The following is a 72089-nucleotide window of genomic DNA, read 5'->3' as shown; positions in this document are numbered from 1 at the left end:
CTACTTTTTTTCAGTTGATGTTTACTAAATAATAGAAATGCTTCTAATAGTTATCTCAGGCCTGCTTGCTGTCCTTTTTTCAACAAAAGAAGTATAGCATGTTCTCCATGTAGCCAGAGGGAGAAAAGGGCACAAGTTTCCATGGCTGTTCATAGCCCTGGAGATAAAATGCAAACTCTGTAGGATCAAGATTCATAAGACCTTTGATGATCCAGCCAGTAATTGCCTAATTTTTATCTAGGATTTCTCAATCTTGCCACTTGGTATTTTGGGCCACACAATACTTTTCTATGGGCTGGGGGGCTGTTCTGTGCATTACAGAATTCTAGCAGTAGCCCTGGCCTTTACCTACTAGATGCCGGTAGCAAACATGCTCCCCAACTCCCTCCACCCTTCTACCCCTTGTCCCAGTAGTGAAAAACAAAAATGTCTCTATTTACTGTCAAACGTTCCCTGGGAACAATATTAGGTACAGCTGAAAATCACTGCTTCTAGTCTCATTTTTCACGATTACTCCTGTGTTAGTTTTCTATTGCTGCCATAACAAATTACCACAATTTAGAGGTTTAAAATAACACCAATTTATTAACTCACATTTCTGAAGATTAGAAGTCTGGGTTGACTAAGCTGGTCTTTCTGCTCCTGGTTTCACAAAGATGAAAATAAGGTCTTAGCTAGTTGGGCTCTTATTGGGAGGCTCTGAGAAAAACTGGCTTCCAGGATCATTCAAATTGGTTGAATGCAGTTCCTTGCATTTGTACAACTGAGGTCCTCATTTCCCAGCCTTTAGCTGGGGGTCATTTTCAGCTTCTAGAGGTCATGCCCCCTCTGGCTCTCTTCTTTAAAGCCAGCACCAGTGCGTGATCTACTTCTCATGCATCCAATACCTTACTTTCCCTTCTTCCTCTTTGCTTGGTTGCATCTCTCTGACTTCAGCTGGAGAAATTTCCCTGCTTTGAATGTCTCAAGTGATTAGATTTGTCCCAAAAAATAACCCAAGATAATTTCTCCATTTTCAGTAACCTAACTTTGATTACATCTACAAAGTCCCTTCAAGTAGCCCCTACATCAGTGCTTGCTTTAATAACCAAGACAAACAAATCTTGAGGGAACACCTTCAGAATACTGCTTTTCACAATCCCCCCAACCTCAAAACTAAGAATCAATCGACTGAATGACTTATGATTCTGCAAACATGTTTTCTCAAGCTTCTGAGTTACTATACCTCCTGACCCAATGTCCTAACTTCACTTGAGTCCCTTCAATGTCCCTCTGATATAGGCTCCAGGGAGCCTCTTCTGACCATACCATGAGGGGATGATTATATGCACATCCAGGGAATCCTTCTCTCATATGAATCATAGCACTTGACAGATTACACTGAATTTATCTACCTAATTAGCACATAATAAAAAGTCAACAAATGTTTGTATAATTAAGTCTCTACATGAGGGTTTGTCAGAAATAGAGAACATTTAAAAGTAGAATTAAAGATAAAATATTTCCTATGCACTTTGAAGAGTATTCAATTTTTTTTTTTAATATTTCATTTATTTATTTGAGAGAGAGAGACACAGCCAGAGAAGGAACACAAGCAGGGGGAGTGGGAGAGGGAGAAGCAGGCTTCCCGCAGAGCAGGGAGCCTGATGCGGGGCTCGATCCCAGGACCCTGGGGCCATGACCTGAGCCGAAGGCAGACGCCTAATGACTGAGCCACCCAGGCGCCCCTCAAATATTTTCAAGTACTATTTACTTTCATCTAAAACCATTATTAAAGTATTAAAATCCCTGTATGTGGGATCTGAAGCATCTAGAGCTATTTAGAATCTATCTGGACCTCAAGATTTAGGCCGTCAGAACTGGACAGTCTAAGTTTTGACCCCTTCTATTGATAATTTAGATCTTGTCTTTATTTTCCTGGGTGCCCTCTAATCATATGCATGGTTTAATTGAAACAAGTTTCCTCACTCTATCTGCTTCTCTTTGGTCCAACCTGGGACTGAAACTAAAGATAATATTGTCTTGTTAGTGTATCCCAAAACTGATCATTGTTTTGTTGGTATTTAAAACTATAGCTGTGGAGCAGATCAAAGCCTGCTTTCCTGCAGGAGATTTGTCCTCAAAGGACCACTTTAAAAAAAAACCCTTCCGAATACTTATAAGTGATTTTAATATGTAGAAACAATTAAGACTTAACAGAAAGTTTTTCCTGTTTTTTCTTTTCCTTCCCTTCATAAAAAATTCAGTTCAAAAAGCCATTAGGGAGGTCCAAGGGTGAAGAGTCGAGTCAGGGGCTGTTGTAGTCCAGCATAGGGGGTCTAGATGAAGCGTGTTGAGTGAGTGACCCCCAGATGGTGCAAATCACATTGAATTGTCAGAGCCCAGTCAGCGGGGAAGGTATGCATGCAGGAGGGTGGCTGAGCACAAGGTGTTCATCTACACTCTTATAAAAATACAAATCAGGTTTAAAATAACTGCGGTGAAATAAGTCACATAAAGGCCACATACAAGTTTAGTAACCTGAGACGGACAGCAAAACATTCTCCTTTGCTTGGTAATTGGGAAAGATTTATAAATGTTTCAAAGCCATGGGTTTCTCTAGAACAAAGTGCCTACATACTTTTCTCACTCTCCCTAGTAGCTACTTGCATGAGAAAACACAGACCGGAGGTGGGTCTGGAGGAACTGCCTCTATTGGCCCTACCCTGGAGAGGATGCTGATTCTAGGTTGCTTGAGATTTAGTTGATATAAAGACATGGTGCCAACCATACCATGAAAGCATTTGGAATTTCCTCTGCCTCAGTGTTAATGTGTAACCTGATTATTCCAAAATGATATCATGCCATAAAATGAAGAAAAAGGGAGACAGTGTGTCTGTCTTAGAGAATTCAACAATACATGATTTATATATCTTGAGATGTCCTTAACCTCCTAACATTTTCTGACCATACCTCAGAATTTAAATGATTTAAAGATAGTCTTTATGACAATATCTAAGTATGAACTTTAGGGACCCATCATGCCTTTTCCTTATTTTCACCTAGAAAAAAACAAGAGCATCTCTTCAATAATCAAACATTTTGATGTACAGGAAAATTAGGAAATAAGCAATGGACACTTGCCATGGCTGAAACCAAGCCACTGCTCTTCTGAGGTTGGCTTAAAATACCAAGCATTGCAAAATAATTTTAGTGTTTACCCATATGTCTTTATGCATCTATGCATTCGTGTGCTTCTCTCTAAACAGTCCTAATGAAGTAGAAGTCTCTTAACAAGTGCTTGTTATATTAATTGAAGTGAACTGAACTCAAGCTTTTTTTGTCTTTTAATTTTCTTGTAGAAGTGCTGCTATTAAGCTTATAAGTGGAAAGAATAATCTTGTATATCTTGTTGTGAAATGGGCACTAATTTTACTTGTACCTCCGACTTAATCTTAGGAAAACATAGCCAGTAGTGAAACACTCATCTTATGATATATTGTATCATGTAATACCAGGTTCCAAAGATTAAACTTCCTTTATCTTTTAGTATTTTTCTCTTATCTATTATTGAATTAACACTGATATGAATGATAACTTCAGAAATCATATTGTACAAACTAGAGCTATTGCCTCATTTGAAAGCCGGATTGGCTTGGTAAATAACAACATGCATATAAAAATAATTTATGCATCTGAAGAAAATAAAAACTTAGATATTTTAATATCTCAACAGAATTTTTAAATGTGGCAATTTTTACTGTGTATTATCAGTCAATAGGAACAACAGCAGATTCTGGAAGTGAATTCTACAGAGTGGTATGACAATTACTGTTATATATCTCAGCAATCTTCTAATAAATAATATGAGTCTTGTTTGCATTTATCAGAGTGATCCTTAAGCAAATACCCATGTGAGAAAGAAAGCTTGCATATTTATAAGAGTAAATTTACATATAACTACACATAAAATATTCTGTTCCTTTGTAAAATACTTCTTTATAATTTCCATTAAAATCATCATGTAATTATACCAGAGATACAAACCTAACAAAAATTATGCCAAGCATTATTAGAGGGAGTGCTTTTCAATTGCAAGGGCATCTGTTCTGTGAGAATTTTCTGGTTTCAATTTCTGTTGCATCGGAAAAAAAAAAAAAAAAAAGGAGAGATAAAATAAGGGCTTTGTCCCTTGCAAAGGACTATGTTCAAAGGTCACTCATCAAATTTACTTTTACACAGTGATGAAAGTGATTATAATAAAGTATTAAATTATGTATTTTATAAACAATAAACAGATCTATACAAAAAGAGGGAGGTTCTATTACAGCCCAAGGGTATAAAAAGAACTATATCATAAACACACAGCATTGTTGATGCTTTGGCAAATAGTTTTTCACTCAGCAAGCCTTTGTACTCTTTCCTATGTTTCAGCACCTATGCTGGGCACCAGGGCTATGGAGGGGAATGCCTGAATGCCATAGACTGTGCTCCAAGAAAATCACATTGAACAAGACTGAAACATAAATAAATAATTATTTCATAGTATAGGGTATTTAACTCAGGGACTTAGCCAAGTGAAGACTGAGTCTTGAAGGAATAGTGAGAATGGTCAAGAAAATAATAAAGGAGAATATTCTAGGCAGAATGAAAAATTTATTAGAAAATGGCTACAGACAATAATAGGCTGTTATCAGCCAATGACAGACAGTTGAGTGTGTCAGGAACTTAGGGTCAACATGCAAGAGATACAAAAGACAAAGATGAAAAAACAGATCTAGATGTCCTTGCGAGGAGCTTGGCTTTTGCTTTGAAGGGTCTGGGTGCAGGACTAATGTGTTTTAAGAAAATGATTTTCATTAAAATTTGTATTTTAGAAAAATCATTCTTCTGAGCAATAGTTCTGGACCATCGGCATCAGCATCATCTGGGAACTTGTTAGAAGAGCAATTCTCAGGTGCCATCACAGACCTACTATGGACCCAATAAACCATGTTCTAGCAAGACCTTCAGGTAACTCGAGTTAAAGTCTAAAAACCACTAGGGTTGAGCAGGAAATGGTTGGGGCTGTTTCAGTAGAAATATTTCAGCTACCAGAAATTGAAAATCTGATCAACAGTAGCTTAACTAAGGAGCTTATTTATGTTCAACAGCAAGAATTCCCAAGAAGTGCAGTCCAGGGATGGCACAGTGGCCAAATGATGTCATCAAAAACCCAGGCTCCTTCTAGCTTTCTACTTCATCATTCTCAGGATATGACTTTTGTTCTTAGGGTTACATACTGGCTGTTCCACTTCCAGGCTCTGTACTGCCAACCCCAGGGAAAGGAAGCTGGGACAGGGCAAGAGCAAAAAGATTTGTCTTCCTGTACTTTGTTCTTATTGTATGGTAGAATGAAACAAAAATGGCCACCTCCTCAGGCATTTCTGCCCACTTCTCATCAGTGAGAACCATATCATGCTCCTCCCCAGTTACAAAGTGCTAAGTGTGGTAAACGGGAAGGTGAATCTAGTTAGTAGGCTCTCCTATAAAAAGTTCTCCTTTTTTGGGTACATATTTTTTCCTCAGCTAAAAGCTCCTTGAAGTACATATAGTTTAAGTTGTCTTTTCTAGTAAGAGGAAAACAAAACTTGAATAGTGAAGCCCTAATATCCTTGCTAGATTCTTGGCAATCCTCAAATATTAGCCACTTATTCAGGATCCTCCAGTCAGATCCCTATGAAGAGATATTAGACAGCTTCTAATATGTATATGCCATTTCACTAGAACAGCGTAGACCATATGAATCCATTCTTAGGAACTTGAAATGACAACCTGGAATTACTTTCAGCATTCTAGCAACTATCTCTGGGGTAATTCACTGAGAACCACCTAAGGTAGAAATTCTTCCTTTATATCACCTTTGGGGCTCACTGAAATCTGGCAATTTGCTCTGGATCAAGGCTGGATGTCCCACTTTTGTCCTGAAGGCTGACAAATGCCCACAAATACAAACACACAATCGAATCAATAATTTTTCTTTACCTGTTTCTCTATAGCCTTTTGCACGACCTGTAGCATTGGTTTCAAGCATGAGACAAATACAATTATCGTCACTTATTAGCTGGAGAAGCTGTTGTGGTGAAAATGAAAGTCACTTACTCTTAGAATCTGACATTTGTAGACTAAGCAATTTGCATATTGTGGAAAGTGAGAATCCCAACTCTTTTCTTTCCACATTTCTCTTTAAAGCATAATGTGAGCAACAAAAATTTAAGTTACTTAATGTTAGTCGAAGGCTGCCAGGAAGAAAATCCCAAAGTCCTGGGGTCCATCCTGCATCTATCACAGGCTATGATGATGAGTGCTCCTGGCTTAGGAATCGGGAAGAGGAGAGATAGGAGGCTCTGAGTAAACACTATTTAATCAAGAAAACAAGCAACATCATGAATAGTCTCTGGTGAATAAATGCAAATACCTTCAGAAATATGTTGTCCTGGACAAAATTCAAAAGCATTTGGGAGACTAAAACCTTACATGTTATAATTACACACATACACTGACAGGCGGGATGAACATAAACAACAGCACTAACCATTGCTCTTTAATTGAAATAAAGACAATTTAAAAACTTCATATCACTGAGCAAAAGGCAAGAGTACCAACTTCAATTTCAAAATCATTATCAATAGTGTATAACACATTGTCAAACAAAAGCACTTCTCTTGCTGTGCAGTCTGCTCCTATTGGCATTTGGCAGTCTGAACACACAGTCATGCTATCTAATGCTCATATTTTCCAAACATAACAAAAGGAGAAAAAAAACTCTGCAGATTATTAGAAAATATTAGCCAGCACGAATATCAGTGGATCCATTTCAGTGAGTTGGTTGAGACAAACAGTAGGTGACTTCTTTAATCATTTTTATACTTCTATGTACATTCAGTGAGGTATGCTTTAACCAGATATTACACTTAGTGGAAAGATAAGGAGTTTTAAAAGAATATTTTTATATGCAAATATACAAATATTTCATATGCAAAATTTTGAGAAGAAAACAAAAGGCAAAAGAAGAAAGGAGAAAATATTATGGATTTTCATCTAATCAAATTTGAGTCTCTGCTATGTGTTAGCAACCATATAAATTTGCTGATATTTGACCATTTTGCTCTTCAAAACTTACAACTTTTTTATGGCTCAAGCTATTACCAAGTACATTCACATATAGCTTACTATAGAAGCTTACTAACAGAAATATATATTACTATCCATAGCTTTGTGGAAGAGGAAACTGAACTTGACTAAATCATAGAATTTGTGTGTAGGGATGCCAGATCTAAATTACAGACTATTTCCTCCCTTTTTTCCCCCCAAAGGATCTAAACCTCTCCCAAACAATTGTCAGAAACAAAATGATGAGCGATTTACCTTTTCCATGTAGCACATTCCTGGTTTTTGTTCCCTAGGAGATAAAAAGGGCCTCTCCTACATGGTCAGACACCGGTTAATATATAACATTTTCTCTGACACATTAGAAACGATAATAAATTTCCTCTTGGCATCCAGGTAAGGTTAGAAAAAAAATTGCTTAAGGTGTTTAAGCAATAGGTATAAAACGTCTCTTAGATGAGTCCAAAAGCAAAAGAACTCAGGTGCCCAAATTCCTTAGTCCAGAAGTTAAGAAAACCCTTTTAAAAAGAAAAAAAAAAAGGCAGCTAAAATGTTGCTCTATGCATACTAGGTTTCAGACTTTATTTATTTATTTTTATAAAGATTTTTTTATGTATTTGAGAGAGAGCGAGAGAGAGGGAAAGCACAAGCAGGAGAGAAGGGCAGAGGGAAAGGGAGAAGCAGACTCTCCTGCTGACCAGGGAGCCAAACGTGGGGCTGGATCCCAGGATCATGACCTGAGCCAAAGGCAGAGGCTTAACCAGCTGAGCCACCCAGGCGCCCCCGCTTCATGACTTTAAATTAGAGAGCTACTCTCTGCTCCTTAACACCGTTGTAAGCAGCAGGTTATACTCCCTGCTACTACGGAGAGTATAGGAGTACGAAGGAAGAGTCAAGAAAACAAAGGCACAAAAACTCTGTGAATGTTATTTGTTGAGTGCTGTTTATCAGCTCATGGACATTAGTAGAAAACACTTTCAGAAGTCTGTGTAATGCTGATCTGGGAACTGGAGAGACATATGGATTCCCCTGGACTGGGCCACACTTGATAGCGATTAGTAAAGTCGTGTTTTATGAGTGTTTGAAATGATTCAATCTTGACATTAAACTAATTGACAAAAAAAAAAAAAAAGTTTTACTTGGCACTAATACTGCCCTTGTTGCTATTATTTAGCATTTATGTGTCATGTTGTTCTTGCCTATTTCTCCATGGAGTCCTTCCTTCTTTTTTTCTTCATTTACAGATTAAGATTTAGATGCTTTCCTGCAATTAAAAAGGCCGAGTCTTTTGCCAAACCAGATATTGAATTTAGCATTTTCAGAGATTCAGTCATGAATTCAGTTTCCTCTTTTAGGAGCCAGCCAAGATCACTGGTTCATTCAACTCTCCTGTTCTTAAATCTACTATAACTCTTAAAGGCCACACATTTGTTTTGCTAACTACACAATGCTTTTTCATCATTCCATACGTATTTCATAGTGCTTTTTGATTTACATATAAGGGAGAGGGGAAAAGATAAATTTTAAAGCAGTATTTCCCAACTATTGGTCAAACCCCCCCCCCCCCCCCCCCATGAGGACCCTGGAGAGTGGCTGTTTCAGGGCACCTAATTACAACACTTACCACCATGTGCTTCCACACTCACGTTCTGGAGTCTAACAAGCTAATCCTATATTCACCCATGTAAAAAAGTGCAAAGTCTCTCCCACTCTCAACCTTTTTATCTAGAAATCTTTGAGAACCTCTTGTCTTCTGATTTCCTTCCTTTTTCCTATACATACACTGCATTTCACTATTTCTAATCTGTTAAGGGAAATCCTTTGCTTTGCCCTTTGGGCTGTAATATAAGAATCTAATTAGATTATAATTAGTTTGGTATAGGTCTCATTTCCTGGTTTCTTTTTTGGTTTGAAAATTAGAATTAATAATCCAGCACAGGCATCCAGGTTGCTGCTCTGAGGCTGCCATGTAAGATTCACCCTCACAAGATAGGGCCAGAAGTGAGATGAATGCTCTAGAGAGCTCTTCATTTTCACCCACTCAAAGTCTTATTCTGTATTTTGTTTATAGCCAGAGAGCGTGTCAGAGACACTAAAGGATTTTGTCAGTTATGGAGAGGCAACCTTTATCCCAACAAAAAGGCTCTGGACTCTTGTCATAATCCTAGCCATAAATTGATCATCTCATTAAAAGAAACACCACAAACACAAGGAATCTAATAAAACAAACAGATTCCTTAGTCCCTGGGAAACCTCTTCTTAATGGAGCAATGTGAAAACAGCACAGTTTGAATATCAGAACAACTTGTCCTTGACAATCATAAAAATAGTTTAGGGAACCTAGCCCTGAAAGTAAATTGTGGGTAGCGATTTGGGGGGGGGTGGGACTAAAAGAATAAACTCTGTGGATGACAGGATCCAGCAAACTTTCTATTCTAATGGTAGCTAGTTATGTGCCTCATTAGAGTTTCCACAATTTCTAAATGATTACAAGTAGAGATTATTAGGAAACCATGTTTTGGATATGCCATCTTGGGTAACTAGAAGGATTTCAGTGTATTTGTTAGCATCAAAAACCATTTTTTTATACTTCCCCTTCCAAAATAATGTGAGGGAAATACATCAAACATGCAAAAAGCTATGAAGAAATTACTAAGTACAACAAGAGTTCAACAACATATTTTATTATGGATTTCAGTGTCTTGTTAATCTAAACTGAATTGAATGGTTTATAAAATCTCCTTAAAGTGGGCATATTTGTTTAATTATGCCTTAAAAATAAAACCGTAGCCCAGTGACTATGTGGGAAAAAATGTGAAATTTTCAAATGTGCTTTTTGGACTCTTCCTCTAGGAGATAGAACAAATATTTTAAACTCAGCAGTTTTAATATTTTAAATGTGGTTAATAATCTTTGACCTTAAGACATGACATTATTTTTACTGCTGAAGAGAAAATCACATATGTAGAACTTATCAATTTAACTGTATCTACCTGATTCGCATCCTGATTTTGAGAAATGAAACATTATATTATGGTGTCAAAATGAAAGGAAATAAAAAGGCAGCCTTAAGTGCATTTGGATAACTTAACTATAAGTCACTACAGTCAAAGCTGCTAAGATTTTGTAATTTTTTTTCAGTTGGTAGATTTTTTTTTGCACTTCACTATCTTTCCTAGTTTCACATAAGTACATAAGTGAGAAAAAGAACTATCCATTACAGAACCTCTCAAAAAATCATGTTTTGTTCATCTGCCAGACTTTTTCAGCAAATGTGTCTATGATGAATTTCTCTCTCTCCCCCATCCCTCTCTTTTATTCTATCTCTATTTGAGAAAATACAGTTGCAGGATTCGCCTTAAAGAATTTTTTTTTTTTTTTGATACACTGAGAGATCTGGAAGGCCGGATGAAACATACTTATTACTCCTTAAACTGTGTAGAAAGAGGAAAATTTAGGAGAAGATGACATTTATTAAGACCAAATATTACATTCCCTTTCATTATTTTTTTCTACTCATTTTTTTGTAATGAGAGGTTTATTTTCCAAATTTCTTTCATAGGCTATTTTTGTGTGTGTATGTTGGTATATCTGAGAGTCTTCTATATAGTCCTTGGAAATAATTTTTAAAACTAAATTTTGTAAACCCAGAAATTGTACTCTTGGACCACAACCCTTAATTACTCCATTCTTCCCATTCCATGAATCCAACTGGACCTACTCGTCACCATCACCAAGGCCTTGTCCACAAACCTTCCATATTCTCTTTATTCAATTAATCTCTCTTCACTTTCCACTACCAGCTATAGCCTGAAATCATGTCTATTAATCTTTCTATTGCAATCTTCCCTTCTAAACCTATATTCTTACCCCTAACAATCCTTTCAATACTCAGCTCTGCATTAATCCAAAATCTTTCTTTCTGTTGGTTACTGTGTGGAGAGTTAAAGAAAACTATATAAACAAGAGAATTCACATCATTTCAACTATATTATTACTAACAATATTGGTCTTTGTAGTCACCTCCTCAAAACCATCCTTTCAACTTTACCTTTATGAAGCAGATAAAGTAGCCTCCAAATCTTCATCTGACTATTTACCTGAATTTCCAGAGGGACTACAAAATCAAAATGATAATGATCCAAACATACTTATTATACTTCTCTCAAATAAAAGATAGCCACTGGATTTTCTCACACTTTCTCATGAGAGACCTGCATATTATCAACTAGAATATGAGGCAGAAAGAACAATGAACATGTCTAAGTTGGAAACCTTAGTTTCTCTCCAGCATCTCCTTCTTATTCGATTTCCAAATCCAATCTGTCACCCAATAATTCTTGTTGAATCTATTACAAAAAAAATGTGTCTTAAATGATCTCCTTATTTAATCTCCAGTGACATTGCCTTAAATCATGCACTTTTCATTTCTTGCCAATAAGTGCCCAATTCTTCTTCATACTTCAAGTCTTCATTGTCTTCATTCTTTCCCCACATAACCAGCACATTTAATCTTCTATAACTTACCCACTTAAATTTTTGATGGTTTCCTATTTTTGACAGCAGGGGTCTACAAATTTGGGGGCTGGGCACTCCATTAGTAAAAAATGTTAAGCAGGTACTACAAATGTACATATAATTTACTAATTCTATACTGTAAATATAGACCTTGTATGCTACAAAACATACTTCCAAAAATTTCCTTAAGTGAGATAAAATAACTATAAAATATTAATATTTGCTTTTTGTACCCTAATGTGCTATCTTTTATCACCTGTCAGATTCAAGCATCCCATTTTGGAGACCACTGGTATAGTCCAGGATTTCAATCTTGGACAACTGACATTTTGGCTGGAAAATCTTTTTTTTGGTGGTGAGGATCCTGTCCTGTTCATCATAGGATATTTAGCAGCATCCTTGGCTTCTCACTAGCTATACCTGCACCCTATTCCCAAGATATTTGTTTCCAGATATTACAAAGTATCCCCTGAGGGGCAAAGTGAGAACTGGTTTACATAGAGGATAAAATAAAAACAAATCAGCCCAATTTATAAACCCACGTATGATCTCACCCTACCTGTCCATCTTTGTCTCACACTACACCCTCCAAATATATACCCTCCATTGCACATTTTAACACCACTCCATATTTATTCATGTTATTATTTCTATGCACATGCAGAAACCACTCTACCTCTCTTTCTTTCTTTAAACAAATAACACCTGTCCTCTGTAGAAGATGTTACTTCCATCACACTTGGAGTGAAATTGTACTACTGTCTGAATGTCTGTCTATCTGCCTATCTCTCTCTCTCTCTCTAATCTATTCAGCTTCCCTCTAGATTGGCTAATTTTAGTAATTTTCTGACCTCTGGAGCATAGGACCTGCACCTTATTTATTTGTTCCCTGGCCCCAGGGGCAATTAACGGTTCTGGCAGAGTGATCCTCGTGTGTCAGAGCCCCAAAAGGGAAGTTGTTGAGTTCTGAACTTAATCAATTACTTGAAGGAAACTGACTGTCTTCTAGCTAGGACTTCCAACTGGGTCAAGACAGCGTTTCAAAACAAAACCAACACAAACAAAAAACTCCACCAAACTATGTTATAGGGAGATAATGTATTGACTTCAAGTCTTAATAAACTATAAATATAAATATTTTGCTACTGGAGGGAAAGAACACTAGGAAAACATTTTATTCTGATTAGGAAAAGAGAAAAAACAGTATCATGGTTATGAAAATATCAGAAATGGGAAGCTGAAAGACCAAGAAAAAATTTACTACCTCTTGGTTTTGCCTAGAGTTAATTAAAATCATGGGTTTTTCTCATAAATAAGTGAAATATTACTAAAGATATTAAACTAAGATCTTTGATCTCTACCTCATGTTTATGATCTATTATTCTGAAAATGATTATTGTTATTAAAAAATAAGAATAATTCTTAAATTTTATTGAATATTTACTATATGCCCAGCAATGTGCTAAGCCTTTGCATGAGTTAGTTATCTCATTTAATCTTCATAATCATTCACTTCCCTAATGAAATAAATATTTCTACTGCCTGGTTTAACTGATAAGATGATTAGACTAGGAAAGGTAATTAATGTAACTAAAGACACTCAGTTCATAGCAAGTTAAATGCTGCCTTCAAAGTCAGGTTTAACCAAATTCAAAGCCCAAATTCTTAAACACTATGCCATGGGTTGTATAAATAGATGATTAACAGACAGTAGATAAACTGATAGATATATTATTAATTAATTGATTAATAAACACATAGACATATTAGAGGAGGGAAACACATTAACAACTTTGTGTTTCATTTCATCTAACCATTCAATATTATGATGGGAGGGAAGTGGTAAGCAAATACTTGTTTCTAGCTACTGTGAACATTCAGAAAAAGAAAAAAAGAGAAATACTTACGATTTAAAATAAATTCCTAAAAATCATATGCATGTGTTATATTTGGTTCATCAACAGGGGAAAAAATAGACACATGCATTGAAAATGAAATATCTATGCTAAATGTCTTTGATATCCTGCCAGATTTACCCACAGAAGGTCTTGACTATAAACAAACAGCTACTTACACATGTATGACCCTGGAAAGAAGACTGAGTGGGCACAAAATGGTGTCTGTTTTATCTTGAGTTTTTGCTTCATTTTGAGCTGTCAAATTTTCACCTCCTTTCGCGGAAAAGAAAAACAGGAACTGTGGTTCTGCTTTTAGCATTGAAAGAAAGAGTTGCGTAACCATATCTAAGTAGCTGACTTATACCTTTCCTAATGGAGAGTTATTTTCAAGGGTGAAACGCAATTTTGTGGCAGAAATGGCAGTGTGACAACTACCACTTCAATGAGTGTAGACCCTCCCTACACTTGGTTTTAATCACATCTCAGTCAGATCATAATATTTATTAGCTATTCAGAACATCTCCTAAATCTTGGGTGTTCTAACTCTTTTGGTTTCTCTTTTATTCTGAGAGGGATTGTGTTTTCTTGAAAATGGTTTTGAAGAGTTGAGTATCAGTTTATATAGGGTTGCAAATAAAAACCTAGGTTTTTACTTCTCTTAAAAACAGACCCCATATTCTCTAGTCCTTCAATATCTCTTCATCCCCAAGCCAAAAAAACCACTTGTTCAGTATTAAGACTATAACAGATGGTCAATAAATATTGGTTGATTGATTACACTCACAATGAATTTTTCCCCAAATAAAGATTTAGATCTTTTAATTATAATAATACAAATATCTAGTTACAAAACAGTGTCAGTCAATATTCTATCATCTACTTTCAGTAGAAACATTTGTTTTTGCACTATTTTGCATGGAAATTTAAAAAAGAAAAACCTGCTTATGTAAAACAAACAAACTGATCTTTAATGTTTTCTCTATCTCCAAATGAATGTTTTATTTGAAAACAACTTTATCAATTGCTCAGAAATACATCTTAAATAGAATTTACTTCAATACAGTTGGAAAATTGAACAATTATCCTAATTCCACCGGTTTTGGTTTTTTGAAGGGGGAGGGTCATTGTTTATGTAGCATTCTGAAATTTAAATAGAGGGTTTTTTCATCAGGGTAGGTAATTGATTTTCACTTTTGTAGGTTTAATGAAGAAAAAGGAAAAAGGAAGGAATTAAGACTGGCATTTTAAGATGTATTTAAGAATTTATTATATTTTATATGGATAATGAGCCCCAATATATTTGGGCAAAAGTAAAAAAGAATTATTTTTTTAGTTTGTCAAAACAGTTTTTCATAGGAAGCTTGGGGTCATATTACAAAAATATGACTGGGTTAAATGCTCTTATCTGTTACAATGTGAAATATATTTTAAAAGCCAAGGAACGTTATGCGTATTATAAAAGTTCATCACCTGTTAAGTCGATAATTAATTTGGCAAAGCAAATTCTAAAGTGACCCTGAAAGCTGCCAAGGGAAGGAGTGTATACATGTGTGGCTCATTTTAGAAACTTACTCTCTTTGATTTAACACTCAAAATTCATTAAGACCTTCTGACTGACTGCAATTTAGGGTTCAGTGACTGCTTTATGAGGACAGCTATGAAAATGGAAGGCACCAATATTTTAAATTTCTGGCACTATGGGATTTGTGATTATGCATATAAAAAAGTTGAGTTATTTAAACCTACTGGCCAGTTTGGTTTAGCTCTTACACATGTAGCCATGAAACAACCAACTGGTCAGCAAATATTAAGTCATGTATACCGCATGCCTAGCACAACACCCTCCATCTTTGGCTTCACTTTCACTGCAGTTTCTTTCTTTATCTGTTCAGTTGTGTCTTTGTAAAATGAGAACAATGAATTGTCTTATTCTAATTCACAAGATAATTTACTTTAAGATTAAGTAACATCATACTATTTACATATGGTATGACCACATCGTCCCTTACTTTTAAAAGTGACGTAAAAGACAATTGCTCTCACCATCTCTGTTGGAAAGAATTACACTATTTAAAAATGAAACTGTAGTTTTGCAGATTACCTCTTAAGCTTAGGCATTTGGCTTCCAAAAATCCTATGTAGCAATCTACATTTTGAGCTCCTTGCTAACACTTTTAGAAATTAATTCTTCCTGGAAGTTTCAGCATTATAATATATTACCCAAAGTTAAATATTCCACAGTATCATTATAATTCATATTATTGTTTATCTGTATTAGCTCCTTGAAAATATCTGCTCTGAGAAGTCTTCCAGCCCCTCATCATCTTTGTCAGGTTTGCATGATAAAATTTGAGGGACTAAAGAAACCAAAAACTTATGTGTTAGAGAGAACCCCCAGTGGTTTATTGAGATAAGCTCTCAAATTTTGCTGTGGGCCACTGTGAAGTGGGTTTCGCACTTCTAGGTACATGTGACTTTTGTATGTTTTAGGGATCATTTTCAAAAGTTTTCTAAGTGTTCCTGAAAGAATGCCAACCCTTTCATCTACTCATAAAATTTCCAAAGCCTATATGGATTCACTCTCAAGCAGCAATTCAGAAGAGACTCCAAAAGGATACTGGGCATTGGTCTTTAGTGCAAATGCCCAGTATCCTTTCACGGTCCCCTTCAGCAACTCAACTGGCAGATACCATCTACACACGTGTGCTGACTCACCTGGCCCCACCCGGTTCCAGGCTTGGATCCTGCTTTTATTTACATTTTTTCCTAGTCCTACCTCTTTACCTTGTTTATATTGCATTATTATTCTGTTAGACGTATAAACTGTTTCCAATCATTTGTGAAAGAAGGCAGAGCATAAACAAACAAGACCCAGTGATATTACACGTGGAGATACTTTGAGTCCTTCCAAGAAAAGGTGCAATTTAAAGTTCAAGATAGTATTACAGGCAGGCTACAAATAAATGAGTTGTGCTCCAAAACCACATTTGTAAGCAGTGTGTTGGAATTCAGACTATTTTTTTTTTAACAAAAGCAGAGCTATAGAAATATTTTTTTCGATGTAAACAGTTGCCAGTTATCACACAACCTATTTAACCTGTGATATGACTTAGTAAACTTTACTTGCCCTGAAAAAAATAATTAAACAGTATTGCTACAATAAATGTTATTAAATAAACCAAGTGGAAAAGTGAGTCCTTATGTAATGTATTTGTTTTCCTAATCTTCTGGTCAGGAACTGTACCTGGCTTCTTACCACATTGCCACTAGGTAACACAGTGGGAATGCATAGTGCTTCAGAAATGTTCACAGTGATGAGAAGAACGAGTAACTGCAAGCGGGAAAACAGTTCCTCGAAGCCTGTAAAAGATTCTGGGTCTAGTCAGAGTTACAGAAACCAATGACACCGATTCTGTTTTGTCTCATTGTAATGGAACACCAGACTTCCATTTCCTTGACACTGGATGCTTTATGCACTATTAGACTAGATTAGATTTGTTTGGGTAGAGGGGGGGAAAGAGAAGTGAAGGTTGAAGAGAAAAGGGAACGGGATTTTTCTTAGGTGAGTATGCAAGATCGAGGGAAAAGGGGGGAAATGAGATATTTACAAAGATGTATGTTTATACAATAAAAAGATTTCATAAAAAGTAAACTGACCTTAGAAGTAATCTATAAAGAAGGAAGTGGGAGCACATTTGTATGATTCCTTTGAGGAGAAGAAAGGCCAACAGTAGTGAACACTTTGATCATGTAGGGTCCCCTATTGACCACAATGAAATGGTACCATCACAGCAGCAGTTAGGTGCATAAATTTGTGTAAAGACTACAAAAAAATAGAGAATAAATTTAAGATGAGGGAAAAAGAGAGGAGACTATGTCATATGGCTGTCTGAGTTCATTAGGTATTCATGAGGATGTGTTCCCATCACCATATTTATTATTATAGGAAAGGAAATTTTATTATCATTATCTGCTTTTCACTTCCACAAAAAGTGTTTTATATATATATATACATGTTTTTCTTATAGCAGTGCAAAACACATTCAATTCATTAAAAACACGTTTCATTTTATAAATATATTATTTGAAGCCTAAAAAGGGGACATTTGTACAGACATTTGTCTGATCCTATCAAATGGACATGCCTTCTAATCTTGACCTGTCTGGACCCTTCTAATCTTGACCTTCAGACAGGTCAAGATTCAGGATTCATCCACTTCACAAACTTCTAATCTTGACCTGTCTGAAGGTCAAGATTAGAAGGGTCCTGAATGTCCAGGCTGTGAAACTGGGCACTGGCATTGCGTCCTATACTCCTGCTCCTTCAACACTTTGGCATCTCTCTTTCTCCCACCGCCAAGTGCACACTCTGTAATTATGACTGTGCCAAAGAACCTATTCTGAATCTTCAAATCTATGTTACTAAAGTCTACATTTGCAATATTTATACATTTTAAAATAGAGACACCAAGTCATTTTCCTAAAATACACTGTTAGTGACAGAAGTAGGGCTAGTATTCTAGATTCCTTAGAATCTTATTTAACACTTCTAAAATTACAAATAATTGATAAACTACCCTATATTAAATAAATGTTGAAATAATCTTCCCAAAGAGGAAATAATTTTTAAATTGTTATGTTTAGCAATTTGCCTGCCCTGTGAAGTTTTCTACTTATAAAATGAGTTGTTCATTTCACATTCAATGCCAAAAGTTAAAAATATTTATAACTAAAGATGTATGAATTAAAGAGATGAGCTCTCCACTTACTTTCAACTTCTATTGTGAAAAATTTTAAGCAATTCTGAGTACTTCTTTGTGTGGGTAATTGAGATAATTTAATACTGGTAAAGACGAATATAGAGAAAATGAAAAAATTTAAGAAAATATTCAAACTTTGATATGTTTAACATTATTATTTAATCCAAGGAAATGAAAGATAAACATTTCATCCACTTCACAAACTATTGCTATGAAGACCATCTCAAGGTACTCTGCACCCTCTTTTGTGCTCCTTGTGTATGTATCCCTAGTTTGGAATTTAAAAAAAAATTATAGTGCATTTCTCTGTAACAAGTCATTGAATCTTTTGATATTTTTAAAGCATTTATTTTTCTCTTTTATACTATTTTTTAAGATCATTGCAATAATTCTGTACAACTGACTTGGGATAAATGGCACCTACACTATGAATGGAGGAGAAGGCAAGATCAGTCTTTCCTTTGTGGTTTGATAATAAAACAAAGAATATAGCACCGTAGACAATTAATTTAATGGATAATACAAGGGTGGTAAGAGACTTGATGACTTCATTTGTGTTGCTAGTTAAGAACAATTATTTTTGGCAAAACAGAAGGGCAAAAACATTTAAAACAATGAATTGCATTGCATAGATAAAAAAAATAACAGATGATGGGCTTTCTTGAATGAACAATTATATTAAATGGAAAGAAAGGCAATAATACTTCTATGTCCTAAATATCTGAGTTATACCTCAGTGTCTAAAGTCTCTAACATAATGCAGTACACCACTGAAGCTATCGCTGATTTAGCTTTTAAAAATCAGCAATTTGCTATTACAATCATTTCAAGATACTTAAAGGATGGGATCTGAATAGAATAGATAATATACAGAAAAAATACGTATATAGGTCTTTGAGCAGTTAGCAAGGTAGGGTAGAAAAAATTGTTTAGAATAAAACTTGACTAGAATATTGAATTAATGTGATAGCATTTTGCAGCATTTTGCTTTATTCAGAGCACTTGTGAAAACTCTTTACTTTGGTTTATTCTTTTCTCATTTCTTCTGTCTCCTCTAAGCAGAAAAAAGTACCTATGTAGTCTACATCTTTATTCTTCAAGTACTCATTTTGAAAAACATAACATCAAAAAGAGAAACATGAGAGAAAAAAATCACAATTATGTTTTATATATGAAAATAAAATTTTTGCTAGCCTTGCTTTTTGTTACGGATTTGAATATTAAGTACAGAGTAAATATAAATATGTTGTAATGATTAATTGTGCGTCGACAATTAATGAGTGCTTTAATATATAGAAACTTCATGTGGAGTCATATGTAAGGTGTATTTCTGCATTTCCTATCCTATTTTTGAATTGTCTGCCATTATGTAAAAAAGATACAAAACTACTGAAAGACAAGGCACAATAAAAATAATATAATTGTAGCTAGGAAGTTTGTTTTTACTGTTTCTGCAAGTGTACCCAGAAAAAAAATTCTAGATTTATTGTTTCCTTTCTATTCTCTTACAACCCTGATATTTTATAAATTCTAAGACTTGTCTAAATATATCATCCCTATCTTTGTCCTCTGCTAGGTAAGAAATAAGCATCGATTTGTAAGACATATTCAAAAGTTGATTCATGTAGTGTTGTATAGTGTTAAAATGGAATCATACCTTTGAGTTATGGTATAAACCATACCATGGTCTAAATTATGGTGTTTTAAAAAAACAATAAAAGAATTGAGGGTTAGTTGGTAAAGCCAAATGAGAGAGCAATTTGGCCATTTCTACAGAAATTGAATTTGCCTATGCTCTATGACCCAAAAAGTTCAAATATGGATGCATAAATATAACAGAGGCAAAAGCTGCAGAAGTATACTAGGAATCATGTAAAGGAGTATTCATTTGTAGCCTTGTTTATAATAGTGAAAAATTCCCAGCATCTGAATGTCCATTAATAGAAGTGTAAATATATAAATTAGCTCGATGGCAACTAGGCAACAGGTAAGATGAATGAATTTGTGCTTTATTCAACCACCTGGAAATACCTACATTATTTTTTTCCAGCTTTATTGAGATATGATTGACATATAATATTGTGTAAGCTTAAGGTGTGCAGTGTGATGATTTGATACATGCATATATTACAAAATCATTTTCACAATAAGGTTAATTAACATATCCATCACTTTACATAATTACCTTTTTTTCCTTTTTGTGGAGCATTTATGATGTACTCTCTTAGTAACTTTTGAATATACCATATTATTAACTCTAGTCACCATGCTATACATTAGATTTGCTAAAAAAGACTAGAGATAACAAGTGCTGGTGAGGATGTGGAGAAAAGGGAACACTTGTGGACTGTCAGTAGGAATATAAATTGCTGCAACCACTGTGGAAAATAGTACGGAGGTTCTTCTGAAAATTAAAAAGAGAACCACCATATGATCCAGCAATTCCACTTCTAGGTATCTATCTAAAGGAAACTAAATCATTATATCAAAGAGAAATCTCCATTCCAATGTTTAATGCAGTGCTATTCACAATAACCAAGACATAACAACAACCTAGGTGTCCATTGATGGATGAATGGATAAAGAAAATGTGATAAGTATATTATATATGAAATTAAACATAAGACAAATAGAAATAGTTTTCCAAAATGATGTTCTTATTAATATGGTTTGAACAGTAGAAATAAAAAACATTATTGTGGCATATCTGCCTCTGTCCCCATAAGCATTTTTACATTTATAGTCTAAATGATGATATTTTATTTTTTTTGAAGAAGAATTTATAGCAAAGGGTGTTATATATCTTGAATGTCTAAACATACATCCTACCAAAACTGATGACTCACTTTCCATCACCATGTGTTTATGTACTGATTTTTTATTTTGTGCATACTAATCCTATGATTCAGTGAATAGATTTGAAAAGAGAGGTTCTTTTTCTGTAATTTAAGTACTTTCAGATCACTTTAATAACTCTTAGAGTATAATAGCATTTTTAGAAAATAAAAATCTATGTTCCATCTCAAACAAATTACTGTGAATACTTATTAAAGGTTTTCTTAGATGGCCAGGCTACTTTTACTGTCTAAGGGTAGATACAAAAAGAGGAAGCAGACTATATGAATATGAACCACTAGAGATAGTTCTAATTTCTATTTCTAAATGGTCACCTTCTTCAGCTTTGGTAGACAGTATATACAGTTTCTGCTGCTATGATCATCAGTGAGCAAGTTAATTGGATATAATGGTCATCAATTTTTTCCCTTTGGTAATAAAAGTAAAAAGACTCTAAGCAAAAAATTATTTTAAATAAATTTTTCTTAAATTCAAAGATGAGAATATACTGTCTAAAGAATAAGGGGGGGCAACTGGGTCGCTTAGTCAGTTAAGCATCTGACTCTTGATTTCGTTCAGGTCATGATCTCAGGGTTGTGAGACCCCGTGTTCCCCGCTAGGCGTTGGGCTCCCCTGCTTGAGATTCTCTCTCTCTCCCTCAGCCCCCCCCCACCCTCTCTCTCTTTGCCTCTCTAAAAATAAAAGAATAACAAATTAATGGAATGTAATGAAAAACCAATTTCTTCAACTGTCTAGTATTCATAATAATAAAAAGTATCACTAATAAATATATACATAATATATAAATAAATAAATAAATAAATAGCTACTCTAATAGATGTGGGGTGATAGCTGATTTTGAATTTGACTGGCATTTCCCTGATGATTAGTGATGTTGAACACCTTTTCGCGTGCTTGGCCATCTCTATGTCTTCTTTGTAAAAATGTCTATTCAAGTCCTTTGCCCATTTTTTAATTGGATCACTTGGGGTTTTTTGCTATTGATTTGTATGAGTTCCTTATAAATTTTGAATATTAACTCCTTATCAGATATATGGTTTGCAAGTATTTTCTTTCATTCTTTAGGTTGCCTTTTCATTTTGTTGACTGTTTCTTTTGCTTTGCATAAGCTCTCTAATTTGATGTAAGCCCACTTGTTGATTTTTGCTTTTGTTGCTTTGCTTTTGATGTCATAGCCAAAAGAAAAATCTTAATTAAAGTAGAACTTGTGCTGAATATATCAACAGAGATAAATCATAATAATATAAAGTCTGAAGAGTGTTATGTAAAGTATGATACCATGCATACAGATTTGAGAAACATACACTTATGTGATTTATGTTTTTAAATTACTAAGTGTAAATGTATAAAAATATGCTCGTGGATGATAAATACCAAATCTAAGCGAGTGTAAGGTTACCTTTGGGGAGAAATGAGAGAGAACTTGATTAGAAAAGTGTAGGCAAGGTGCTTCGAATATAAGTTATGTGAACAAAAAAGAAAAACTAAAGCAATATAACCATAGTTTGAGACTTGATCAAGATGGGCAGAGGTTACATGGGTTTTCATTATATTTTTGTCTCGTTTATATATATTTTATAGATGTTATAATAATGTAATTTTTTAAAAGGCAGGTGAAAATTTATTTGGAATTAGAAGAACTAGTTCTGAGGGGAAGGGGGTGGGAGGATGGGTTAGCCTGGTGATGGGTATTGAGGAGGGCACGTTCTGCATGGAGCACTGGGTGTTATGCACAAACAATGAATCATGGAACACTATATCTAAAACTAATGATGTAATGTATGGGGATTAACATAACAATAAAAAATTAAAATAAAATAAAATATAAAAAAAAAAAAAGAAGAACTAGTTCTGTCTCAAAGTTACTGACCATAGACACTTCCCAATAATGATGTTTTCTAGTATGAAAAAAAATGTTAATAAAAAAAAGTTTCATGAGGATTAAATATTTGATATGTATGAGCTAGACAGTGTGGGTTTCAAATGTTATGTATGTAGATAGGTAAGGATAGATTTTAGATGTATGTGTTTTTCTAAAGTTTCAGATAGTGATAAAGACACCTTTGCTGCCACAAGAATTTCATGATAGTACCAAATACAATGCTGTATAATCTTTAATTTGTGATAAATATATAAATACAAATAAATATATTTATCCCAGGTGTTATATTGTAGTACAGTTGCATTTGTTAAGCTTTGTAAAGACAGGGGATTCAGCATTTGATATATTTAAGAGTAAAAAAGTATACTCTTAAAGTATATTTTTATTTAAGTAAGAAGAGAGCCAATAACTGATAGTATTTACTTGTTAAATGGACAGTACAACTTAAAATGAGAGAAAAAATGGATTTTAGTTAACCATAAGCTTGATCCTACGATTTGGGAAAAAAAAAATAACATGATCTTAGAATTAATCATGGGGCCTGTTATGTGATTTGGGGATTCAGATTCTCATCACCACTCTATTATACATAGCTACCAGGTTTTGTTCAAGCTGTGTGACTCTGGCTCTCTGTACATTAGCCTGTAGAATGAGAATTGGAAGCTTGAATTAGACTTTCTTTTCATTTTCTTTAAAATATTTTCTGACTCTAAAATCTAAGATTCTATTAAAAGCATAATATCCAGATTATAAAAATGGACATTATGCTGTACTATTAATATTCAGAGTCTATTTCAAGTTTTGTATTTAATTATAAATGTCACATTTTTAAGAAATACTGAAAATTGAGATTGCCTTAAAAAGAGAACAATCAAGATGATCTGATACTGTAAAATCCAGTTATATAAATTCAACCCAATACCATAGTCCTTTTTCATGTGCCCTCCATGTACATCTCTCCCTCTTCCAGTGTCCCTTGTCTTGGTAACTTCGTCATTTCCCTCCTATTCAGCCAGCTCCCACACCCACCTTGCCATCCCTTGATCGTAAACCTTGGTATGACTGGCAGTCAATATATGCTCTGTTAGTTTCCACTACTGGATGAGGGCTGGAGATGATAGATGAAGAGTTAAAAGTAGGTCATTATGGTCTTCATGGTAGTATAAGATCAATTTGTAATATTTGACAATCAGATCTTCCACATTTTGAATTTTAAACCCCCACCTGTATATCTCCTGTACTTCATTACTCTAGAAGAATATCTCTTTGAGATATAGTTCAAAAGGCCGTCTTCCCTGACTTTAGCTTGAGAAAGCACCAGACTCCAAGAATCAGGCAATGTGGGCAGGGAGAGAAAAGCTAGTCTGCATCCTAACTCCCTACTACAACCTTTTGAGTTCTCTCAAAGGCAGCTGCTGCCCTCTCTCCATGACCTTCAATTGTAAAGACAACTTGGGTGTCTAAATACATATCACTCCAGTCATAGAAACTGTCCACCCACCCAGATGAGTCCTTTTCATTAAAACCAACTCAATGTAAAAAACAAACAAACAAACAAAAAAAAACAAAAAAAAAAAAAACCCAACTCAATGTTAGGAGATATCTCAAGCCTTCTGAGCCAATGTTTTCTCTTGTTTGAAGTTACCATCTTTTCCTCAATTTTCATCATCATTTGCAGTATCTAGCAGGGTCTGATTAACTTAAAACTTAGTGCTTCATGACTAATTTTCACATTCATGTGCCCTACCTTTATTTCTGGTTAAAGCCTTTGTAAGCTACTGATCTTATCTCACCTCTCTCTAACAAATTCTGACTTGGGGCTTAGTGTTTGGGGTCTTAGCAGGCCTCCTCCACACCATGATGGGATCTTCTCTGAACTCTGACTGCAGTTTATAAACTGACAGGCACCTAACCAATCCACCAAAGAACACTGGATCATTTTTGGATCATTTTTAGCAGTTGGCTATTTTATGGACACCCAGTACTGCAATAAATACCCAATCTCCACTTTGTTGTTTTCGACGTAGTCCTTGGGGTGTCTGAAGCTATTTTCCCTCAGGTTATCTGAGATAATAATATTAGCTAACATATATTGACTATTTACTGTGTGACACCCACTGAGTTGAGTGTTTTGCATGTGTTAACTCATTTAATGAAAAGAAACTTCATAAGGTAGGCATTCTTATTTTGTAGATGAAGAAACTGATGCATGAGGAGGTTGAATAAATTGATTCAATCTCAGCCAAACTGGCTTCACTTACATTCTTAACCACTACTTTGGATTGACATACTAGCCAATTGACAAGACATTTCAGATTTATCCTCCAGTTTAGGGTCATACCAGATGAAACTCTTCTTTCTTTCCTTCACTTCACAAGAGATGAGAGTATGGATGGTGGAGGCTACCACTTAAACATATGAAAATAAGAGATGAATCCTTACTGAATGATGCTGTTCCCAGTAGCACGATGTGCAGAATCTAAGAAACCCATACATTGGCTCTATTGTTTTTGCTCTCCAGAGAGAGTGTCCAGCATGTCTGAGTTTCTTCCTAAATATTTGGAGTTGGTACTTGATCTAATTCCATTCTTCTGCACCTTTCTTCTAAGAGTTTGGCTACCATGATGAGTTATCATTTGGTCCAATGCTGCAGTGTAATTTGATTCAGGTGCCACTGGTTCCTGCCACAATTCAATAATCTTTTATGGCCCATGTGCAAGGGCTTAATCATATACAGGAAAGAATAGTAGTATATTAGCTACGATATTCATTTAGTAGCTTCAATGGAGACCAATATTTATTGAAAAATTTGACCTGGCAGGTGGTACAGTGAAGTAGGATGCCTCCATAAAACCATTTACCTTACCTCTGTGTCACTGTCTTAGGTCCTACCTTCTCTGTGTTCTAGTCTATGGCAAGGATGAAAGGAATTAGAGGGCAAGGTGTTTCTTTTAAGGGCACAGCTAAGAAGTCACACGGGTTTTTTTTGTTCACATCTCATCGTGAAGAACTTAGTCACATGGCCATAACTAGCTGCAAAGGAGGTAGGAACATGTGATCTTAACTTGGGCAACAAGGTGCCCTGGTAAAATTTTATTTTATATCTATTACAAAGTATTATATTACTAAAGTCCAGGATGACTATTATATTATTAGCACCATCAGCCACTACCTGGGGCAACATGAATGTACTCTCACTGTTGATTGGTCAAGCACACTCAAAGAGTTCAGAAGTTTTCATCAGTCCTTTATATCAGATTTAAGTTGCAAAAGCCAAACAGACTCCATAAAGTTATGAAGGTTCATAGTAGAATTTCTACTCTGTTTAATCCTGTGGATCATCCATGGAGAGTGGTGTAGTTAATCCAGGACTCAGAGTAATCCATATGTGTGTTCTCCAGCCCTTTCTCTTGTTTTCTCCTTCTGGCTCTTTTCCTCACTCAACACTGTGAACCTGTTGAACACTTTCACTACTCTCTACCCAAGGTTCACCTCTCTTTCTCTCTGGGTTGTAAGCATGACAAGGCTCTTGTTCTTTTCAACTCTGCTACTAAAAACAAATGGAGTGCTAGTATTCTGAAACCTGAAGAGGCAGAGAAGGAGGACCCATGATGATTTGGCCTTGGTAAACTATCTAAAAGACAGGAAGATCTTTTCACTGCAGTAACGATCCTTCGGCTAGCCTATCTAGAATAACATTTTATGCTAAACGATTGCACGTCTTTCTCATAATCTTGAGTTATTTCAAAAGCTCCATTTCTATTACATTAGCCTTTATGGAAACTAACATTTCGGAAGGGGGGGGATTATAATCGCAGGTGTTTCACTAATCAGATGACCTTAAGAGATTTGATTTGTCTTTATTTTATTAATAAGCCTTCAGCTCAGACTTAAGACAGTATCAGACTACACAAGACACGTCACATACATTTTTTTTAGTATTTTTGCCTCTTCAATATTTGTTATTTTCTCATGAATCTTTCCTCTCTTTCTAGTATTTTTGTTTGTTTTTCAATGTTCCTCTTTTCACTTCCTTCTTTTAAGGTATACTTATGTACTTAATCACTCTTAGCTTAGTCTTTATTTCAAAGTTGATTTTTTAAAATTTCTAATTATTTCCTGAGTTCAGTCACACATTTCTGAACATTTCTAATTCTGATTTATGGGTTTTTTTTTTAAGTATTGTAACATATTCTTGATGTCTTCTAGTTCATTTTTAAATAGACATTTTAGTTTTATCTTGTTTTATGAGCTTATCTTTCTGATGTGGGCCATTATTCTGTTCTTTATTCTTTTTTTTGTATAATAATTTTGCATGGGATTTGACCTTGATTCTTCTATGTTGCTCATTTTTATATGAAATTAATTTACCAAACTTCTAAAATGAGGCAGGGTTCAAGAAAGCTTTTCTAACATCATGGAGTTTTCATACTATTTTTGTATAGTGTTCAGAAAGAGCAGGCTTGATTCCTGGGATTTTCCCGGCTTGACTTCTTCCTCTGCTTGATTTAGACTAGGCATTGGTAAACTTTTTTTTTCTGTAAAGGGCTAGATAGTAAATATTTTAGGCTTTGTAGACCATATGGACTCTGTTACAACTACTCAAATTCACAGGCAATATCTAAACAAAAGAGAATGACTGTATTCTAATAAGATGTTATTTATTAAAAAAAGTGGCAGGTGACTACACTTATCAAGTTGAGCATCACATAATGTGTAGAATTGTCAGATCACTATGTTGCAGGAGGAGGAGCAAGATGGCGGAGGAGTAGGAGACCTAAATTTCATCTGGTCCCAGGAATTCAGCTAGATAGATAGCAAACCATTCTGAACACCTACGAACTCAACAGGAGATCGAAGAAAAGAATATCTGCAACTCTCTGAACAGAAAAGTGACCACTTTCTGGAAGGTAGGACGTGTGGAGAAGTGCATCCTAGGTGATATTTGGGAAGATAGACCACGGGGGAGGGAGCCCCCGTCAGCCGGCTACCCGGCAAGTGATAGAGCAGCGGAGCACAAAATCGGAACTTTTGGAAGTCGGCTCCGCTGAGGGACGTCGCTCCAGTGGCTAAGCGGGGAGTGGAACACTTGCTGGGACAGTGTGGTCTCAGGACCCTCAGGGTCACAGAAAGACCAGGGGTGCCTGAGTGTGGCAGAGCTCCCAGGTATCGGAGTGGGGAAGCCGGCTGCAGAGACGGAGCCGAGGAGTGGGCTCTCAGCTCGGGGTTGCCATAAACCGTGATCCGCGGCACAGTTGGGCCACTGCTCTTCCAGCAGGGACCCAAAAAGGGGCAGATCTGGGGAGACTGAGAGCTTTCCCCCCTAAGGTCAGGAACACGGCAGGGATGTCCACTATCACCACTGCTATTCAAAATAGTACTGGCACAAAAACAGACACATAGATCAATGGAACAGAATAGAGAGCCCAGAAATGGATCCTCAACTCTATGGTCAACTAATCTTTGACAAAGCAGGAAAGAATGTCCACTGGAAAAAAGACAGTCTCTTCAACATATGGCGTTGGGAAAATTGGACAGCCAAGTGCAGAAGAAGGAAACTGGACCATTTCCTTACACCACACACAAAAATAGACTCAAAATAGATGAAAAACCTAAATGTGAGACAGGAGTCCATCAAAATCCTAGAGGAGAACATAGGCAGCAACCTCTTTGACCTCAGCTGCAGCAACTTCTTCCTAGAAACATCGCCAAACGCAAGGGAAGCAAGGGCAAAAATGAACATTGGGACTTTATCACAGCAAAGGAAACAGTCAACAAAATCAAAAGTCAACCAACAGAATGGGAGAAGATATTTGCAAATGACATATCAAATAAAGGGCTAGTATCCAAAATCTATAAAGAACTTATCAAACTCAACACCCAAAGAACAAATAATCCAATCAAGAAATGGGCAGAAGACATGAACAGACATTTTTCCAAAGAAGACTTCCAAATGGCCAACAGACACATGAAAAAGTGCTTAACATTGCTCAGCATCAGGGAAATCCCAATCAAAACCTCAGTGAGATACCACCTCACACCAGTCAGAATGGCTAAAATTAACAAGTCAGGAAACGACAGATGTTGGCGAGGGTGCGGAGAAAGGGGAACTCTCTTACACTGTTGGTGGGAATGCAAGCTGGTGCAGCCACTCTGGAAAACAGTATGGAGGTTCCTCAAAAAGTTGAAAATAGAGCTACCATATGACCCAGCAATTGCACTACTGGGTATTTACCCCAAAGATACAAATGTAGGGATCCGAAGGGGTACATGTACCCCGATGTTTATAGCAGCAGTGTCCACAATAGCCAAACTATGGAAAGAGCCAAGATGTCCATCGACAGATGAATGGATAAAGAAGATGTGGTGTGTATATATACAATAGAATATTATGCAGCCATCAAAAAAATGAAATCTTGCCATTCGCAATGATGTGGATGGAACTAGAGGGCATTATGCTAAGTGATATAAGTCAATCAGAGAAAGACATTTATCATATGATCTCACTGATATGAGGAATTCTTAACCACAGGAAACAAATTGAGGGTTACTGGATTGGTGGGGGGTGGGAGGGATGGGGTGGCTGGGTGATAGACATTGGGGAAAGTATGAGCTATGGTAAGTGCTGTAAATTGTGTAAGACTGATGAATCACAGACTTGTACCTCTGAAACAAATAATACATTATATGTTAAAAATAAAAAAAAAGATAGTAGGAAGGGAAAAATGAAGGGGGGAAATCGGAGGGGGAGACAAACCATGAGAGACTATGGACTCTGAGAAACAAACTGAGGATTCTGGGGAGGGGGATGGGTTAGCCTAGTGATGGGTATTAAAGAGGGCACATATTGAATGGGACACTGGGTGTTATATGCAAACAATGAATCATAGAACACTACATCAAAAACTAATGATGCAATGTATGGTGATTAACATAACATAATAAAATTAAATTTAAAAAAAAGAACCCCTAAAAAAAATAAACCACTATGTTGTGAACCTGAAACTAATACAACATTGTATGTCAACAATATTTAAATTTTTTTAAGTGGCAGGTTGGATTTGGTCCACAAGCCATAGTTTACCTACCTCTGGTTTATTTTGCTCAATAGGAATATAATATGAGCCACAAATATGAGGCACATATGTAGTTTTAAACTTTTTATTAGTCACATTGAAAAAAATGGGGAAAAAAGGTGACATCAACTTAATATATTTTAAGTAACCCATATATCCAAAATATTATCATTTTAACATGTAATCAAATATTTTTAAATTATCAGTAGGTAATTTATGTATATTTTTATAAGTCTTCAATATCTGTTGTGTAGTTTACACTTACAGCACATCTCAATTCAGACTAGCTTCAAGGTGCTCAAGAGCCACATGGGGTTATTGGCTACTTTATTGAACAGCACAGAGGTAGACCTCCCCTTTCCTCATCTGTGTCTGTTGTCTTTATTCCTCCTCAATATGTATTCCATTCCCTTAAATTTCTCCCCAGTATGGGGTTCTGTCCTGGACCAGAGCCCTGATGGATCAGGTTGATAGTTCACAGAAGCTGTCCTGCTTCTGCCTCTCTGACCTCTCAGTGTTGACCCCTGCATTCACCTGGTTCTGGAAAAGGGCAAAACCCCTCCTATTTTCAGGGGCTCTTCTCAATATGCTTTCCAGTGAAGACCTGAAGGCTATCGTGTGGTTCTTTTGTTCTTAGACACCTAGTTGCTTCCTTGCTTATCCTGCTCTCATGCCTTGGGGCTATTAATAGTTTGTCTCCATGCATTTGCTCAGGGCTTGTGGAATATTTTTCCATCTCATTTTATTCACTTTTCTTCTTTTTAGTTTTATTACTTTACTCCATCTTTATTCACTATCTCTGATTCTATTCTCCTCTCTCTCCCCTTATAGTAACCTCTTTAAGTCTTTGTAAACAGAAATAAAAAATAAATACTGCGAACCCTGTCCCCTCACAGAGGTGTCATAAGAAGCACAAGGAATCACGTCTATGAAAGCATGATGTGAACTCTAAATTGTTAGATAAATGCAAGGGAAATAAGGTTATGGAATTCTAAAAGTGAAAAAACTGCCAGAACAGTAGAATCAAGCAACTTAGGTACAGGGCTTTCTATACCTTAAATGCCTGTTTTCTTTTTTCCTCAAATTTATGTATCTGGGGCGCCTGGGTGGCTCAGTCGTTAAGCGTCTGCCTTCGGCTCAGGTCATGATCCCGGGGTCCTGGGATCGAGTCCCACATCGGGCTCCCTGCTCGGCGGGAAGCCTGCTTCTCCCTCTCCCACTCCCCCTGCTTGTGTTCCTGCTCTCGCTATCTCTCTCTGTCAAATAAATAAAAAAAAAAAAAAAAAAAAAATTTATGTATCTGTCAAAAACATTGATTAACTATAGAACAATGCAAATTTTGTAAGAATATGATTTTGAAGGTGGAACTTAAATCAATCTCTCTCTCGCCACACACACACATATATGTGCACACAATACACATTGTTAGTAAAAGAATAAAAGTGACATTTTTTTCAGTGGCAAAGTGAGGTAATTAGGCATTACAGTAAGTTGGCATGGAAAAAAATAAGAAAATTTGGCATAGCATCCGAATACCTTCTTAATAATACTGATTCCTTACCTTGGTTTTGCAACAGTGAAGGCCATACACAATTACCTTAAGGTGTGATATTTTGTAACAGTAATTTAATTTAAATTTAGTTCCCTTAAAAATTAAGTGTAATAAAGCCCTTCCTTCTTTGTGCGAAGATCAGAAAAATCAAACAAAAGGGTAGCACAACTCAAAAACCATCTATAATGTTTAAAATCATCTTGTAATTTGTGAAATTTCTACTTCATTTCGCTTATCCCCACACCTGCTTAATTTTGGGTGGAAGAAGGCAAAGAAATTAACCATGTTTCAGTTAGGTAAAATTCTTATGAAAGAGATTCCATTAGCAACCCCAGGAGTCCAAGCCCTGTTATTTACCTGGTAAAATTTTCAGAGAGAATAACCTCCCCTTGAGTTTTTCCACAGAAATCCAGGACAGATGACAAAACATGAGTCAATGCTCTATTGAAGCTTCAGCTTAACCAGCTAGTGAGACATGACTTTATGTCCCAACATTTTTTAAGACACAAGTTCACCTTAGGGGTTTATATCATTTTGTCTGATAAGATCTGTGAACAAACATTGCACCTGTATATTGTATTATAGGCATCTCATAAATTGACCCTGCATTAAATGTAACAGGAGCATGGAGATGTGGAAAATAGTATCTTGATCAATTTCTTTCTTTTTTTTCTTTCTTTCTTTCTTTCTTCCTTTCTTTCTTTCTTTCTTTCTTTCTAGAAAGAGAGTGAGCATGTGTGCAAGCATGGGTGGGGAGGAGCAGAGGGAGAGGGATAGAGAGAGTCTTAAGCAGACTCCACGTCCAGCGGGGAGCTCATCATGGGGCTTTTTTTTTTTTTTTAAGATTTATTTATTTATTTATTTATTTATTTATTTATTTGAGAGAGAGAGAGAGAGCACAAGCAGGAGGAGGGGCAGAGGGAGAGGGAGAAGCAGACTCCCCAGTGAGCAGGGAGCCTGCTGAGGGGCTCAATCCCAGGACCCCGGGATCATGACCTGAGCTGAAGGCAGATGCTTAACCGCCTGGTGCGCCTGGTGAGGCTTGATCTCACAACCGTGAGATCGTAACCTGAACCGAAATCAAGAGTCAGTCACTTAATTGAATGAGCCACCCAGGTGCCCCCTTGGTCAATTTCTAATACAAATTGTTATTTTTCTTTGTTTTAAGAAAATGCAAAAAAGTATTTTATTTTCTCATAGAAGGTTTAATTTCTTTTACAAGATGGAACTCCATTTAAAATTCTTTAGGAAAAAATCTTCCTTTTATTCGTTTCTATAGTGTTCATGGAAAGCCAATTACAAATCATTGAAAAATTTGAGGGGTTGACTCCAGTTATACAATTCTCAGAGATTTGATATTTGTGGTTATACATTTAGAATATATCTGAAACACAAAAATGTTAAAATTTAAAGTGTTTTTAATGTCGGAGAGCTAAGGGAGTCAAAAATAGTGAATATGTATATCAGCAATGTGTGTGTTTTAAAGCATTTCAAAACATTTAATACCAGAGCCCAGCTAATATATTACTTATATCTGTATTACAAAAAGTGATCATATCATAGAGGTAGCACACACTATGAGATTTGGTAGTTGCCATGGTAACTATATTTTTTTTTCCTGAACAGAAGAATAAATAGCTACACACATTCCTTGTAATTTATTAAGCTGGTAATTTACAGTAGCTTTAAAGATAGTGTGCCTTCTCATTTTTTTTAAATCCAAATTGGAATATACCCATTTTCATTCTTTTGAGTCTAATGAAACAAAATAAAAAAGTTATTTGCTTTGTACTTATTTGTTGTTTGTTTATTTATTTTTATTGGTTGTTCTGAAGCATTAGAAAAAATGTATAATATTTCCAAGTTACTTTCCGGTACTTAGGGATTGAGAAGTTTTTTTAACGACTTTCTAATGCAATATGTCAGGCTACTCAAAAGTAAAGTATTTATATAACAAATGCTTAAATAGTGCTTATTCTGTGCCAGACTATTTTCTAAGAACTTTATAAATTTTAGTTTATTTAATCTTAACTCATAAAATTGTAATATCTTCCTTGCAGTGTGCTTCTTTCTGGCAGTTAGGTCAATAACAATAGCCAGACGGAGTAAAAGAGAGAAAGAGAAGTCAAATTCTTTGACACCTCTTTTTAGGTAACTTATTCTCTATTTGCATGGACAATAAGGTATTCAATATCTAATAGTAGAATATTAAATTTGAATAAAACAGTAAATATACTTGTTTTCTCTGAAAAGCACATTTTTACCCCTCTTCCCAACTGACCCTGTTATCCTTCTCGGTATCTATTAACTCCATTTTAAGACCTTTGTATGTGTATTTTTTTCTACATAGCTTTTGATTTCCCTCTTTCACCTAACTCATTTTTAAATATATTAGGCCCTGTGTACTTTCTCTGGTAGTTGGCATTCTTCTAAACTCTGAGAATTATTTTTATTTAATGACTATTACTTGTATTTTATTATTTTTATATTAAAAATTTTGACAATATAAAAAAGTTGAAAGGGGAAGCTGAACCAGTTGTACCATAATGCAAGCAAAAGTGTTGCCACCATTTTGATTTCATTTTAAATAAGTGCATTCATTTACACACTGTTTATTACACATTGTACTGCATATGCAACATATCTTGTTTTATTCAATTACTATATTACTTAATTTTTTATGTCTCCGTAAATATTTCTAATGGCTCCATGGTGTCTTATTACTGTTTGCTTATCCATTCCCTTATGGCTGGAAATTTTAATTTCTTCTAATTCTGTTCCATTATAAATAATGTTGCTCTAATTGTCTTTACTCATAGGCTTGTTTTATTTTTCACAATTTGTAGCACAGATTCCCAGGAACAGAATTTAAGGATTCAGATATCCTGAATCCAAGCCCAGAGTTCTTTGAGATCATAACTTAGATTCTAGAGAGAAGAGAGAAAGAAGATGTATTAAAGCTAAATTTTTAGTTCAGACCTTATGCTCCCCCACCATCCTCATAGCATGGGTCCTAAATGGAAAGCAAAGAATTAGGAGACAACATTAAGGGATCTTGGACAACGATTTTGCTTACTGGGTCCACCCCTCTGTCCAGTAATACTCATCTGTAAATGGGAAAATCTATTATGAGCACAGAATTGTTCTGAGCATGAATGAGGTAATGAAAATGAAAACTGCATCTTTGCCACAAGCATTTTTGCCACATCACTAGTTGGCCATAAGGTGATTTTTTTTGTAAAAGATAAAAAAATAATAATAATTACTGATTGACAGTTTGGTTTGACAGTTTGTTGGTTTCAACTGGCTGACAGTTGGTTTCATTTCTCCATTGGTGTAGTACTACCATTTTCATATTATAGGAATCTTAGCCCTCATAATGATCTGTACAGTGGGGCAGAGTTCTGAACTCAGGTTTCTCATAGAACTTTGGAACATCTATCAGTGGACATGTGACAGTATGCCAAAAACAAACAACAGAGTGGAAAACTTTTACAAAGCAATGCAAAGCTCAGTTATAAATATGCATCTTGGTATTTGGAAACTGATACCTCTCTTAAGGGAAGAAGATATTTTACCAAAAAAGAAACAGTGCGGTGCTGAGCAAGAAGAATTAACAGGCAAAAACCAAAACCAAAACAAAAAGCAACAAAAAACCCCCACAAAAACAAAACAAAACAATATAATACCATGAACGAAAGATTTTGAAGACAAGTTTTTAGGTAAAAATCCACAAAATACAATTAGTTATTTGCACAGTATTGCCATGAATCTACACACAGTTTAAAAGTATTCAAATATTTTGTAGTTTGCAATAAAACCTGTATAATTTTGTTATTCACTTTTTATGTTTCACTAGATTCTGTTTAATGAATGTCCGTCTTTGCTTTTTTGTTAATTTTATCTTTTATGGCAAAATTGCCTTACAGGCGAATTAGTTTTGCGGCCGGGACGCTTGTGGCAGAAATGCTTACCGTAAAAATACCGGAGTTGAAAAATTGCACGAGAACTCTATAGTGCCTTCAGAGACCAGGTAGGTAGCGGAACTGAGGGAAAAAAATAGTCAGTTGTGGAAATTTTGATCAATAAGGAAATGCAAGGCCAGGATAAAAGCATCAAAATGACCATACACTACATGGGCCACCAGTTTGCACTCCTGGTTTAATGTGTTTCTATCCTTGACTTTGCTCGCTTGCCCTTCCAGCCTCCTTTCCCTATTAAAACCTAAGTTTTTCCTTCAACAACAGCACTCATTTCCAATGGATCTATTTCTTGAACTCCCCCTGCGTCATCAAGGCAATGCTAGGAGTAAAAGTCCTTGAGTCGTCGTGTAACTTAAGTAATGCTGTGCTGTGATTTTCACTGAAACAGCCACTCATTATTTCTTATCATTATTCAGAAATGCTTCACTTTCTAATCTGGTTCTTTCATTGTTATTGTTGTTGTTTTAAAGATTTTATTTATTTAGTTGAGAGAGAAAGAGAGAGCATAACGGGAGGGGAGGGAGAAGCAGGCTCCCCTCTTAGCCAGCTGGATCCCAGGACCTGGAGATCATGACCTGAGCTGAAGGTAGAGGCTTAACCGACTGAGCCACCCAGGTGCCCCTCATTATTTGTTTTTAATAAATGTAGAATATGATCATCATAGATATTGAAAACATAACAAAGTGTCTAAATGAAATTAAAAGTCAAACCTCTTCCTCTTTCCCTAAGGTTCTAATCTGCCTGACTAAAGCCTAAATCTCAGCAAAAGATCTTGTTTTCTTTTAAGAATAATAAAGAAACTTTCAGCTTTTTTCCCTCTCTACTTAAAGTGTTTCTAGACCATATATATATATATAGAGAGAGAGAGAGAGAGAGTGATATATGATCTATGACAATTCATAGATATATATTTAGGTGATCAAGTTCTTTCCTTTATTTTCCAAATTAGCTCTCTCCACCTCCCCAACCATTTAGAAACTTTGAGCAAATATTTCATCTTCCTTCCATTAAAAGATGACATTCCTTCCTCTGAAATGCTTCTTTCTCCCAGCCTGTATACACATCCCGTTTCTTAATATCTTATACATCCTATAATGGCCTTAATCTCACTCAAGGCATTAGTGTTTTCTTTTTTCCCTACTTCCTTATTCCTTGTAAAAGATTTCTGTTGGTTTTTATTCCAGCAGCATCCTTTCCCTCATTCATGTGGTAATAGTATTTCCCTCTCTTTGCAGAAATTTGTTCCCCTATTAATGTTTTGGTTTTTGTTAAGCTACCAAAGAGGAGAGCATCAGACATAACCTGAAAAGTAACACACAAACCCCTTTTGAAAACAGATTAATCCAAGAGTGGGCTGGTGAACCAACCAGGGTGAATCAGATTTTTTCTGTGCAGTTCATGAATTGCTTCTGGGATATTGTGAGTTTAGGGTTGTCAGAAGCCTCTCACCCATCGAGAAAGAAACAGATGGATACACACACACACACACACACACACACACACACACACACACAGAAGGAGAAAGAGAAGGAGGGAGAGAGAGAGAGAGAGAGTGAGAGAGAGAGAAATCCTCAGAGATTAGTAGAGCCAAGAGTTCAGGGTGAAGGGAGGGAGAGAGATTTAATGAACCTATTTATGTCCCTTGGTTAGGATATGCCTCAACCCAGGTTGTGGCACATATCTTTTTTGTCCAAGTTCAAGTTTGTTTTCTCTAATTTGTAACATTTTTCTGAATTATATGCTTTAATTCCTGATAACTGGGTCTGTGCTCTCATTAGTGTGCTGAAATGCTCTCTAGATATTTTAATTGGCATTCAGAGTTCTCTTAATCGTCATGATCTTAACCCTTCAGTGTCATTTGACCATGTTGCCTCTCTTTCTGTATCGCTTTAGATATTTTAAACTGAAAAGGATTTCTTCTAGGGAATTAAATGCTTCAAACTTGCTAGAAGTTCTGGTGGAGTAGAATTCAGGAGGCTGCCTCTGCATCTTTGCTTTGAAAGTCATGCTGCTGTGATGCAGATGTCAGGAATCTGCAGCTGCTCCTGCCACTGCAACTGCTGCACAGAGCGCCCACGGGCAACGCTGGCCACTAGGCGCTGGAATGTCGGGTCTGCCCACTGCTTAACAGCCACTAGTTACAGGAAGATGACCTCTGTTTCTCTTCTGCCTTTTAGATTTTGTGTGAGAGCATCTAATAGAATGCAAGTCACATCCAGAAGCCCAGTTGCCAGGCAATTTATGAAATAAAGATTTTAAATCCCTAACCTTACTAAACAGAATGAGGCCAAAGTGGACATTGAAAGATCCAATCCAACAATCTATTAAATCTTCTTTCTGACAGTTGCCTACTTCCTGTTAACTGTATGGTACTATCTTTTCTGTCTCCCTTCCTCTCAGATGCTTCTTTGGTCTACTTCATTGTTTAATTATTTACGCCCAATAAAAACAGGGATTTCTAGAGCTATCACTCTTGACTTTCCCTTCTTTCCTCCGGATACTGTCTCCATACACTCCATACACTTTGGTTTCAAATATTATTTCTCTTACTTTGACTAAACTCCATAGCTCCGGGATGAGTCATAGCTAAGAAGTGGTGGAATTAATTGAAAATGTAGAGGGGACTGAATAAAGGGATCTGAAACTTAGGATGGATAACCTCTTCCAAAGAGCCAGCTCTAAATATGCTTATGTCCCTAAATCCAAATTAATATATTGAAAAATAAATACAAAGAAAGTATGGATGAAGATATAGAAGACATAGGTATTGTATCAGTTAAAATTCTTTGGGCTCCAGGCTTTTCTCTTTCCATTCTTCTACCTTCAGTCTATTGGTGTTGTCTCCCCTTCTGGTTACAAGACCTCTGTAGCAGTTCCAGGCATCGTATGCAGGCACAACCATACCCATTGAATGTTTATGGAGCAAAACCTTTCCACAAAGCCCTTAGGAGCCAGCCAGTGGTCAAACTCCATTGGCCAGGATTAAATTACATGTCTATGACCTATCACAAAGAAGGCTAGGGAAATGAGTATTTCTTTCAACCTCTATCTACATTGGGAGGCAGAACTATTACAGCAAGAAGACAGAGGGACTGTTGGGCAAAAAAACAATTGTGCCTGCCATTCTATTCAAATTTGCAGGTTATATAAAATCAGGATGAATTGCAAATGCCTTGAATGACAAAGTCTGAACAGAATAACTGAATAGCCTTGAATAATGTACTCAACGCAGTATAGGTATTAAAAAACCTGCATTTGGAATCTAAACCTAATTTTGTTTGGTCAAAGTATAAGGGGTATACAGGATACAAAATACAAGGAAAAGACCTGGGCTATGAATCTGCAATAAGAATTCATGAGGAAAAAAATGTCATATGGCTGCTCAAAAAAGTGAATTTAACTTTAAGGAACAATAACAAGTTTAAAAAGAGGGTGAATCAATTCTTCTGGATGGTGAACAGAGCTGACAAGGTATTTGAATATGTGTGGGAAGGTACTGATAAATTAGAGTATAGACAGAGTCTATAACGACTGTCATTTAGTTTGAGGAGCTGGACAGGCTTTGCCTGGATAAGAAAAGAATCATGGCCCTGTCTAATGTCAGTCTTATACGTGTTTTGAGTGTCCTTCTAGGGTCAATTTCTAAACATCTATTTGCAAATCAGTATGAAACCAGTAGTAAATTTATGTAGCCTACTACTTTAGAAACTCATTTTTCTTCTGTGAATACAGTTTTCTGTTCTTTCTTTTTACTAGCATAGGCTTCCATTTACTCCTTCTTTTAAAAAAATCATTTCCATTTACTTTCTTCATGAACTCTTTATTCCTATTTTACATCTAGTTTTTTTCTCATCTTCTGTCCTGTTTGCCTACCTTCTTTCTTTTCCTTGCCTCTATTCTTTTTTCAACATTTCTTTTTCAAAAGTATATCTTTATTGTCACCCATGTAAAAGATATGATTTCTTTTTGTTTTGTTTTGTTTTGTTTAGCTTTGCTTTAAGTTTTTATTTAAATTCCAGTTAGTTAACATACAGTGTAATATTGGTTTCAGGTGTACAATACAGTGATTCAACACTTGCATACATCACCCAGTGCTCATCACAGCAAGTGCACTTAATCCCATCACCTGTTTTACCCATCTTCCCACCCACCTCCCCTCTGGTAACCATCAGTTTGTTCTCTATAGTTAAGAGTCTGTTTCTTGGTTTACCTCCCTCTCTCTCTTTTTTTCCCTTTGCTTATTTGTTTTGTTTCTTAAATACCATATAAGAGTGAAATCATATGGTATTTGTGTTTCTCTGACTTATTTCGCTTAGCATAATACTCTGGCTTCATCCATGTCATTGCAAATGGCAAGATTTCATTCTTTTTTATGGTTGAGTAATATTCCTGTGTGTGTGTGTGTGTGTGTGTGCACATGTGTGTATGTGTATATACCACATCTTCTTTATCCATTCATCAGTCCATGGGTACTTACGGTGTTTCCATAATTTGGCTATTGTAGATAATGCTGCTATAAACGTCGGGGTGCATGTATCCATTTGAATTAGTATTTTTATATTCTTTCTGTGATTGCTGATCATATGGTAGTTCTATTTTTAACTTTTTGAGGAAGCTCCATACTGTTTTCCAGAGTGGCTACACCAGTTTGTGTTCCCACCAACAGTGTAAGAGGGTTCCCCTTTCTCCGCATTCTCACCAACACCTGTTGTTTCATGTGTTGTTGATCTTAGTCATTCTGACAGGTATCAGGTGATATCTCACTGTAGTTTTGATTTGTATTTCCCTGATGATGAGTGAATTTGAGCATCTTTTCATGTGTCTGTTGACCCTTTGTATATCTTTTTTTTTTAAAGATTTTATTTATTTATTTGACACAGAGAGAGATAGATAGCGAGAGCAGGAACACAAGCAGGGGGAGTGGGAGAGGGAGAAGCAGGCTTCCCACTGAGCAGGGAGCCTGATGAGGGGCTTGATCCCAGGACCCTGGGATCACGACCTGAGCTGAAGGTAGACGCTTATGCGGATCTCGATCCCAGGACCCTGGGATCATGACCTGAGCCGAAGGCAGACGTTTAACGACTGAGCCACCCAGGTGCCCCGACCATTTGTATATCTTATTTAGAAAAATGTCATGTCTTCTGTCCATTTTTAATTTTTTTAATTTTTATTTTTTTAAAAGATTTTATTTATTTATTTGACAGAGAGAGAGATAGCGAGAGCAGGAACACAAGAGGGGGTGGGAGGGTGGGCGAGGGAGAAGCAGGCTCCCCGCTGAGCAGGGAGCCTGATGCAGGGCTCCATCCCCGAACTCTGGGATCATGACCTGAGCCGAAGGCAGACGCTTAACCGACTGAGCCACCCAGGTGCCCCTCTGCCCATTTTTTAATTGGATTGTTTGTTTTTTGGGGTGTTGAGTTTTATAAGTTCTTTATATATTTGGATTCTAACCCTTTGTCAGATATGTCATCTGCAATATCTTCTGTTCCATAGATTGCCTTTTAGTTTTGTTGATGGCTTCTTTTGCTGCGCCAAAACGTTTTATCTTGATGCAGTCCCGATAGTTTATTTTTACTTAAATTGTCTCTTTTCATTTTCCTCTACTCATTTTAATACTGCATCGTTTTCTTTTTTTCTGGAAATGAAGGTGAGCTGTTTCCATTACAAAGATGACAGTGACAGTCAAAAGAGTCTAATACTGCTATGCTCAGAATTTCTGAAATAACTAGAAATTTTAATCTTCAAAGAAAGAAAAATATCAACAAATCTATGTTTATTTTTTAGTCCTTTAGCTATTTTCTTGCATTTCTGGATACTACTTACAAATCCTTCCTTAGGTAAGTATCTCCAATATTAGTTACATTTTAAACAGCCAGATTTTATTGTTACAATGCCAATTTTGTTTAAGTAAGTGAATGCCTATGACATTGGCCCTCTATGAACTTAGGTGTGGAAGAAAAGCAGGCACAAGTTAAGTAACCAAACAGGAAGAAAAAGAAAATGGGAAAGAGAAAAAACCTCCTTCAAGGACAAGGTATGTATTTTTAGTATATGTTTTGTAGACTGATGGATTCCAGACTTGATTCCCTCAAGATTGAGTTCTCTCTGAGACGTGAAGTTCTCCATGACAATTAAAACATTGCATTTATCACTACATACATTGCCATTGGCTTGAACTATTGACAGCTGCATCCGTCAGAGTAATGGTTCTCAACAGGAGCGATTTTTGCCCCCCAGGGGACATTTGGCAATTTCTAGAGACATTTTTAGTTATAACAACTGGGGATGGGGACGCTACTGGCATCTAGTGGGTAGAGGCGAGGATTGCTGCTAAACCAATACATAGGACAGCTCCTCGTAACAGAATTATCCGGCTCAGATGTCAGTAGTGCCCAGGAGAAGAGGCAACTCTTTAAAACAAGGTATTGATTCTATTGTTATAGAATTGCCAGAGGATATTAGAAAGTATTCGCTAAAAAAGAAAGCCTCTTTATGTGTATAGCAATTGTATACTGTTTCCTAATACCATAGTTGCAAAATGGATAGAGTTATTGGAGGGTTATATCTTAGACTTGCATCACATAAAACTTGACATACTTTATTGTCTCTCTCCTGTCACTTGAATATAAACTCTTAATGTGGAGCTTTTTGTTATTGTTATAGTTCAGTGATGGCACATGATAGGCACTCGGTAAGCATTTATTTTTTTAAATAAATAAATGCCTAGGTAGGGTTAAGTTATTCAATTTTTAAAAAATCATTTTGTTCCAGATAACTGTTTTCTTTTGTTCTTTTCTTCATTCCTTTCTTCTCTTCTTCCTTCCTTTCTTTAAAAAAAATTCATAGATGCCTTGGTATGTCAGCCAATTGTTAGGATTTTTGTCTCTGTAAGCAGTATAGGTATGTAGACACACACAGAAATTTTATTCAGCTTAGGAAATTCACAGGTGTTCTGAAGACACTCATAAACTCCTAGGATTCTTAGGTCTCAACTGAAAAATTTAGGAAAACTGTGAAACCAGAAATGCGATAGTCAACCAAATATCTAGCTGCTTTTAGGTGTGGGAAACCTATGAAATTTAGAAAAAAATGATACTCACCAAAGTCAAGCAACAAGCTACCCAAAGTGTTAAACTTCCTACCTATAGAAGGGATCTCACTGAATTAAAAAATTACTTACAGAGACTTCATATAGTAGGTACTGCTTCTGAGTTAAGTACTCTATAAATTGAGAAATACATTTTCCCACTTAATGTTTTTATCTATTTATAACAAAGATCTGATATAAGGTCTTTTATATAAACTTGATTAATTACAAGGTTTAAGCAGACTTTCCTTATTTATGACCTATTTGTAAGGAAAAGGCAAAAAGAGTGCAGTATTTCTTCAGGGGGATTATTTTCTATTGATGGGTGTCTGTTGACAGAATCCTTATCATTTCTTGCCAATTTTCTCAAAGAACATTGTGACAACTGCTCACAGCAGGCAGAGTCAGACTCCAGAATTGATTTTGGCAATCTGTATTGATCATATTGTTGATGATCTTTAAAACATCTTGCTATCCCAGACTTTACTTATGTCAAGGAGAATTAACAAATCTATCTGATATTGGTATGTTCATGCCACTACCAAATCTTGAATTCTAAAAAAAAAAAAGCATAGGAAGTAGATTATAATTGTCATCAATATTTAAGAGTCATCTCTAGCCAAAAAGCATCAACAAGCTAATCGAACATTTTACAAAGATGCTGCTCCCATTTTATTCAACTGCATAATGACTTCAGAGGTTCATAAATGAAAATCATAGGAAGGCCTATTTGTCTTTGAGCTTTCTATTTTGCTTTTATTCTTTGTGTAAGACACTGGAAAGGTATTTGAAGACCTCAATAGAGGAAAAGTGAAAGGAAAGGAAAAGAAGGAAATAAGAGGCAAAGAGAAAGTGGAATAGAAAATTTTTTAATGTTTGCCATAGTTTTTCTGCTAAAATATGAGAAAAGCGAAGTCAGAAAGCTAATAATAGGAAAATGAGAATTTAGAAGCCAAAGAGAGCATTGATTTAAATAAATAAATATATTTGTGTAGGAATGTGTACATTTGTGTATATATATATATATATTTGTATTCGACTTATGCCGTGTTCCTTTCAAGAACATAAAATATGTTTGCATGTATTTTATTTGTCTTATGTAATTTTCATCTTACAGAGGGAGAAAATAAAGTGCAGAAAGAATAAGCGGTGATGAATAAGAAGTCACCCAGTCAGTGGGAAGAATGGAGAATATCTAATTCATTTGAAATTCAATTAATGATCTGTCCCTTCAGTTATTTTAAGACATGCAAGATATGATATGTATTGAAACATAAGACAGTGCCAGGAATCTGGTGGTTTTATTTCACTTAAAAACAAATTAACCTAAAGGGATTATTTGACTTTGAAATCCAAATTTCTTGGCAAAATGGCTTGCTAGTGTCCATTTCAAAGGCAGGTTTAGGGCCTAGACTTAGACCACTGGTTCATTTGTCCATCTCTGGATATATTAGTTTGAGTCAAGAATGTCTTCAGCATGTGTACATTAAATCAGACTTGTAAAGTGTATCTCAAACATTAGAGTTTTATGTTATTTCTTTTTTTTTCAAATGAATTTGGCCTAAAATGTTAACAAAATTGGAAACAGCTGTGTTAAGAAACTACTTTCTTTTCCATTTATAGTCTTGTCGACCAATATAAACTTCATCATTTTAGTGGAGCTTCTCCCCCACATCCAGATGTTATGGATTTCTCAATAATCCTCAGCAAAAATTGCCAAAACCAACAAGAAGTTTTAACATGTAAATTCAACACATTGTTTCATGCTCATCATGGCCTTTTCTCCATCAGCCCCATCCTCATCAGATTTCAAATGCTCGGCAGTTGACACAGCTACAGCAAAGGACTCTGAGTCATCATCTCATTGTGGGATGGGTTCCTTTTAAATTTTTTTTGTCTGATTCATGAACTGCTTTTTGAAAATCTAAAAATGGTTCATGAATTGCTTGGGAGTTGGCAAAAATTAATAATAATGAGCCCATTTTGAGTACACTGAAATGAACTGATTATCATTGCAAGCTGTTGCTAATTTGGATTCTTGATGGCAAGAAAGGGTCCTACAGGAGTCTTTTCACTTGCAAGTAGGACAGATTTCATGGTGTGGCAGAGAAAACACTTTTGTAACCTTTACCTCTGTGTTTCCTTTTAGGATTATGGGATATATAGGAATAACAGGGCTGTTATTGAGACTGGATTTGGGGGTTTTAGTCTAATCATCCTGGGAAATTGATATAACCAATGGTCCATTCTAAACAAGTGGTAAAATGCAGACATGTCACTTAATCCAAGAATAGAGCTTAAGTGTTTTTGTAAATGTTAGGAGATGATGTTCTGCAGAATAAGCATGGATAGATCTGGTTATTTTATCCTAATTTATTACTCTGATATTGTTAGTTTTGCTCAGATCAGTTTCTAATCATTTTCTCCTAAACTTTCAAAGCTATTGGCTTTAGCAGCATCCTTCAGTTGAGTGTTTCACTGGGTAAAGTATATGTTACTCATAAAGTGAGAATTCCTCTTACTTATGTTTCATGAAAAAAAAATGTAGGGCAAAGTAAAGATTACACCACAGATATCACTGAAATATCAGAAATGACATTTATTATAATACCAGAAAATATTTTTGGCATAATTTGGGAAAATTTAAGTGAAGCAAATGGAAAACCAAAACAAAATGAAAATTTTACCTTCTCATGAATTTGTGAAATCAAATATTTAAAAATCTTCTTTTCATAGTAATCATGTCTGTGTAACCATGTTTTCTATTTTGAAACCAAGTAAGTAATCTTAGAAAGTAATAACCTATGAATACAAAATAATTATGAAAGATGTAATTTGACCTCAGATGGTTGAAAACACAATGGGATGAATTACTTTAATTTGGAGTTGAATTATAATGTACAAAATACCTCAAAATAATTAAATAAACTTAGCACTTAGAGAAATCATGCTATTCTTCAGCATGTTTTAGCTATAGGAAAATTAAATCTTTTGACCAAAACTATTCTTTTTCCAGCTACATATGGAAGGCAATGGAGATCTCTTACAGTATTGGAAAAGTTCTGTTTAATATTACGTTCAGAGCACTGCTTTATTGTACAACTTAAAAAAAATTATCTGAATTGTTCTTGAAATTTTATTTAGATTATTTTTTTAATCAAAGTCAAGTACAATAAAGCTTTGAAAATAGTAAATCACCTTTCACAGTGTGCTGACTAGCCACAATTTAACCATAATTTAAAATTTTTGATATCAATACTTAGCAACTAAAATTCTCATATATCATATTAAGGAAAACTAGAAAAAATACATCAAGCAAAGCAAGAAATGCCTGTGGAAAATGTCAATATGCTAGAAGACAGCAGAGTGAAGTTCTTGGATTAGAAATGGTACCTTTATTTGGTGTTGAGTAAAAATAGACATATGAATCTTAGCCTTGGCAAGGCAATTTCAAAATCTTTATTTTATTTTTTCTGGTATCTGAGGCTTTACTATATCCAGAAACCCTCCTAGAAATCACAATTTAAAGCAGGTAGTGTTTCACTCTCTCCTACAGGATATATAAATGCCAAATCATGTTACAGTTTAGTGCAGAAAACTGTTTTATTCTCAATGAGAGCTTTAAGTGTGAACGAGAACCAGAAATATCACACAGCACACACAGAAATTTAAATAAATTTACAGTATTTCAAAAAAACTGATTTAATAATTTTTAAAAACCTCTAGGGCCATGAGTTTAGCTTAATTTTAAAAACCCGAACACATTGTCCCATCAAACCTAAAGGCCAAAGCACTCCATCTTTATTTTAATGTACTAGATTTTATCATGAGACAAAATCGGGGGGTATGGGTGGGGGACAAAAAGATAGAGAAGGATCTGGTAATTTTGGCCTCTTTATTTCTACTCTCTGCCACCTGCTATTACAAAACTCCAAATCTGTTTTTGTCAACTCTTTTTTTCTTCTTTAGTTTCCCTTAAGGCCAAATGATAGCACGGCAAAGAAGAGTACATGGGAATTGAGGGGTTAGATAGAAAGAAACATTTAAACTGATATTTAAAAGAAAATTCTGCTTTGGTCTCTGACTTAAAATTTTTTAAGTATGATGTTGAACATCTAAGTCCTCTGGGGGAAAAAAAGAATGATCCTTGCAATCTTTTGAGAGCTAAGATTCATAGCTTTTAGAAGAACTATCTCTAGTTGATTTTTGTACCTGAGGTTGCTGAAAGAAGGAAAATATGAAGCCAACTATGATATTTGGTCTGCAGATCACAAAGGGTGGTCTAGCAGATCCCTTGAGTACATGAGATAGTGTTTCTCTGAGCAGAGGTTGAGGCTTCTGGGAAGCAAGGAAAGTATAGTGCCATGGAGACCTGTATGATACTCTGACTCACTTTTTTATAGGGAAAACTTATATTTGCAAAGAATTTTTCCCTTTGATTCCATTCCTTTCCATGTCATCTCTCCCTCTTCACAGCCCTGATGTTGTCATAATCTTCCTATCTCTGATTCTGACTCTACCTGTTGTCCTCCGGATATGGTTATTCCTTATCATTATATGAAGCAATTAACTTGTCATTCTAGTGCAAGAGTCCACAAACTCTGGCCTACTGGGCAAATGTGACCCACTACCTTTTTGAGCTAAGAATGAGTTCTATACTTTAAAAGGTTGAAAAATCAAAACAAGATTAATATTTTGTGGCATGTGAAAATTATGTGAAATTTGAATGTCAGTGACCATAAATAAAGTTTAATTGGAACACAGCCATGCTCATTCCTTTAGGTGTTATTTATGGATGATTCTACATTACAGTGGCAGAGTTGAGTAGTTGCAACAGAGATGGCATGGTCTGCAAAGCCTAAAATATTTATTATCTAGTCCTGTATGGAAAAAACCAACCTACTCACTCTTGCAGGGGTCAAAACAAAAGACCCCACAGTTTCTGTTACCTCTCCCTGACAACCTTGCTTCCAGATTTCTTTGTTTCAGGAAATGGAACCAACAGACTTCTCATAATTTAAGGTGGAAATCACACAGTTTTTGGTTTAAGAGTTTTAACCCATGTTCCTTTTCTGGGTTACAGTATGTTATCAATCCCCTACTGGCCCAGAGGATGAAGGAATCAATAAAACAACCATTTTCCCTTTAATTTACCATGATTTTAAAACATTGGGAGGCACTCCACGTAGATTTGCCTATGCCCCCACCCTAAAAAACACTTATGTGTTTACTGTGAATCTACAATTCACTTTATTTTTTTTACAGTGTTCTTTCTTTCTTTCTTTCTTTCTTTCTTTCTTTCTTTCTTTCTTGCTTTCTTTCTTTCTTTCTTTCTTTCCTTTTTGGTTGGTGCTCAGTGAATATTTTTTTCTTTATTTTTTTTATTATGTTCAGTCAGCACTGTATAGTACCTCATTAGTTTTTGATGTAGTGTTTAACGATTCATTAGTTGCGTATGAAGACACACATAGACAAAAAATAAAAGGCTGGAAATATACATACTATGCCATCACTAAACAAAGGAAACCTGAAGTGGCTATATTAACATCAGCCAAGTTAGATGTCAGAACATGGATATGAGCAAGGGTAAAGAGAGTAATAATGATAAGTGATTGATTCATTTAGTAACAATCCTTAGTGTATATATCTAATAACTGAGCTTCAAAATGCATGAAGCCAAAACTAATGGACGTGGAAACAGAAATAGACAAGTCCGCAAATATAGTCATAAACGTAACAGATCTCTCTATATAATTGAGATAAGTAGAAACAAAATCAACAAGTGTAAGGAAGACTTGATCAACCAACCAGAAATATGCCATCCACCAGCCAGAACTAGCTGGCCTGTGTAGAACAATACACTCAAAAACAGAACTTTTTCAAATACATGTAAAACATTTACTAAGTTCATATTCTGGGCCATAAAATAAGTTTCATTACATTTAAGAGGAGTCAAATCATAGAAAGTTTGTTCTGTGACCACATGTTATCAAATTAGAAATCAGTCCAAAAAAGGTATCTGGAAAATCCTCAAATATTTGAAAACTGAACACTTCTAAATAACTCATTGGTCAAAGGAAAATTATAAAATGTTTGGAACTAAATGAAAATGAAAACAATCTGTCAAAATTGGTGGGATATAGGTAAAATAATTCTCAGAAGGAAAGAACAATGGTCTAAAAACAATGACCTCAGTCCCACCTCTTGAAACTAGAAAAAGAAGAGCAAACTAAACTCCAAATAAGCAAATGAAAAAAAAAAAAAAGAAAACTAAGAGATGAACTGAATGAAACAGAAAATAGAAAAGACATAAAGAAAAACTCATGAGGGGCGCCTGGGTGGCTCAGTTGGTTAAGTGACTGCCTTCGGCTCAGGTCATGATCCTGGAGTCCCGGGATCGAGTCCCACATCGGGCTCCCTGCTCAGCAGGGAGTCTTCTTCTCCCTGTAACCCTCCCCCCTCTCATGTTCTCTCTCTCATTCTCTCTCTCTCTCTCTCAAATAAATAAATAAAATCTTAAAAAAAAAAGAAAGAAAAACTCATGAGATCAAAAGCTGCTTCTTTGAGATGATTAATAAAATCATAAGCCTTAAAACCCCAGAAAAAAAGTAAGAATAGAGAAAATGGAAATTACTAATTATCAGGAATGAGAAATGACAGATATCACTACAGATATTAAAACGATAATAAAATAATATGAACAACTTTATGCTAATTAATTTTAAAAGTTGTATGAAATGGATAAATTGCTCTAAAGACACACTACCAAAGTTCTTTCAAGAAATAGATTGCCCCAATAGACGTATCTGTTGTTAAAAATTAAATTTGTAGATAAAACCCTTCCAAAAAAGAAAAGAAAGGCCCAAGCCCAAATGGCTTTACTTTTTAATTCAACCAAGGAAGAAATAAAACCAATTCTACACAAACTTCCAGAAAATTGAAAAGGAATAAATACTTTCCAACTCATTCCACAGGGAGCATTAGGCTTATTCCAAAAACAGAAAAATGTAAGAAAAACTACATTCCATTGTTCTTCATGAATATGGACACGACTCTTTATAAAATCTTAGCAAATGGAATCCAACAATATACATAAAGGATTATACATGGCGTAGTGGGTTTATCTTAGGAAAATCAGGTTATGTTTAATAAACATCATACTTGGGACACCTGGGTGGCTCAGTCGTTAAGTGTCTGCCTTTGGCTCAGGTCATGATCCCAGGGTCCTGGAATCGAGTCCGGCATTGGGCTCCTTGCTCAGCGGGGAGCCTGCTTCTCCCTCTGCCTGCCATTCCCCCTGCTTATGCTCACTCTCATTCTCTCTCTGACAAATAAATAAAATCTTAAAAAAATAAACATCATACTTGATGGTAAAAGAATGACTATTTTCTTCCTTAGATCAGGAACAAGACAAGGATATTACTCTCATCACTGCCATTCAACACTGTACTATCACTTATCTGTTTCATTAAGTTTCCCACCCCTCCCCTGAAGTTTTATCTTGTTCTTTTTTTGGAACATTCACCTCTGTTCCTTCAGTTTGCTTGACTCTCTGTGTTGGTTTTTATGCATTAGATGAAATAGCCATCTCTCCCGGTCTTAAAATAGCCTCATGTAGGAGATGAACCTACCCTTCAACCCTGTCATAGTTCTTGGTTGTCTCTCAAGCCTTTGTAATTGTCAAAGCAGCCTATTTTATTTTTAATAGCTCCCAGTAGTTGAGGGTGTACCAAGACCAGTCAGTGTCTCAAAGAGGAGGATCTCAGTCAGTATCTAGATTGAGGCTGATTGGAAGCCAGATTCTCAGGCAGCAGCTTTTAAAGAATGCAAATATAATTATGAGTACACTTATCCTGGGGAGCCTGGATGGCTCAATCAGTTAAGCATCTGACTTGATTTTGGCCCAAGTCATAATCTCAGGGTTGTGAGATCGAGCCCCATGTCGGGCTCTGTGCTGGGGGTGGAGCCTACTTATGATTCTCTCCCTCTCCCTCTCCCTCTGCCCCTCCCCCATTCTATCTCAAAAAAAAAGTTTAAGAGTTCACTTATCTTGATGAGCTCTGAGAAATGTATAGAATTGTTGAATCATTATATTGTATATCTGAAACTAATATAACACTGTATGTTAATTATACTTGAATAAAAAATTTATTTAAATAAAGAATGCAAATATATACAGTCCTGTGGGACCACAAGTGTAAGCTCCAATGGCCACCAGAACCAGGAAATATAAAGGTATGCCCTGGGCAGCAGTCATAAAAATTGGGGCTCCTTTCTGGGAGACACTGGCCATCTGTAGTGTGGCAAGGGAGAGTGTTAAGATGGTGCCCTCCAGCTGGAGGGATGTAGATGGGAACTGCAAAGATAGCACCTGCCAAAAAAGAGAAAAGGGGAAAAGAGATGGCACCCGCCAGCTTTCACAAGGCAGACAGAGAGCGCAAAGCTGGCTTCCACCAGCCTCCTTCCCCCAGAGAGTATCCCCTCTGCCTCTGTCTGATGGTTTAAAATTAGCAAGTGAGCCTCTTTCACATAGTCTGGGTAGTTTTCAAAGGGCTGCTTTTGCGCTGAGCCCTGGGGCCAGTGAGTCTGTGCGAGGGCCCTTTAATAGGTCCCTCACCTCAGTTCACCACAGACCATGGATCTCTGGGGCGCAAGCCCTGTTGGTCTTCAGAGCCAGACATTTTGGGGGCTGCCTCCCAGGTGCAGGACTTAAAGGCCACAGGGCAGGGTGGGGGAAATTATGGCAAGATTGTTTCTCAGCCTTTCCTATCTGCTTCAGTGTGGTTTTTTTCATGTTAACCTCTAAGTGAAGGAGTCACTCTGCTAGTTTTTAAGGTTTTTTTTTGTTTTGTTTTCCAGAGGAAATTGTTCCATATGTAGCTGTAGATGTGTTCCTGGAGGGAGGGAGGTTCAGGATCTTCCTACATTGCCACCTTGGACCTGAACCTATGTCTGCTTCTTAATCTGCTTCTTAACATTCCCTGGATATGGTGACACAGGATCAGTTCTCCCCAGTTCATCAGTCAAATGGTCATTTTACTTCTTGTTTAATAGAAAGGTAAGACCTACTGCATGTTTCACCAAATCTCTTTTGATTCAATTATGTTGCCTATATGTCTTAGAAGTACTAAGTGAGAGAATATACTTTATTGCTTTATATCCAGAAAATTACTGAGGGGGATAAATATATTCTTTTGCCTCTAAATGAAAATAAAGATGAAAAATTGATGTGGGAAGAGAAAATATACCTTTGAATTGTTGAGAACAATACAGACAGAATTAAAAAACAAAACAAACCACCTACTGGTGAAAGGCACAGAATTTGTACCATAGAGATGAAGATGCTCTCTTAGCACAAAGTTCCATCTCTGACAATAGATAGTTTGAGAAAAAGCCACCTCCTCCATTTGTCACAGGGGAACTATTGTTTGAGCATCAAAGGAAGATTTCCTATTGGGGTAACATTAAGCTTGAAGTTCCATGTTAGAGAATTCATCGCCGAGTCCTCTCTCCAGAGTCAAGGGTCAATGAGAATAATTTACAGACGTTTTTAACTGTGAAAAAAAAAAGTAGAAACAATGTAAATGCAAAACAAAAAATCATGTTACTATTCAGATTGGAATTACATTATTTTATAAATTCATTTAGAAGAAACAATAACATTTTAAAATAATGAGTCTTCTAATTCAAGCAATAATAGGCATTGTTGTCCCTATTTAAAATTTTTTAATGTATTTGTAAGTTTAAATATAAGAGGTAAATAAATTCTCTCTGTAAAAAAATAGAAACAATACATATCCAATGAATGCCCCCTTGAATCCCACTTAGTTCTAGTCCCCTCTTTATTTATTTATTTATTTATTTTTTGTTATAGCACAACTTTTATATTTCAAATGGACAAAAAATTAGTATCGTTTACAGTATCTTAAGATAAATTGCCTTTGAATGGGAGCTTCCTTTCCAGTACTTTGAAGTCTACAAGACGTTTCTAGAAAATGTACTACTGTGGAAAATGACTGTTTAAATCGAATGGGGGGGGAGGGGGAAGGGCCTGTGGTTTCTCTTTTTGATTAATTGCTGTAACACTGTCCTTCAGGCGGCTGAGGGAGTTTCATGTTTTCCTAGACATCATTAGGCGCCGGAGCTCTTGCAGGACAACCTTGATGCTATATGAATTCTGCCATTTTGCTAGCACTGATATGGCTCTTGGGTCCACCACTCCATTAGAACTATTAACTCCATTCATATTAATTTTTGTTACAAATCTTACAAAGGGGGGTGCTTCTGGGTATTTAGGTCCACATTCTATTTTAAGGCTGTAGATTCGGTTTTCATAAATTGTCCGAGCCCGTGGTGGCTGCCATCTTGCGTCTCTAGTCCCCTCTTTAGACGTAACACCTGTCATCTCTCTAAATGGGTTATTTGCCTACATATATTTGTACATATGAAATACAGAGTTTTGTTTTGTGTTAAATAAATGAAAGTATGCCTTAGATACTATACTTTGATTTTTAATCGACTATGTCTTGAAGAACATTCCATGTTTGAATGAATAGAATAGGTAACATAACCAAATTCTTTTTAATTGCTACATGTTTCCTGATGTGGATACATTGTAGCTTAGGTCCTTCTCCTACTTGTTTTTCAGGGTTTTTTTGTTTTTTGTTTTTTTGGGTTTTTTCGACACAGCCCAGAATTGGGTTTTAATTTTTACCCTATTTGAAAGTTTTTTGTTATAGCTGGTATGTTTGGTATTAGTCATCTTATCTTGTCCTTTTTGTTTATAATCTCTTGATGTTTCTGTATTTACTAATAAGGATCATGTTTCCTTTGTTTTTCTCTACTGAAAAATACACATCCTTTTTCCTAGCAGTTCTACCAACTACAAACTTAAATCTGTATTCTGTATTTATCAATGCAAAGAATAAAATAATTTCTTTGTGCCAGCATTATTTATAATGATAAAAATAGTTGAAAGAGCCTTTATTCCTATAGTTTATTAAGGGAGGGAACAAATACCTTCTTTGGATCACATTGCCAAAGTAGAGTAGAATTCCAAATAGGTTTTTTTTTTTTATTTAATTTATGTATTATCTTGGAAGACTGTAAAAGCAGAAGTGTTTTGAACATGAGCCACAACAAAGAATTCTACAGGTAACTGAGCTCAGTAAAGAAAATCTAATTAGGAACCTGCAGGGTGTGTGTGTGTGTGTGTGTGTGTGTGTGTGTGTGTGTGATTTCTGAAGGTCTAAATGCAAGTATACCTACTTGATAAGGACACTTATACTCTTTGGGGAAAAATATTGAGTGATTAGCTAGGCCAAAAGAAGGCAGTGGGAGATAAAAAAAACTATTTTTAAGGGCAAGATTGAACAATAAAAATAAAAATTGTTTTATGATTGAATGCATGAATAATAAACATTAAAGAGTAGATGTCCTTAGGTACTGAAATTACTGTTAACTGGTATTTTGGTTTCCTGGATTGAAATACAAAGTGAGAGCGGGGCTGAGCCTTACAACTTGCGGAGTAGGAACAGATTTTAGGCTAATATTTGTGATGAGAAGATTCCCAGCAACATAGGGGCGGAACTGGACAATGGAATTTAGGAACAAATAACTGTGGATTGTAGGTTCTCTTTTTTGTGTTGCCATTCTTTTATGAAGCCCTCAAGTCCTTATTAATTTTATTAGTCACTACATTTGAGTAATAATCTTGTGTTGGCAAAAGCTTGGGAAATAAAAAAATTTGTATTCGTATTTTGAAATAAATCAGACTGCAAAAATCTGGGATACCATGTAGATATGGGAAAGAGATGGCAAGAGCTACAGTTCAAAGGGAGTTATGTAATAAAACAGATCTTTTGGATCCTAAGAAATATTTGGGAGAACATTATCTTCCCTCCACACTCTGGATTGAATCTCCAAAAATACTTAGTTGAGCATTAATAAGGAGGGTAATCTTAAAGTTTAGAGGACTTGGGGACACTGGTTATATTGATTCATGGTTAGGTCGGCTGAATTGCATTTTTGAAAAATATTTTTTAGTAAGTCTATGGATAGAAAGCTTTCTGAGTCTTATATATGGCAGTGTATGTTTGTGTTGACTTCACATACTAATCACAACTTGGCTGGGTTTAGGAATCTTGAACCATAACTCTTTTCCTAAAAACTATTTTTATATTGCTCCACTGTTTTCTGACATTTACTATTGGCAAGGGAAATCTGAGTAGCTGGATTTTACTTCTTTTGAAGATAATCTGTTTTTCTCTGCTTCAATGCTTGTACATTCTTTCTTTATTCTTGAGATATAAAATATCACCAGGTTATTTCAAGTGCTAATCTATTTTACTAATTTCGCTTGTAACTTGATTAATTCTTTTGAAAGGATTTGGATCTTCTTTGTACTCAGAATATTTTAGATTATTGTTAGAAAAGGTATCATAAATATGTTGGATAACTGTTACCTACCCTTTATATCAACTTTCTCTCATTGTTTTAAGCTTGTGCCGTTGTCTGCATCTGCAGGTAACACTTCAGGTTTGTTCACATTATTGATTTGCTTTATCCAGCTTGTGGAGTTTTCTTTTTATTATTTTAATGCAGTTTCTGATTCTGTTAAACCATTTTATCTTCTGTACAATATTTTCTAATTTTTTCTTAGTTCTGTATTTAAATTACCTCTGACTTATATCTAGCTCTCTTTTCATCTAAGTATTGTACAATATCAGTTAACAAATTTTATTTAAAAAAACCCTACTCAAACTTTTTAAGATCTGTTGACTTCATTTAGTCTTCCATTCAATGGGTATTTATTGGTGTTATTGATTTCTTATCTGCCCTCCGATAGTGTCACCTTCATACAAAGGTAAATCCTAATTAGGGTCTCAGTACTTCCCAATATTTCTGCAGCTACATGTCCAAGGAAAGAGAAGTTGCATCTCTTCTAGAAACACTCGGAAGGCAAAGAAACATTTTTCCTGGTGGCTCTCAGCAAACATCATCTATAACCTTCTTGGCCCAAATTGGATTATATACTTCCCTACCCAATATTAGATATGTAATTTGTGGGGCTCAGTGCACAATGAAAATGAGGAGCTCAAAAGTCATTTAAAAAATGCTATTAAGTGTGGTAAAATATAAAGCTTTTTCATTTTTCCTGTAGTCTTTACTTGATTTGTCATGGGGTTTTATATTTGCTATTGAATGTGATTCTAAGTAAACAAAAATAAAAACTTTAAATTATGAGTAAGCATTTTACCATTCATCTTTATATTGTGCAATGCCAGTCTTAAATGCAAATAGAGCAGTATTTAACAGATTTAATGCAAAATCACCCAAACTGCACAATTTATAGGTGGTATTTGCATACATATTTTATTCTTACCAGTATTGTCAAAACCTGCACAAAACCAATGTTTTTATTTTAGTTCTTTTTTTAATCTTTTAAAAATTTATTTTATTTTAATTCCAGTATAGTTAACATACAGTGTTATATTAGTTTCAGGTGTACAATATAGTGATTCAGCACTTCCGTACATCACCCAGTGCTGAGCATAAGTGCACTCCATAATCCCCATCACCTATTTCACCTATCCCCGCACTGACATCCCCTCTGGTAACCATCAGTTTGTTCTCTATAATTAAGAGTCTGTTTCTTGGTTGGTCTCTCTCTCTCTCTCTATTTTTTTTCCCCCTTGCTCTGTATACACTCTACCATCGCTCTACCTTCAGTGTATTCATAAGTAAGAAAGGAAAAGACTGAAAGGCTTGTTCTATCTTTCTAATTTATTTTTCTATATCATCATTTTTAATGTAAGTGGTTGGCTAATAAGAGAAGTTACATGAGTGAGAAAAGATATGATGGATTCCTTAATCATTTCTTAGGGCTCCACTGCCTTCTTTCTGTTTGGAGCAAAGTCTGGTTTAAAGGGAAAGCATGGCCTCTTGGGGCTGTCAGTGCTCTCACTCAGTCATAGATACAAAACACCTTGTACTAACTTTGAGACTTCCTGAACTCCCACACATCATGGGGCCACGGGCGTTTTGTGCTCAGCTCATGAGACGCTGCAGATGCTATATGCGACTAGTGGCAGACACACTTAGAGCAGGTACCTGCTGTGCTCCCACACATGCTTCATTGTCTTCTTGACTTGACTTGCAAAACACAAGTTCAAATATAGAATTAAGAATTTCAAGATGGCAACAACAGAGCCTTAAGCCTAGTGCAAGTCCCTTCTGAATACAGCGACCCCGTGTAACTGCACACGTTGCCCCCTTTGAAGCCAGCCCTGAGCCCACCCAAATCAGCATCTATAACCTGGGCATAAAATTGCTTTGGTAAAGCTAGGCCTGAAGCATCAGCCACATGCCTATACTCAAGGATAGAATTAGCTTCCCTGAAAGTAAAGGGCTGAGTGGAGGTGAGAGTGAAGGACGATGGAGACAGAAATGCAAAGTATGGCTACAGGAGAAGTAAGTGTGTAGTTCACTTCAACTCTATTTTCTTATCCTCTCAACTTTATCTTATCTCAGAGGGCTATGTTTTATTGATATTTTTTATATAAAGCAAAGTTTTCAATACCAAATATTCTTCTTCCTGTACTAAGTATTTTTAGAAAATATTTTCCTACTGTAACCTGAGTGCTATATTTACCTTCACGTATTTTGCAGATTTTTGGTATAGGCACCAAGTTGTTCATTGTTTTTGTTTACTCACTTTTATTAGAGTAGAAGTATGTTCAGTCTTAATGTTTGATATAAAGTAGGAGCAGTTTCCTTTATTACCCTCATGGCCGATGGAAATATTTTCACTTTATCTTGGCCATGAATCTGCATGATGCGATTGGCATGACTAAGTCTGCTCCATTAGAAGCCAACCTACAACCACCAAGCAGTACAAAAGTGGACATTACCAGCAGGGCTCTTCAGCATGTCCCTTCTCTTTTGTCTCATTGATGATAATGCTGAGTCTGCTGCATATCCTTATTTCTACCCATATTTATATTTGGTCTGGCCCTCCGAAACAGGCCCACTAAGCAGCTTTTCACAATCCTTTCTGTTTTTGCTATTCACAACAGCGCTTTCTCGTTGGGTAACTAATGTATAGATAGTGAAGAAAATCTTTGACATGCTACTGATACACAACACCAAAAAATATTTACCTAAATAGTGTGGTCTCCTTCTGCGTCAGTGCCCACTCTCACATCTTTTTTTTTTTTCCTTAAGATTTATTTATTTATCTGAGAAAGAGAGAGAGAGAACTAAGCAAGCAGCAGAGAGAAACTTAAGCAGACTCTCTGCTGAGCACAAAGCCCCATGCAGGGCTCAATTTCAGGACCCATGAGATCATGACCTGAGCCAAAACCAAGAGGACACTTAACCAACTTGCCACCCAGGGGCCCCATCCGCACTGTCATTTCTAAGCCCTACCTGTCTGTATACATACAAGCTAGAGGTATGCTAGTACATATCCCTTTGCTGGTCTGTATACATACAAGCTAGAGGTATGCTAGTACATATCCCTTTGCTGGTTTTATGATGCACATACCTGCTGTGTGAACACAGGTCTGCTTTAGGGCTGGTTTTATAAGAGCTGATTTAGGAAGCAAAGAATCCAGTTGGAATAGTCATACCCACTGTTGTCCCCAATCCTTGTTCCTCCTGATCAATAGATTTTATTTTTTTTTTTCAGGGCAGCCTTTGCTTTTTGTCTAATGAACCAGATAAATTTTAGCAAGGAAAGGTCTTAAATGTCCTTGATAATCACAATTTAACTAGACCCACATGTATTAGATCTGAAAGAATTTCTTAGGAATATTTGGGTCATATAGATGGTATCCTATCCCATCTATGACAATCCTCTTCATCGATTTTCTCCTCTGTTAGTACTCTGGATAATTTCAGTGAAAAAGGGGGGATAAGACTTGGGCTTTCATCTCTATACATCCCCTGAAAGGCTCTCATCTATTTAGTAATAAATAAATAAATAAATAAATAAATAAATAAATAAATAAAAGAACTCAAAATAAGATAAAATAAAAGTTATTTATTTTAGGGGCGCCTTGGTGGCTCAGTCATTAAGCATCTGCCTTCAGCTCAGGTCATGATCCCAGGGTCCTGGGATCGAGCCCCGCATCCGGCTCCCTGCTCTGCGGGAGGCCTGCTTCTCCCTCTCCCACTCCCCCTGCTTGTGTTCCCTTTCTTGCTGTCTCTCTCTGTCCAATAAATAAATAAAATCTTTTTTAAAAAAGTCATTTATTTTATAAGTTATCTTAAATGTCTTTGGAAAAAAAGAAAGACAAATAATGAATAGACCCCATGATATGAGGTAAGCCTTATATACCAACTTCTCCTACAAAGCAGAATGTATCTAATTCAGTAAGAAAGTCACCAAGTGTTACTAGTGTTAAAATTTCACTTCTCTTGCTTACTCTCCATTTCAATCTCATTTTTTTTTTATCTAAGGAAAGCATATTTGAATATAGAGAAAGTATCAAAATACTGTAAAGATAAACTTGTAGATATTTCTGAAGTCTGGCAGTTTGGCAGAGTGAAATTTTTCTAGAAAATGGAACCACATTAACAAAGATAAACAGGTAAGAAAGCGTAAAGGAGTCTGACTGAGATTGGGTTCAGTAGGAGACTGAACTAGAAAGGAAGCTTATGTCAGTGAGTCAGTACCTTGCTTAAAAGTTTGACTTTATTAGGCGAGGTATAAGGAGCCTATGAGTTATTTTTTATTTCAAAAGGCAGAGACCTAGGTTAGATATGCCTCTAAGTAAACTGTTATTCTTATTTATTTTTTCACTTAACTGTTAGCCCCTTGTGCATTTACTGAATCTCACTCTTGATTCTTTTTAACCAAATCCCATCCAATAATTTTCTGTTTATGCTATGGAGGTAGTTTAATGCTCATAGTGAGAAAAAAGTATTTTATATGTAGTACCTTGTGTTTTTCAAATGGAAGCCGTATATAATTCAAATAAATAAATAGGAGATTGATAGATAAGTAGATGCAATATGCATGACAATCTGAAAGGTGAGATGCATTGTAAGCAAAATGCACTCCACCCACATTATGGCAGTGTCCCTGGAAGGCAAAGAAACAAGTGTTAACAAGGATAATTAGAACCTGTTGATATAGTTAGCATCTAAAACAGAGTGGTCATGAAATAGAGTTGATGATAGAAGAGTCTTATAATGAAGTTAAAGCATATTAAGGGAAATTTTAGAAGTGTGAAAACCCAAAGGACATTTTTATCAAAGTATGACTGATAAAGCTGACAATGTTAAACTTCTGTCACAATTTAAAAAATCTGTTCCAAAGTTCAACGTATACAATAGAAAAAACACTTTTCAGTAACTAAAGAGAAGAAATTAGAAAAATATTTTTAATCTAGAGATTAATTTTAGTTGAGTGATTTCTAGAGAGGTGCTTAAAGGTTAAATATTTACAAACTTAAAGTAAAAGAGTGTAAACCTAAAGTAAGAAAAATGTAAAAATTATATACATACCTACATACTTACAAATACTCATATATATACATGCACATACATACACAGAAAGAAGAGGAATGGAAGAGAATAAAATATAAAATGTACCTAATGTGTTATCTGATTTATGTGTCTTTTTTTCTTCAATTTTATTTTAAAATTTTTTTGTTTCAAGTTTTTATTTAAATTCTAGTTACTTAACATATAGGGTAATATTGGTTTCAGGATCTTCAATTTTAAGTTGAATTTAATCAACAAGATAGCAAAATCAGTCAATTGAAATGAATGATACCCCTTTGAATGTAGTCACCTGACACACTATAGTTATTCCAATTATGTTATCTGTGTTTTGCTTTTAAATAAAGATGAATAAGTCACAGGAATAAAAGGCCCAGCCTAAACAAATTAAAAAAAAAAAAAAAAAGGCCTCCTCTTTCCTGGGATAGCTGGTTAGTGTCAAACTATTTCCATTGAGGGTGGGTTTGGATTTTGAAAACAAATGACTTAGAGCAAAGTCAGCTGAAGGCAAGAAGCCAGTGTGTCTTTGGAAATAATCTAGCTAACCTCCACTTGGAAATGGAAGAAGAGACTCTAGAATTTAGTGTTTAGTTAGGACACTTTTGACTGCAAGTGACAGAAGCAGAGTGCAAATTGACTTAGACAACAAAGGAAATTTACTGGGAAAAACTGAAGCACAGCAAAGACTCAAAGGAATACCTTCCAGAATCACATCAATTTGGGGGACTTTTGGGATTTACAGTGGGACCTTTATGGTAGTCATCTTCATTTTCTGACTCTTTTCATAGAGTGGAGACATGGCTACAGACAGTTTTGTGATGGTGACTTTATTGCTTCCATGATAAAGTAGGGAAGAGGCACTCTTTCCTCTTGGCTACAGCAGAAAAATTAGTGAGGAAGAACCTGACTGGTTCTGCCTGGATCATTGTCCATTTTTGCACCAATATTTGGGGGTAGGAACGTGAGTGATTTTTTTGTGTTATTTCAAATTATTGTGTTCTTACCAAATAAGCGGAAAAGTAGGCTCTGTTACCGGGAGGGGGAGAAGAGGTTGACTAGACAAAAACAATAGCCATCACAGCTGTGTATGTCAACACATCCCACATAAGATATCCCATAGTTAGTTGGAAATGTTTGGATGTCTTAACAACATAACCAAAATGAAGCTCATAATTTCCTTGTCTTTCCATGCAGGATACATCTTCTTCCAATATTCCCTATAGTGATCTTTCAAACAAAAAAACTAAACCTTAGCAATTTATTTAATCTTTTTGAGCTTCAGTTTTCTTATCTGCAAAATGGGGATATGAATAATTCCCACTAATAAGGGGTTTTCCCATTAATAGCAGTTACAGTGATTTGAGTAAGTGAGTGAAAAGCATCTAGTTGAATGCCTGCCATAGAACAGGAATTAATTAAAATTTAGTTCTCTTTTACTCCTTTTCCCATTTAAAAAATCACTACTTTTTAATAGGATGTACAAAAATCCTTCCATTACTTGATTGTTATCTGCCCTTTCCAGTTTAAACTTTCTCTACTCCCTGAATTTACTTGGAACTACTTGCAGTTCCCCTAAATACAGCATGCTTCCACATCTTGGTAGGTGTTGTCTTTGCCTGGAATGCCATCCCTACCAGACTTCTGGTCCTCCTCTCCTTATCCATTTGAGAAACTTCTATTTAACAGAGCTGAAATAGCACATCCTATGTGAAGCATATTCTGATTCACCCATTAAATCAGAGTTAGAATCCCTTTGCTCTTTATTCCCCTAGCACTATGTGCATGCTGTTATTAATGGCTCTTACCATTTTTTGTATTATTACTGTTTGTTTATTACTTAGCCTCCAACATAGAACTTTGAATTTCCTGAGGGACAATACTATATGCCAATTGTTGCGTTCTGTGCTGGGAAGTACCAAGATATTACACAGCATGAGACACAGCTCTTGGCGTTCAGTAGTTGTCCAGTGAATATTTGATGGATGCCTGGATTTTGTATGGGTGTCTAGATTCAAGTGCAAAGTTGCACACTGATTCTCTAAAAATATATACTATGCTAAAATTGATTTTTCCTTTTATTAAAGTGTTCAGATGTGTTTTTGTCTATCATTTGTTGGATTTGCTCTTCTGCAGAGTTCATTGTTATCTATATTACCACTAACTCATCAATGTGAATCATAGCTAAGGAAGGCCCAAATACAGCGCCCAATAACATGTTACGGAAGATACTTTTTTCAAGTTATGAATCCACTTATTACGTTATCATTTTACCCAAATTTCCCCCTTCCCTTATTAAGCCTGGTACAGCAGAGATTATCTAACACTGTGATGAAATGCAATTTTGATCAATTGACCTAGCAACCCTATCAGGAAAAGAAATGAAACTTGTTTGGCATAATTTCTTTTAGGTTAACTTCCTCTGACTACTGGCATATGATTGTTTAGAAACTCTGTGCTTATAATACAATCCAGATTTCACCTCTAATTGGTATCAAACTCATGGGTCCATATTCTATCATGCATACATCTTTATTATTGCGACAATATTGGGAATCTTGCCCAGCATCAGTTTCCTGGAGCTTCCTGATTTTTAGTGGTAATTCAAAAAATCCCAACAGTTGCTCAGCAATCTCTCTACAAAGTGTTTTCATGATACTAGATTGTAAAAAGCTTCTGTGGCTGGCAATTACAAAAGATGATTTTTAAAATATTTTGAGCACTATTTCCTCTTTTGAGTGATGTTGCATTATCCCTAGAGTAAGCAGATGGCCTCCCAAGGTGAGCACTTTAAAAGATAATATTCATCTGGCATCTAAGTTGATAAGTTTATTTTTTTAAAAAATCAATCGTTGTATCCATATTTAAGAGTAAATTTAGTATTCATTTTCTCAGAGGTGGAAAATACCTTAACAATCAGCTCTCTAATTTTATGGATCAAGAATCATATACCCTAAGATATAATGTAAATTGTTGATGATCACATATCTCATTAGTGATAAAACTAATTCCCATTTTTATCAGGGGCTGTACATGTGAAATGCATGTATGAGTTTAGAGAAGCTTCTGAACTAACTGTATTGTGTGGAAAATTCTGTTTACATGGACAGTACATTACTTATTGTTGAATGGTTTACAACTTTCATTATATTCTGAAAGCAGTTCATGAACCAAAAATATAAAGAACCATTGATCTAAATCTAATTGGTAACTATAATTTTAAAGATTAGATGAAATCATAAAGTATAAAGGTAGTTTAAATATGAGACTTAGAAATATATTGTCATCCTTATGAACTACAGAGAGAAACAAAAACAAGAAAAAAATGTTTTAAGTTTTCACCTATTAGCATTAGGTCATACTCTTAAAATCTTATGCATTCATCAGAATTGCTCCTGAATATAATGATAGCCTAATCATCACTAGAGTACAAGTTGGTTTATGAGGGTTTGCATATTTGTTTTGTAAATGTTTCATGGGTGAAATTATTAATTAGCATCTAATTAATATTTGTGTTGCTGAGAACATATTTTTTAAACCCCAGAACCAAGAAAATAGAGAATAGTTAATTATCCATCACTGATCTCTTCTTTTTTTTTTTTTTTTTTTTAAGATTTTATTTATTTATTTGAGAGAGAGAGAATGAGAGAGAGAGCATGAGGGGGGGAGCGGGAGAGGGAGAAGCAGACTCCCTGCCGAGCAGGGAGCCCGATGTGGGACTCGATCCCGGGACTCCAGGATCATGACCTGAGCCGAAGGCAGTCGCTTAACCAACTGAGCCACCCAGGCGCCCTGATCTCTTCTTTAAAATTCCTCATTGCTAAACTCAACAGCACAAAGGAGAGAGTAAAAAAATAAATCTGAAGTAACTTAATCGCATTCTTTTCATTTTGCCCAATTATTGAGATTCTTTATGTCTTCATCCAACCTAAAGCATTACTAAATAAATATTTTGTAAGCATTTAATAACCTTGGACAAGATAATACTTGTTAGTACTTGAGAATTACACTGCAGAATTTCCCCAAAATGTTGGAATGATGAAAAATGTAATTTAAACTATGGAAACAACACTTAGGTGAAATGTGACCAGCCCCCAAAGCACTGAGTTAAGTGTATAATTCAAAATAAGTATTTCTTTCAGTCAGATGATTTGGGGTAATTCTACATTTGGTAATACAGGAGTTTGCCCCAAGCTATGCTTTATGGGCTTAGACTCAGAAAAGCTTGTGCTTGAATGCTGAGCTCTATTACTTACTAGCTGTGAACAATGGGCAATTTACTTATCTCTATATTTTTTGATTTTCTCATCCAAAAACTGGGAATACTACTACTAAATGAAATAATGCCTGACAGTTGAGAAGCAGTCAGTAAATTGTAAGCATCTTTAACAGGCAGAACCATCAGTATTAAAGATATGATCCAGAAAATAGTATTAAATTATACAGGTAAAGACACAGAAATGAAAATATCCACAGAAGATAACAGAAGAGTACACAGACAAGGAGGGGGGTAGGTAAAGAACCTTGCTGCTACACAGTTTACAATGTCCAGAGGAGGAATTTTCATTGGAAGAATTATTCTCATTCAGTGGCTACATTAGAAAAGTTCCTCTAGCTATCCCCACTAATAACTTTGGGTGAGATCCTCTAAATTTCTTCTGATTATGATTTGGCTTCTCATATAGTTGTCTCCTTTGGAAGAGAAGATGTTAACTATATTGATTTGAATAATCTGGACTTTGTGACAGGTGTCATTTCTCATTGTAAACTAACGCATGAGCACTCTGGGGTCAATGTCAGTCTCAAGGCTTGGGTCTCTTTTCGTCCTCTTTAGTCAGTCTCTGGTCACCTTTGGAATCTAACAAGAGCAAGTTTTATTTATAGTCCTAGTAAGAGGCTATCTAGCTCCAAAAGGGTTTCTTGATTTTTAATCCAGAGTACCTGATACTTTAATGTTCACATGAATCACCTGGAAACCTTGTGAAAATCAGGTTCTGATTCAGTAAATCTATGGTGAGGCCTCAGATTATGCATTTCTAAGCTGTCAGGTAGATCGTGCGTGGATCACCTTGTGAATAACCAAGGCCTTAGACCAGTGGTTCTAATTAGAATTACCTAACAACATCTTAAAATACATATTCTAGGAATTACTTCCTACCTACTGAACTGGAATCAACAAAAGTGGAGCCATAGTTTTAAAACCCAGGTAATTCTAATGGATCTAATGGACAGCCAGATTCAGAATTCACTGTCTTAATGGCTTTGCTGACAAACCTCCTTCAGTTTCTACAAATGAAACAAACAAAAAAAAATGAAGTACTTGAGATACCATTCTGAGATCCTTTTGTAAGAATGCTATTTGACTCTTACTGAGAAACATGTTATTATCTATTCAAAAGAATGTTGCTTTTTTTCCACCATGGTTTGTCATTTATTTTTATAGTTTATGGGTCTTTCAGACCCTATGGTATAGAAAGAGAGGAAACTGAAAAAGAGAAAAAGTAGGAAAAATGAAAATTATTTAATATAATTTAAATGAATAGTATATTGAAAAGAGCATTGGATATATAATTATAATAATAAATTGTTTATTAATTTCTAGTTGTATTAATTGGAAACCTCTATGGCAGGGGTTAAAAATTGGTGGACTTTAGGGGCGCCTGAGTGGCTCAGTCGTTAAACGTCTGCCTTCGGCTCAGGTCATGATCCCAGGGTCCAGGGATCGAGCCCCGCATCGGGCTCCCTGCTCGGCGGGAAGCCTGCTTCTCCCTCTCCCACTCCCCCTGCTTGTGTTCCATCTCTCCCTGTGTCTTTCTCTGTCAAATAAATAAATAAAATCTTAAAAAAAAAAAATTGGTGGACTTTAGGCCTAAATTTAAATTGTAAGTATCTTTTGTTTGGCTTACATATTGTGGCTGTTGTGTTGTTTGTTTGATGTCCTGTTTTGATTTGTATACATTCAGGCAGAGTATGCATTCAGCCACATATCCTACTACATTTTCTCATCTTATACTCATATTAATATTACTGGCTATCTTATAGGCATCCTAGTTTTTATTCCATATATATGCATAGATAGATAGATGGTAGATAGATAGAATATAGATATTTCTATTTTTTTCTGTAAGCAAACACTGTATTTTCTTATCATATTAGCAGATATATAAGAGCGATTTATAATAATGAAGAAATGAACAAGTGAAAAAAGATAAATGTGACCTATATTTAAATACAAATATTTACTTCTTTATTTTTTAAACATTTTTTTGGATCTAAAATAAAATAAGCTACATTAATTCCACTTGAAAAAGACATGATCAAACTTCAGAGTCTTGAATTATGTTTACAAATTCTGTATTTTTTAAATTTCAAGTATCATTTTCTTTTTTTGTTATTTTTCTTTTTGTTTTGAATGTAATTTTTTTAATTTAAATTCAGTTAGGGAATGCATAGTACATCATTAGTTTTTGATATAATATTCAATGATTCATGAGTTGCATATAACACCTAATGTTCATCACATCATGTGCCCTCTTTAATGCCCATCACCCAGTTGCCGCAGCCCCCTTCCCACCTCCCTTTCCGCAACCCTCAGTTTATTTCCAGGATTCAAGAATCTCATATGGTTTGTCTCCCTCTCTGACTTCTTCCCATTCAGTTTTCCCCCCTTCTCCTATTGTCCTCTGCCTTATTCCTTATGTTCCACATATGAGTGAAACCATATGATAATTGTCTTTCTCTGATTGACTTATTTCACTTAGCATAATTGCCTTCAGTTCCATCCATGTCGATGTAAATGGTAGATATTCATCCTTTCTGATGGCTGAGTAATATTCCATTGTATTTTTAAAAGATTTTTATTTATTTTAGAGAAAGAGAGCATGCACTCCTGTGTGCGTGTGGGGGTGGGGGTGGCGGTGGGAAGGAGGAAGGAGGAGCAGAGGGAGAGGGACAGGCAGACTCTGAGTTGAGCGCAGAGCCTGATGCAGGGTTCCATCCTACAACTTTGAGATCATGACCTGAGCCGAAAGCAAGAGTTGGACACTTAACATACTGAGCCACCCAGGTGCCACTCAAGTAACATTTTCTATATGTTCAAATATATTCGTTATAATATAAATGTGTTAATACTCAAGTATAGAGACATAGCAGTGCCTCATTTCTTTTGCAAACTAAGGTTTACAAAAACACACTGCGTTGTCCATTGTTACATATAATCAACTGTGCTTCAGTTTTCTTTAAGAGCAGTCATATCTAATGAATCAACCTTGACATAATCATTTATTCATTCCTAAACTTTCTCTCATCCAAACTAATCTCCTAGAAAATAATATATCAAGATCTAAAAGCTTTATTTTTGCTCAAAATAAACACCAGTTAGACCTTACATACCAATTAAGCATTATGATTGTACATCAAGTCAGTCTTAGGTATTTCATTGAAAAGATAGAAAGGCAAAATCTGATATTACTGTTCCAAGCCACATGTGTTTTCAGAATATCTGAACTCATTTTCTGAACTTGTCATTTTCAAGGTAACTTGCTGCCTTGAAAAAATATGATTTTGGTGAAATTACAGTTTTTTATTTGGTGTTTACAGCTCAGACTAGGACTTTTTTTTTTTAGCTTATTATTATTAATGAAACAGGTGTCACTTCAAGAAGCTTTTGAAAATTGCATATAAACTTTGTTTAGTTTATGATGAAATGATAGTTTTAACAACTCATACAACCTTCTACTGACAAGAAAATTGTGCACAAAAATTCCCAAACTACAATGTCAGCCTCCTAAAAATGTTTTGTATCTAAACCTGAAATTGTGAGATGTTGCTTATAACATATGCAGAATAAAAGCATTCTTAATTTTTAAAATGACAAGACTTCTTAGTTAAACCATGTCACATTTATGACAAGAGAAAAACTACTTATTTTGGCAGCTTATGACTTAATGAAGCATTTAAGTATCAATACACGGCTTCATTAAATGGAAACATATGGCAAACCGTATCATTATTTAGTTATTCAAGTGTTGAAGAACTGTTAGTGTTTAACAATGTAAATAATACCTAGTAAATGTATCACTTCACTGCTAAGTTTCAGAAAATATTTTAATAGGTCATCCTATATCTTGCCACTATTTACAACTATAAGAGTTAATTTTAGTGGTCATCATATCTCATTCAAAAGAATAAGATGTGAAAAATAGATTTAAAAAAAAGAGAAGGACTCTCAGCAGAAAATGGGTTTCCTGGACTTCCTTTACTTGGAGTAAACCACATACACTACCAAATTTATTCTTGATAAGTTACAGATGTCAAGTTTAAGAGAGAAATTCTTACATTGCTAGACTGTGTTCTAAATGGCTTTTTATGAATGAATAATATTGTTAGAAAACAAAATTCAACTGAGTAGAGTTTAAAGATCTTATTGGCTTTATTCAATGATTCATGAATTGATCAGCATCCAATTTGGCAGATAGGAGCTCTGAGGAGCTGTACAAAATGTAAGACATTTATAGTTAGGAGGGAGCAGAAATAAGAAGTTATATTGGACCAAAAAAGTGGGCTGGTTATTGCAAGGTCACTTTCCTTTAGAGGATGGCAGTGGTCTATCAAGCAACCTGTGACCTAACTAGCACTGATCAGTCAATTCCTGATAGACCTGTATTGGGTATGAAGAATATCCTCTGTCTTTCAAGGTCTTTCTAGATAATTATTCTTTTTTTTTAAGGTTTATTTATTTATTTATTTTGATAGAGAGAGAGAGACAGCGAGAGCGGGAACACAAGCAGGGGGAGTGGGAGAGGGAGAAGCTGGCTTCCAGCCGAGCAGGGAGCCTGATGTGGGGCTCGATCCCAGGACCCTGGGATCATGACCTGAGCCGAAGGCAGACACTTAACGACTGAGCCACCCAGGCGCCCCTGTCCTTCAAGGACTTTCTAGCTGGACTAAGAATCATAAAACAGATTAATAGAAAATCAAATTTAATTTTGTACTTATAGGGAATCCACATAGACATGGAAATTCCAAAGATAGGCAAAATGAGGTATATTATATATGGCATCCTGAACTAAGAAATAGGGGATATGGGTCTGGGACTTCAAAGGGAAGGAATACCATCCAGAGGATGATGAAAGAAGGTAAATGTTTGGTGAACAAATGTTTGCTGGACCACCCAGAAACAAGGGGATATAGAGGACTTCCATCAAGCAGGCCTTGCTACATTCCTCCCTTTCTACTATGCCTAGTTCATAGTACAATGTAGTTACCTATGAAGATAGTTCTCTTCCTGGAGTAGATCCTCTATCTAAATTCTTTTTAGGCAGTTGACAGAGAGGTAAAGAGATTTTCCTGGTTCTGCTGGGTTTTGATTGCTTTTAACTCAAAATAATCTTCATGCCAAAGTGGCCCATCTTGGAGCAGCCTGCCCTTAGCCCCTTCACTGGTTTAAGATTCCATTTCTAGGAGAGCCAAAAGTGTCATTAAATTAAGTCTTGATTTGGTTATGTGGAGCTTAGCATAAGCAACTCAATTTTAGGCCTGTTTTGTTTTTAGCAATATGTATTAGCATGTCAGAGAAGATATGTCTCATATTTTCACACTAAGATCACCTATTCTGTCTCTACTGTGATATTGTGATTTATATGTATTGATATGTGTTTGGCCTATGTCCAACGTTCATGGCTCACAGTTCATAAAACGCTTGGAATTTCCTGTGATAAGAGTTATAAAGGTGTTTTTGTTAGGTTAATGAGGTAACTTTTGTACCCCACCTAAGGATGGGGGGCTGGTTGCAAGGAGAACATGTGATTGGAGGGTTGGAAGTTTCAGTCTCATCCCCTACCCCCTGCGAGGAGAGGAGCCTGGAGGTTGAATCAGTTGCCAATGACCAATACTTTAATCAATCCTGACTATGTAATAAAGCCTCCACAAAACCCCAAAGGACAGGTTGGAGAGCTTCTAGCTTGGTGAACACATGAAGGTGTTGGAGGGGTAGCACATCTAGAGAGGGCATGGAAACCCCATACCCTTTCCGCATACCTTGCCCTATGCATCTCTTCCATCTGACTACTCCTGAATAATATCCTTGAAGAATAAACTGGTGATCTAGTAAGTAAATGTTTTCCTGGTATCTGTGAGCCACTCTAGAAATTAACTGAACTTGAGGAGTAGGTTGTGGGAACCTCTGCTTTATAACTAGTCAGTCAGAAGTACAGATAACAACTGAGGCTTGCACCTGGGGTCTGAAGTGAGGTGGGAGTGTGTTGTCAAACCTGTGGAACTATGCTCTTAATGGGTGGAATCTGATGCTATCTCTGGATAGTGTCAGAAATAGGTTGAATTCTCAGGGTGTCTGAGAATTGCTTGGTCTTGTGTGGGAGGCCAAGGGCCCCCCCCACCCACATTTTGGAATTGGGTCCAGGAACCCAAAAGATCTACACACTTAACAAATGTCCAGTTTTAAATCTCATCTTGTGATACTCCAAAGAAGGATGTGGGTGATTCAATAAGAGTTAATAAATTAATTAGGTTATTTGGGAACATTTGTATAGCTCTGATCTATGTGTTCTATCCAGTTTTTGTCATTCTCCTGGGCACCACGCTTTCCAAATCTTAATTAAAATATTTTTTAAATGTTTTGCTTTGCTCAAGGTAAATTTTTTAGATATACTCTGAAATGTCTATAATTGCCAGATATTTTACATATATGGTAACAAAATGTCAACAAAAGTTCTTTATTATCCTACAAACACTTATTAAATCTTAATGAAGAAATACTTTATGATATAGTCATTAATATAGCTGAGTTGCATTTAGACAATTTATATACAAAATTAAGAAAAACTTGGAGTCCAGAAGCAAATGATTATATTCTACTTACTGTCATTGAAAACAGAACAATTTTATTTTATATTGAATCTTTCATACAAATTACTTTAAAGCACTTTAGAAAATAACTAAATAATTCAAGGAAATTATTAGATAATGGAAAATGAGAGAGAGAAATAAAATTTAAACAGTTCAATCAAATGAAGGAACATATTTTCTGCTAAGAATTGAAATGAGAATGAGCTATTTTATTTTGAATCTTGGGATTGGCAAGAATTATCATAAATAGTCACAAAAAAACCCAAAAATCATAAAAGAAAAGAAACAATTTCACATTAAAATTAAATAACTTCTATAGGACAAGGCCATCATAATAAAAGTGAAAAGACCAGCCACAAACTGAGAGTTATATATATATATATTTTTAAAGATTTTATTTATTTGACAGAGAGAGACAGTGAGAGAGGGAACACAAGTAGGGGGAGTGGGAGAGGGAGAAGCAGGCTTCCCGCCGAGCAGGGAGCCCGACGCGGGGCTTGATCCCAGGACCCTGGGATCATGACCGGAGCCAAAGGCAGATGCTTAACGACTGAGCCACCCAGGTGCCCCGAGAGTTATATTTTTAATACATACGACTGACCAAGTGTTATATCCAACAAAAAAAAATTCCTAGAAATTAAAAAGAACAATCCAGTTGAAAAACAGACATCAGAAAATTCACAGAATTGGAATAGAATCATGACAAAAACCATAAAAATTTGCTACACCTCACCAGTATTTATAAAAGTGCTAAGTCAGATGAAAGTAGATCATTCACAGTTAATATCCTACCACATGAGTTATTTGGAAGATATGAAGAAAATGGATCTCTTATATATACTGATGGAAACATAAATTGGCATAGTCTAAGATGTACAGACTCTAGACTCAGCAACCAATACTAAGTGTCTTCTTTTGAGAAAGTCCCACTCATGTACATAAAGACAAATCCAGTGGTGTTCATTGCAGCCCTAT

At 35.7% G+C, this 72089-nt stretch overlaps 2 long non-coding RNA genes and 1 pseudogene across 2 annotated transcripts in view; 2 read left to right on the top strand and 1 right to left on the bottom strand.

Moving 5' to 3' along the window:
• LOC116632869 overlaps positions 1–7700 on the top strand; it is a 196963-nt gene extending 189263 nt beyond the window's left edge. Inside the window, exon 7 of the long non-coding RNA XR_004299517.1 lies at positions 4857–7700. This is a non-coding gene — a long non-coding RNA (uncharacterized LOC116632869). The remainder of the gene's footprint in view (positions 1–4856) is intronic.
• Positions 7701–34278: 26578 nt separating this feature from the next.
• On the top strand, positions 34279–52257 carry LOC116632871. Its single transcript, XR_004299523.1, has 4 exons — positions 34279–35703; positions 41438–41490; positions 41601–41687; positions 51600–52257. It is a non-coding gene; the product is annotated as an uncharacterized LOC116632871 (long non-coding RNA).
• Positions 52258–52810: 553 nt separating this feature from the next.
• LOC116632868 lies at positions 52811–53243 on the bottom strand (annotated as a pseudogene).
• Positions 53244–72089: the final 18846 nt, after the last annotated feature.

Source organism: Phoca vitulina, unplaced genomic scaffold (genome assembly GCF_004348235.1).
Source record: "Phoca vitulina isolate PV1807 unplaced genomic scaffold, GSC_HSeal_1.0 scaffold7, whole genome shotgun sequence".
NCBI lineage: Eukaryota > Metazoa > Chordata > Mammalia > Carnivora > Phocidae > Phoca > Phoca vitulina.
Note: the sequence above shows the minus strand (reverse complement) of the source record. Positions and strands in the feature narration are given on the sequence as shown.